The sequence below is a fragment of the Vombatus ursinus genome, unplaced genomic scaffold (assembly GCF_900497805.2).
Source record: "Vombatus ursinus unplaced genomic scaffold, bare-nosed wombat genome assembly UNPS02014816.1, whole genome shotgun sequence".
NCBI lineage: Eukaryota > Metazoa > Chordata > Mammalia > Diprotodontia > Vombatidae > Vombatus > Vombatus ursinus.
Window position 1 is genome coordinate 49,702 of NW_020954594.1, and position 72,089 is coordinate 121,790.

General features: G+C 35.8%; 3 protein-coding genes and 1 pseudogene across 3 annotated transcripts; all 4 read right to left on the reverse strand.

Annotated features, from left to right (window-relative positions):
* Positions 1-4,165: 4,165 nt before the first annotated feature.
* LOC114023031 (olfactory receptor 149-like) lies at positions 4,166-5,104 on the reverse strand. Its single transcript, XM_027835521.1, has one exon. It carries the CDS (start codon positions 5,102-5,104, stop codon positions 4,166-4,168), a length of 939 nt encoding a protein of 312 aa, XP_027691322.1.
* Positions 5,105-21,537: 16,433 nt separating this feature from the next.
* On the reverse strand, positions 21,538-22,479 carry LOC114022997 (olfactory receptor 10G9-like). Its single transcript, XM_027835469.1, has one exon. It carries the CDS (start codon positions 22,477-22,479, stop codon positions 21,538-21,540), a length of 942 nt encoding a protein of 313 aa, XP_027691270.1.
* Positions 22,480-39,304: 16,825 nt separating this feature from the next.
* Positions 39,305-40,246, reverse strand: LOC114022998 (olfactory receptor 10G9-like). Its single transcript, XM_027835470.1, has one exon. The coding sequence runs from the start codon at positions 40,244-40,246 to the stop codon at positions 39,305-39,307; it is 942 nt and encodes a 313-aa protein (XP_027691271.1).
* Positions 40,247-46,502: 6,256 nt separating this feature from the next.
* On the reverse strand, positions 46,503-47,445 carry LOC114023004 (annotated as a pseudogene).
* Positions 47,446-72,089: the final 24,644 nt, after the last annotated feature.

A 72,089-nucleotide genomic window follows, 5' to 3' on the forward strand; every position in this document is an offset into this window, starting at 1 on the left:
AATTTTTTTCCCAGGAAGTTCATTAATGGCTCATTCAATTTCTTTTTCTAAGATGGGATAATTTAGGCATTCTATTTCCTCATCTGTTAATCTGAGCAATTTATATTTTTGTAAATATTCATCAATTTCACTCAGATTGCCAGATTTATTGGTGTATAATTGGGCAAAATATTTCCTAATGATTGATTTAATTTCTTCTTCCTTGGTGGTGATTTCACCCTTTTCATTTTTGATACTGGATTTTTGCTTTTCTTTTTTCTTAACCAAATTAACCAATGGCTTATATATCTTGCTGGGTTTTTTCATCAAACCAGATCCTAGTTTTATTTATTACCCCAATATTTTTCTTACTTTCAATTTGGTTAATCTCACCTTTGGTTTTCAGGATTTCTAATTTGGTGTTCAATTGGGGATTTTTAATTTGTTCTTTTTCTAGTTTTTTGTTTTTTTGTTTTTTTTTAGTTGCATGCCCAATTCATTTATATGCTCTTTTCTCTGTTTTGTTGATGTAGTAATTTAGAGAAATAAATTTTCCCTTAAGTACTGCTTTAGCTGCATCATATACATTTTGGTATGTTTTCTCATTGTTGCCATTCCCCCTCTTTCTTTCTTGAGGCATTTGTAATAATACAGAGATTTGTGAGATTTATTATATCCTTATTTAGATTTTCTATATGGGAAGTGCTAAATTGCTGAGACTTGCTATCATCTTGCTTTATTCCATTTTCAATAATGTCATCATATTTCATTACTGTGTTAATTCCATTTACTGTGCCTATAATTTAAGATAGTTCCATTTTTGCTTCTGGAGGCATTTTCTATGTGTTTACAATGTAGTCATTCAGATGATTTATTTTTATCCATGGTATTTGTTTATCTTTAAAGCATTTTTTCTGTTTTATTGTTTCTGTGTTTGCTTTTCTGTAAAGCAATAGTCATTTGAGGATTTCATTTGTGTGTTTGTTTGTTTATACTTTTTCACTGCTTTTATTTCTTGCTAGTTTTTAGGGGGATATTAGGGGATGAGGCGCTTTATGATTTCTTATTCCATTCCATATGATTTCTTATTGCATTCTTATTCTCTTTAGGATTTCTTATTCTCATTATCTTACTGAAAGTCCACCTGTATGCATTTTCTTTAAAAGTTTATAGAACCATATATTTGGAGCTGGAAGAGACCTTAGAGGCTACCTACTCCAAGCTAATACCCTCATTTTAAAGTTGAGGACCTCTGAACCAAAGAGTGGCTTGGCCAGGGTAACACAACTACTAAGCAGTAGAGTGAGTATTTGAACCCAAGTTTTTCTCACTCAAATCCAGTATTCCTTGCACAGAGTCACTCTGCTTTGAGGCAGGAATGCTCTCTACCCTCCTCTTAACTGGTTGAATTTATAACTTTCCTTTTCAAACAAAACTGAAATGTCATTCAATCACCAATGAAAATTTCAATGCTCTTCCTTATTTGTATAAGTTTTTCCTACAGATTTTCTGTAAACTTTGTTTTCTGTGTGTATAATATAGTTATTATGAATATATATTTTCTTTCTTGTTTATTAACTACTAGATTATAAGCTCCATGGAGACAGTGACCATGTCTAACCTTAAATTTTATTTCCTTGAGCTCCAAGCTCAGTGCTCTACACACAGTGGGTCTTTAATAAATGTTCATTAAATTCAATTTTTATTTGTGCTTTCTCTACAAAGAAGGATGTTGGTGAGAATTGAGAAGTAAAAGAAAGGATATTAGACCATTTATGAAGAAAGAAAAGAAATGGCAGAGCTGATAACTATATGTAAGTGAGATTAAAGAAAAAGCAAATGCATAGCTTCAAAAGTTTAAAGACGTGCATAGTACAATGTATGGCTCATAGTAAACACTTAATAAGTGCTTTTTGACTGCTTCACGTATAGTTCTTGACACAAAATGATGAATTCAGTTTCATATGTTGATTTATGGCTGAAATATGGTTATGGCCAGACAAAATTCAAAATGAACACATCAGATTTAAAAGGAATATGTATTAAGCCTTATTTATTAAAAACATACACTTTTGTGAGGAAATCTGTGAGACAGATAGGGGAAGCATAGAAGAGAAGCATTTGAGTCATCTTTAATGGAGGAAGAAATAGGTATGACCTTGTGATGGGAATATTTTTAGACCACCTGAATAGGAATTTGGAAATGTAAAGTGAATTTAGGAAGAAGATCAGAAATCTTCCACAGAGTTTTCAGTCCAATAGTGATGAGGGACTTCCATTAGAATTCCATCAATTGAAAGTCCATCTCTGCCTCAAAAAAACCAATTCTTGATTTGTTTTAATAAGAAGTTCATTCTTTAAAAGATGAAGAAAATGAAGTGAAGAATTGTCACTTCATACATGATTCTATTTGTAAGGAAAAGTAAGTGAAATCTTGAGGAATCTTGAGATGAAATGACTAACTATTACATCTTAGTGTTTGCAATAGGTAAGAAATTAGCTAAGCATAGCCATGCAAACACCTTTGATTATGGGGGAAAAAAACAGATTTCAAAGAGTTTATGGAAAGGTATTGTTGCCTGTATTATATATGGGGTAAAGGGCCAAATCTACTATTCCTAATAGGGTTGAAATCTCTAGTCTAACATGAATTCCATTCAGTCAAGCTTGGTTGGAGATAGATCCTTTTGTCTAGATTGCCCAAGGCTGGGGTTGGTTTGGGTATAGGGATAATCTCTGTTCAAGAGTGACATGATTTCACTCTCATCTCCTCATTGAAGTGAGCTCACTTCTCTTTACAAAGCCCTCCTCTCATTAATTGTTAACCAATAAGAGTTGATTGCCACCTGGGGGGGAAATCCCTTCTCCAATGGGCATATAAACTGTGAGCCCACTCCTATGATCTAAGAGACTCTTTGATCTGAGAGACAACCAAATTACCATCCTTTTATTAAAATGTTGGCATTATTAAGAAAATGATTAAATTACCGACAAATATCTCTCAAATATTTTAAATGCCACAGCCCTGAAACTCATAACTCCTCAGTACTTCCTGGCCCTGGCACCCTTCCTTCCCTCTGATTAAAGAGGGTAGAAGGTAGACAGTAGAGAGCTCCTCCATATCCTTTACTTAAGGAGGATGTTCAGGACAACCATCTCATCATTTCCCACCCAACTGTACTCCTCAGGACTTTGTCATTTTCCCCTTCTGGGTACCTTCTCTCCTACTTTTCATCTTTTTTTTATGTACTGTCTTCCCTCTTTAGATTGTATCCTCCTTGAGGACAGAGGCTGTCTTTTATTGTTTTTTGTATCCTTGGCACTTGGCACAGTGCCCAGCACATAGTAAATGTGGATCTTTCCCCCCCCCTCTTAAATGTCTCTGGCATAGTCTTTTAAGTGGACTTACTGTTAGAGTTGAAAGGAATCCATGATGATCTAGTCAAAGAACTCCATTTTGTAGATGAGTAAATTGAGGCCCAGAAAGATGAAGTGATTTTCTTCAAATGGATAATGATTTAATTTTTATTAAAGGAATAAGTTTACTGAAAAGACCTGTTTAGATGTATCTATGGATTTTATGTTATAGTCAGGAAGCAAGTGTTGATTATTTTCCCACAGAGAACAGTAGAACCATATTGAGAATAAGTATTTTTAAGGACATTGTTTTTGTCATTAAGAAATGTACAGTCTCATTATTTTGACAAATTCAAGAATGAACTGGCTTTACCTGTAAGGAAGGGTGTGTTTGTTTTTTTACCCCTATTAAATTTTAGCTCATTCTATTTGGTCTCATGTTCTAGCTTATTGAGATCTTTTTGAATCTTGACTCTCATTCAGTGTGTTAACTATCACTCCTCATATCACATCTTTGATGACATGAAACTTACTGAAATACAGAATTACTAAATTACTGAAATAAATGAAATATGACTTTGGAAGGGTTTACTGTATTCAGGAAAAAAAAGGCAATTTTGTGATCATTTCATTTATGCAATGGAAGAAGTTTTACAAGAAGTGAGTCTTAAATACTGTCCCAATAGGGTCTCCTAAGAACCAAGTCTGACTACCATGCCCACTTTGTGCTTCCACCAATGTTAAATGAAGAAAATGAAATAGAGGGATATCAGGGAAAATCCCAGAGTTATAAAATGAAAGTATAACAAGAAGAAAATGGCTTTACAGCTTAAACCCTTGTGGTGTTTACTACTTGGTGCAAAACTTTTCTCAGGGCTGATTTAACATCCTTGTTCCGCAGGCTATATATTAAAGGGTTCAGGGAAGGGGTGACAATATTATTCAGTACCTGGATCACAGAGCCCAGCCAAGGTGTAGAAGCAGGTCCAAGATAAATAAGGATTACAGGCCCATAGAACAAGAAGATGGAGGTCAGATGGGCACTGCAGGTTGAGAAGGCTCGTCGCCTGCCCTCTGATGAGTGGATTTTCAATATGGAGAGCACTATGCGAATGTAGGAAATAAAAATGAATAAGAAACATATAAGAGGCATAAGGCCAACATTGGTGAAACTCACCATCTGGGCTAGAGAGGTGTCTGCACAAGCCAGGGGCAACACTATAGGGATATCACAGAAAAAATAGTTTACCTCATTGAGACCACAGTAGGGCAATCTGAAAGTAAGAACTGTAAGGATAGTTGAATGAAGACAACCCCCCATCCAGGTGCCCATGGTTAGGATAGCACACACCTTATGGTTCATAATGACTTTATACCTCAGAGGGTGGCAGATGGCTACAAAGCGATCATAAGCCATCACAGTATAGAGGAAACACTCAGTCCCTCCCAAGCAATGATAGAAGAATATCTGGGATGCACAGCCCTGAAAAGAGATGGCATGGCTATTTCCCATGAGGTAGAACAACATTTTAGGAGAACTTACTGAAGGAAAAAATATGTCAAACACAGATAGATTTGCCAGGAAGAAATACATGGGTGTGTGAAGCTGGGAAGAATAAATGATGGCTGTGAGGATGAGCAGGTTTCCCAGCAGGGTGAAGAGGTAGAATGTCAGAAACAGGATAAAGAGCTCAGCCTCCAGCCCCTCAGTATGGGGTATTCCCAAAAGAATGAACTCAGCTACTACTGATTGATTCCTCATCTCCATGAAGGTGTCTCCTAAGACAATAAGAATAATTACTTGGAATGCCACAAATAACAGCTCAGGGTGAAAGGCTTCCACCCAAATCAATTCTTTATGAGAATCAGTTAGAGATGGATGATCTAGAGCAAAGATCCAGTGAACTGAGAGAAAGTTAGGATGGCTGTGTTTTAATTTGTTTTATACTATAATAATTTCAAAAATTTAAAGCCCACCAACTTACAAAGTTGAAAGTTTATTTTATTTGGTTTTGTTAACTTTCTATATTAAATTTTTAATTTGATTTTAACAAGACAGGGGACCTTGTCATTGTGAATTGCTTTTGAGACAACTTCTGGATGACACTTTCTCAGCCTGGTAGATTGGTAGAGGGGGTCCTTTTGCTTCACCACCTCATTCACCTGATGTATCTCCATTAGACTTTTCACTGTGACATCATGACAAAACTGTTGTATATACATCTATATCTCATTCTTTGGATGATCTTTAGGCTGGGAATATGAATGCAATCCTTTCCGCCACTAAGTGGCAGCTAATAAAATTCTTTACAAATGCAAAAATTGACTAGAATAATATACAACACAAAATTATGGTTATGTTGAATTTTAATAAAAACTTATCAATAGTCTAAGATTTTAGATAATTTACTTTTCAAATATTGATGGGTTTTTTTTGTAAGTTTGTAGCATTTATACTCCCGAAGTTATTAAACTTTAAAACCTCACCAAGACTTTTGGGACACCCTGTATATTCATGGGATTTTGGTGGTAGATTTATTCCTGCCTTAATGCCCATATCTCATATATACCTGCTACAGTGATCTAAGTCTCAGATTTACTAGTTGTGTGACTCTGACTAGGTCATTTCTCTTTTGGGGGTCTCAATGCCCTCATTTATAAAAGAAGCATAATAATAGTTACACTACTTACCTCATGATGTTTTTCAACTCAACAAAATTAGATTCATTTTTGTGAGGAAATTGGTTTGGAAACCTTAAAGCCCAATATTAATATGTCATAGATTTAAAATTTAAGATCATCTGGTCCAACTGCCTCATTGTGTGGAGCCAGGTGTGTGCTGAAGATTACACAAAGGAACTTATTTTTTTTTTTGACTAGGCAATGGGGTTAAGTGACTTGCTCAGGGTCACACAGCTAGTAAGTGTTATGTGCCTGAGGCCAGATTTGAACTCAGGTCCTCCTGAATCCAGGGCTGGTCCTCTATCCACTGCACTGCCACCTAACTGCCCCTACTCATTGTTAAACTGTCATTGTGAGCATTTACACCTTGGAAATCAAAGATGTTACAAATCAGGGTTTGTTTTATTGCTTTGTTGATTGTCTCTAGAGTAAAGAAAGTGCTGGAAAATGGCAATAAAGCAGATTAAATTTAAAAGTTCCATGGTTTGGACAGTTAGATGTTAAATATCTACCAACATAGCTCTGGTTGAGAGCCACATTTAATTTGTGAGTTTCCATGTGGTGTAGGGGAAAGCAGAGCACACTTGGATGCAGAGAGAAGGTGACTTGTTTAGGGTCACAGAGTCAGCATTCGAACTCAGATTGTCAGATTCCACATCTAATATACTTTCCACTGTAACACACTACCACTTAGAAATAAATGTTAGTTTATTATTATTCCTGATAGAGCATTAGATGACACTATAGGACATAAGGGAAAGTGTAAAAAAAATACAATTAGGGGCTAACGCTAGTTGATTCTTAAGTTCCCTTCAAAACCTAAGATTCTATGATTTTAAGGAAATCACACTCAATTTTGTCATATTCCTCCACCACATGTTGATTTCACTCCCAAAACCCATCATGTTCTTGGTCTTTTCCCCTTTTCTGAGCAAGTGTGCTCAAAGAGATAAAGCCATTTTGATGGTGACCAGAGGGGGGAAAAAACATAACCAATACTCCCACCCCACAAAAATAGCATAACTATTTGGGAGTCAAATAGAAATGTGCTGATATTACCTGTTGGTCTGCATTATCCTCAATACTGCTCTGTTTCATCAGCATGGATAACTGAGAGTTGATTCTCCTTTTTCACCTGACAATTGGTTTTAAAAAAGAATTTTAAACCTAGGAAAGCACTAATATACTACATAGATGATAGATATCCTATTCTGTTGTAGTGTGCCTATTCTCCCACTGCAAGTTTTATTGGTAGTTGTTTTTACCCAATAAATATTTTATTGATAAATCAATGAGACTTCCTTGCTTTACTAAAGCCCTCATTTTCTTTCTTCTAGTGGGTGGGAGTCACAGAGGAGGAAAAGAAAGAATGAATGAAAGTAGGGTAGAAAGGTAATGAAGGGAGAGGAAAGGAAGGATAGAGAGACAGTGAGCAGGCAAAATAGCAGATATTTACATGACTGAGCACAGGCAGGGATATACTCAGGTTGCAAGACAACAGACTCAACCTTCCTGTAATTCCCTCCCAGACTCCAGGAACCCCAGTATTCTCTCCATATCTAAGAGCTTAAATGGCCTTGATGTCCCCTTGGAGCCAATTGTCTGTTATACCCTTGACTCTTCAAAGGGTTTGATGAGCAGAGGGAGCAGCAATTAGCCTAGGGCTCATTCCTTTTTCTCTTGGCACAGTTCTAATGATATGGAGAGGCGGGATATTTTATCTAATGTCATTTCCCCAACACCTATGTGGAAGAGGGCTGGAGGACAGTGAATTCTGGGGAAACATTCTCCCAGAAATAGAGCTATGGGTGATATAGTTAATAGAGTGCTGGACCTAGAGTCAGGAAGACTTAAGTTCAAAACTGTCTTCAGACATTTACTATATGTGTGACCCTGGACAAGTCACTTAACTCTGTTTGCCTCACTTCCCTCAACTGCAAAATGAGTTGGAGGAGGAAATGGCAAGCCACTCCAGCGTCTTTGCCAAGAAAACCCTAAATGGGGTCACAAAGAGTCAGATACAACTGGAATGACAGAATAACAACAACAAATAGAGACTCTCAGGTTATATTTTATTCTCCTCCATACTGACAACCTATTGGTGAGCATAACTGACCCTATCTTCAAGGAGGCCTCCACTATATTAGAGATTTACATTTACTAACAACATATGACATTCCAATAAGATTAATCAGGGACAAATGCATTTTTTCATAGGAACAAATCCAACCTTTGGCAATTCTTTGACCTCAAGTGTTGCATATTTCCTTCATTTCCATTCTAACGCATAATGCTGTTGATTGACAGTGTATTCTAAGTGGGCCTAAAAAGCTATAAAAATCCAAGGTCTATTCCAAGAAGCCTCACCACTAGCCCAAGAGGTCCTCCTTAATGAGCTAATACATTTATTTTTCCTTCAATTTGGCTATTTACTTTTTGACCCCAGTCTTGTTGATGGGCAAGATTATCCCCGGATTCTCAAGGAACCCAGAATAGGAAACTCTCACGACACCTTTATCCTATAAAATGGTTTGGATTATTTTACCCATAATATTTTACTCATATTTGCTTATATATGAAGCCAATTAGCCATTCATATGCCCATATAAATGAAAATTTATCTTTTAAGCCTTTGCATTTTGCTTGCCTAAAAACCTCAGACTCACCTGAAAAGTTCACTATTTCACTCTATGCTCTGCAATTCCAGATATTTCTATTAAAAATATAACAGTGCAATTTTGGTGTCTGAGACTCCCATGCCAGGAAGGTGCATGGTACCTGGTGGATAATATTGTCTCTTCTCTTGGCTTGTATTCCATGAAACTAGAAGCCTAGGGAAATCTCTGCATAATATCTCTCTCTACATTGACATCAACACTTTATTCACTAGTTTAGGAAGAAATTTTGTGTAAAGGCTGCCATACTGTCAGTCAATCAGTCAATAAACATTTATTGATATTTATTGTGTCAGGCACTGTGCTAAGTGCTTAGGATACAAAAAAAGGAAAAAGACAGTAATTACCCCTAACAAACTCACAATATAACAAGGGAGAAAATAAGCAGATAAGTACAAACAAGACATATACAAAACAAATAGGACATAATTAAAAGAAGGAAAGCACTAGAATTAAGAGAGGCTGGAAAGGGCTTCCTGAAGAAGATAGAATTTTATTTGGGACTTAAATGAAGCCAGTAGGCAGAGATGAGGGAGAAGAGCATTCCAGGCATGGGACATAGCTAGAGAAAAAGCCTGGAGCTGAGAGATGGAGTTTCTTGCTTATAGAAAAATAAGAGGTCGTTGTCACTGAATCTCCTAAATAATGAACTTGGCTTGCTCAGAATTTGAAAGTTTATGTATAATATAGAAATGATTTCTAATCATTTGTCTTTACACCAGAATGAATTTAAATTTGAAAAGGAAAGAAAAATAAATGAAAGATGTTAAATGAAGCTTCTTATATATGTAAGTCATTATAAATTTTTATTGCTTATTGAAACTCCATAAGAGTAAAAATAATTATATCTAGCCTTCAGCTGTGATTAGTGAAACTTGTTGTTTTAGGTAAAAGCTCTTGGGACTGTACCTGATTTTATTTTGAGTTTCAGCTTAAGTATAGTTGTCTGCATTAAATCAGTATTTGAGAGAAATGCCACAAGCTACTCAGAGGGAATGTGATCCTGAATTGTTACAGGTGGAGGTTTGCTTTTGAAAAAAACCAAGAGGACAATCTTGACATTGGCCCAAAGTGGGATCCCTGGCTCAGTTTCTCCATTGTGTTCCTACGAAAAGGAATGTTTCCCACTTGGCTAATCCTGAGTCTGACCATAAGGTGGAACTGTTACTGCATAGTTAACTGTGACTCCTACCTAAAATCAAAGAGAGCTAAGGGTGATAATCATATTCCTGCTTTTTCCTTTTATAGCAAAATTCTATAATCAGAGCAAGTGGTCAGTAAAAGATATGAGCATAATGTAAGTATGTGAGATCTTTCTATTTTGATCTGAACTTGTAGTCATTCCATGGCCTAAGCAAGAGTTAAATTAGAGGTTAAAGTTATCATATGCATAAGATTAAATTTCTGAAGTGTCTCATACTTTCAGAATGATCAGTACAATTAGAGAAGGGTAAACAAGCTTGTGAAATAAAGATTGTGAATCTATTAAGTTGTGAGGTTAAAGTCAGGAACCTCTTTTGCTTTTGTTTAAGGAATGGGCCCCATCTTTGCCTATGTGGCCCAAGCTGAACTGCACTCCTCTCCCAGGCCAGCACAACATACCTTTCCCATCAGCCACCCAGGTTGTCTTGGGCTGAAAATTTGTTTCATTCCATCTTTTTGTGGGTTCTGCTACTCTAGAATTTTTAGAGTCATTTTTTACAGGTACTTGGAGGAGTTTGGGGGACAGCTCAAACAAGTCTCTGCTTTCACTCTGCCATCTTAGCTCCACCCCCATATCTAACTCTTCTTGACCCCTTTTGGGATTTTCTTGGCAAAGATATTGTAGTGGTTTGCCATTGGCTTCTCCAGCTCATTTTACAGATGAGGAACCAAGGCAAACAGAGCTAAGTGACTTACCTAGGGTCATATAACTAGTAAGTGGTTGAGACAAGATTTGAACTCATGAAGATGAATTCCTGATTCCATACCCAATACTATGTCCACTGTGCCACCTAGCTGCCCTACATATAAGACATGTATGGTGTAAATGAGAAGTAATACTAGATGGAAGGCACTATGTGGGTGGGAAGTTGGATGGACTGGGAAAAGTCTCTTGAAGAATGTATAATTTGAGCTAAATCCTAAAAGAAACCAGGAAAGCCAAGATAAAGAGGTGTAGAGGGAAAGCATTCCAGTCATGTGAAAAGGCAGAGATGGAGTGCTATATGTGAAAGAAAGCTCATGTTGCTGGTTTATACAGTATGTGGAAGGTATGAAAACATAAGAAAACTTGATAGTCTATGTTGTAAAGGACTTTAAAAGTCAAACATGTTTTTTTTTTATTTTATCCTGGAGATAATAGTAAGCTACTGGATATTATTGTATAGGACATAATATGATCAGATATACACATTAGAAAAATCACTGGCAATCAAGTGGAGAATAGATTGAAGTAGGGACAGACTTGAAGCTGGGCAACCAACCGCCAATAAACCTTGCAACCTTGTTGCAATAAACAAGAAGTGAGGTGATGTGCATCTGTACTAAGGTGGTGGTTGTATAATTGGAGCGAAGAGAAAATGTATGAGTTGGCCTTATTTGCCTCCTCTCATTCACATTGCTAGAGCAATGTGACCCTCACTCACATGAATACTTCCTATTAAGATCTGAGGTTGGAAGGAGCACCCCTGATCACCCCACCTAACTTATAATTCTGTCCTCAACCTAATTCTGAAACAAATAGATTGAGTTATTCATAAGGAATCTGAATTTTCATTTTTCATGTTGTTCATCAATAAAGAATGAAGGATGGGTAATGGGAGAGTCAGATTATAACTGCATTGGAAAAACAAATAAATTTCTAAAAAGTTAAAGAATCTTTGTGTGAAAGTAAAAAGCAAAATCAGTTTTATTTTTCAAAATAATTCATTTTGGTAAGTATGATATAATATGATAGTTTCCCTTCCCCCCCAAAAAACCCCACTTCTATTTGTTTAAAAAATATTAAATAACTTAAGTATAGTAAAGAACAATTATTTGAAATTTTCAATAAATAAATTTTAATTTAGTTGTCAAGTTTTTACTGTTTTTTTTAAATTGAAATAATAACCTTTCATGACTGACAAATACATAGGAAGTTTGAAGAAAAGATTCACTGAAGCCACTGAAATGAGTAAAAGGAAGGACAATAGAGGTGATTAGAAATAGAGGGTAAAGCCTCAACCCAGAAAATGTGATCTACTATATTTAATACTGGCATTCACAGTGAATTATTAATTGATTTATGTTTTCACTCTGTATGAATACTTTAGTTGTAGATGGCATGAAGGTGCCATGCAAATAGAATATGTTAAAAAGAAGAGACATTTTTATTTTTGAAAATTTTTTATATTTTACTTTTTTAATTACATGTAAAAAAATTTCCAATATATTTTTTTTGAGTTCCAAATTCTCTCTTTCCTTATCTTTCTTCATCCCTCCTTGAGAAGACAAGCAATTTTATATAGGTTATACATATGCTGTCATGCAAAGCTTATTTCCATATTAGTCATACTGTGAAAGAAAATAGACAAAAAAAGCCCTAAGAAAAATAGTTTTAAAAAAGTATGTTTTGACCTGCATTCATATTCCATCAATTCTTTCTCTCAAGATGGAGAGCATTTTTCATCACACAATATTGCTGTTACTGTGTACAATCTTCTCCTGGTTCTGTTCTTATGACTTGGCAGCAGTTCATATGAGTCTTCCCATGTTTTTCTGAAACCATCCTGCTCATCCTTTCTTGAAGCACAATAATATTACACCACAATTATATACCACAACTAATTCAGCCATTCACCAATTGATGGATATCCCTTCAATTTCCAATTCTTTGCCACCACAAAAAGAACTGCTGTTAATATTTTCATATATATGGAATCTTTTCCTTTTTTATAAACAAATTTCTTTGATATACAGAACTAGTAGTTATTTCTGGGTCAATGGGTATGAGCAGTTTTATAGCCCTTTGGGCATCATTTGAAATTGCTTTCCAGAATGATCAGCTAACAACTCCACCAACAGTGCATTAATGTCTCATTTTTCCCACATCCTCTCCAACATTTGTCATTTTCCCCTTTTGCTCATATTAGCCAATCTGATAGGTGTGAGGTAGTACCTCAGAGTTGTTTTAATTTGCATTTCTCTAATCAATAGTGATTTAGAGCATTTTTTCATAAGACTATAAATAGCTTTGATTTCTTCTTCTTCTTCTTTTTTCTTGGATATAATTGGTGCTAAGTGATTTGCCCAGGGTCACACAGCTAGTAAGTGTCTGAATTCAGATTTGAACTCAGCTCCTCCTGACTCCAGGGCCAGTGCTTTATCCATTGTACCACCTAGCTACCCTGAATTCTACTTCTGAAAACTTCCTGTTCATATTTTGTTTATCATTTATCAACTGAGGAATGACTTATTCTTATAAATTCGATTCAGTTCTCTCTATCTTTAAAAAATGAAGGCTTTATCAGAAAAAGTTGCTGTAAATTTTTCTCCATTTTCCTAATTTCTTTCTAATCTTGGCTGCATTTGTTTTGTGTAAAAACTTTTTAATTTGACATAATCAACATTATCCATTTTACATTCTGTAACACTATCTCTTGTTTGGTCATAAATTCTTCCCTTATCCACAGATTTGACAAGTAAAATATTCCTTGTTCTCTTAATTTGTTTATTATATAACTCTGTATGTCAAAATCATGTACCCATTTTGACCTTATCTTGGAATACAGTGTGGGATGTTCATCTATATCTAGTTTCTGCAAAACTGTTTTCCAGTTTTCCCAGTAATTTTTGTCTAATTATGAATTCTTTTCCCAAAAGCTTGTATCTTGGGGTTTATCGAATACTAGATTACTAAGGGTCATTTACTACTGTGTCTTGTGTACCTAATCTATTCTACTGACCAACCAGTCAGTCTTAGCCAGTGTTAGATTGTTTTGATGATTACTACTTTGTAATACAGTTTGAGGTCTGGTACTAGTAGACCACCTCCTTTCACATTTTTTTTCATTGATTTCCTTGATATTCTTGATTTTTGTTCTTCCAGATGAATTTTGCTTTTTTTATTTTTTGTAGCTCTGTTAAATAATTTTTTGATAGTTTGATTGCTATGGCATTGAATAAGTAAATTAATTTAAGTGGAATTGTTATTTTTATTATATTGGCCTAGTCTACCCATGAACAGTTTATATTTTTCCAGTTGTTTAGATCTGACTTTATTTCTGTGAAAAGTGTTTTGTAATGTGTTCACATAGTTCCTGGGTTCATTTGTCTTGGCAGGCAGACTCCCAAATATTTTACATTGTTTTAAATGGAATTTTTATTTCTATTTTTTCTTGCTAGACCTTGTTGGTAATTATATAGAAATGCTGATAATTTATGTAGGTTTCTTTTATATCCTCCAATTTGCTGATGTATTATTTCAACTAGATTTTTTTGGTTGTTGTTGATTCTCTGTTGTTGTTCAGTTGTTTAATCATGTCTGACTCTTCATGACCCCATGGACGCTACTGCCCATGAGGGTTTCTTGGCAAAGATATTGGAGTGGTTTGCCAAGTCCTCCTCCAGAGGCTTAAGGCAAACAGAGATTAAGTGACTTGCTCAGGAAGTGCCTGAGGCCAGATTTTAACTCAGGTCTTTTTCATTCCAGGCCAGTGCTCTATCCACTAAGTCACCTAACTGCTTCTTTAAAATGCTCTAAGTACACCTCATATTGCCTGCAAAGAGTGATAGTTTTGTTTGCTTATTCTAATTGATTTTAATTCTGATTGCTTATTCTAATTCTTTTAAATTTTTTTAATCTTCTTCCATTGCTATAGCTAGCATTTCTAGTAAAATGTTGAATAATAGTGGTGATAATGGGCATTCTTGCTTCATTTCTTATCTTATTGGAAAGGCTTCTAGTTTATTGATGTTACAGATAATGCTTGTTGGTGGTTTTATAAACTACTTATCATTTTAAGGGAAGCCCCATTTGTTCCTGCTTTCTAGTGTTTTTAATAGGAATGAGTGTTGTATTTTATTAAGAGCTTTTTCTGCATCTATTGAGAAAATTATATGATTTCTGTTGGTTTTGTTATTAATAAGGTCAATTATGTTGATAGTTTTCCTAATATTAAACCATTGGTATTCTTGGTATAAATGCCACCTTGTCATAGTGTATGATCTTTGTGATATGGTATAATCTCCTTGTTAGTATTTAATTTAAAATTTTTGTATCAATATTCATTAGGAAAATTGGTTTGTGGCTTTGTTTTTACTCTACCTGGATTATATATCAGCACCATATTTGTTTCATAAAAGGAATTTGGTAGGACTCCTTTGCCTATTTTTCCAAATATTTTATGTACTATTGGAATTAATTGTTTTTTAAATGTTTGGTAGAATTTGCTTGTGTATCCATCTGGTCCTGAAGATTTTTTTCTTAGAGAGCTCATTGATGGTTTGTTCAACTTTTTTTTTCTAAGAGTGTTATTTAATTATTCGACTTTTCCTTCTGTTAATCTGGACAATTTACATTTTTGCAAATATTCATTCAATTTAACTTAGGTTGTTAGGTATATTGGCATATAAATGAACAAAATGGCTCTTAATAATTGCTTTACTTTTATCTGCATTGATGGTGAATTTGCCCTTTTCATTTTTTTGATACTGGTATTTGGTTTTCTTCTTTCCTTTTTTTTAATCAAATTAACCAATACGTTATCCATTTTATTGTTGTTTTTTTCATAAAACAAACTCTTATTTTTATTTATTAGTTCAATGGTTTTCTTACTTTCAGTTTTATTAATCTCTCCTTTGATTTTTGAGATTTCCAATTTGGTGCTTAATTGAGAATTTCTAATTTTTTTCTAGTTTTTTTTTTTTTTTGTAAAAATACTATTTAGTAGTAATATTACCTCATTGTCTATGTTACCTTTTAGCAAAAATGTAGTTTCCCATCTTATCTCTTTAAATTGGATCTCCTTTTGCTTTTGTTTTGTTTGAGATCTTGATTGCTACTCCCTGGGGTTTTTTGTTTGTTTGTTTGTTTGTTTGTTTGTTTTTACTTCTGCTGAAGCACAATAGATTCTGCTTAACTTCACTATATGTGAGTCTCTGCTTCAAGTGTGTTTCTTACAAACAGTATATTTATTGCTGCATTCTGGCTTTTAACCCACTCTACTATCTGCTTCCATTTTATCCCTGAGTTCATCCTATTCACATTCGATGTTATGATTACTAATTATGTATTTCTCTCCATCCTATTCCCCCCTGCCCCATTTATCTTTTTCTCTCTCTCCTTTCACCCTGTCCCTCCTCAAAGTCTGTTTTATTTGTGACCACTGCATGCCCTAACTGCCCACCTTCTATCAATTCTCTACCTTTCTCTTCTCCCCCACTCCTCCTACTTCCTTGTAGGATAAGATAGATTTCCATAGTCAACTGGGTGTCTATGTTATTCCCTCTTTGAGTCAATTCCAATGAGCGCAAGTTTTAATCATTGCCCACCACTACCCCATTTCCCCATCCACTGCAAAAGCTCCGCCTTTGCACCTCTTTCATGTGAGATGATTTGCACCCCATTCTGCCTCTCCATTCCCCCTTCTCCTAGCACATCCTTCTTTCTCGCTCCTTAATTTTATTTTTTGAAATCATCCCATCAGAGTCATCTCACAGCAGTGTCCTCTGTCTATATATGCTCCTTCTAACTGCCCTAATAATGACAAAGTTATTAGAAGTTACAAGTATCATCTTCCCATGGAGGAAAGTAGACAGTTTAACCTTATTGAATCTTTTAAGATTTCTCTATCTTGTTTATCTTCTGTTGAGTCTTGTATTCAAAAGCCATTTTTTTTATTCAGCTATGGTCTTTTCATCAGGAAAGCTTGAAAGTTCTCTACTTTATTAAATATCTATTTTTCCCCTGAAGGATTATATTCAATTTTTCTGGATAGGTTATTCTTGGCTATAATCCTAACTCCTTTGCCTTCCAGAATATCATAGCCAAATCCTCTTCTCATTTAACATGATAGTTGTTAAATCTGTGTGATCTTGAGTGTGGTTCCATAGTATTTGAATAGTTTCTTTATGGTTGTTTGTAATATTTTCTCCTTCACCGGGGAACTTTGGAATTTGGCTGTAATATTCCTGGGAGTTTTCATTTTGGGATCTCTTTCAGGAGTTGATTTGTGGATTCTGTACCTTAGAACTGTGGTCAGGGCCTCTGCTCCCCTGTGACCATAAGTGCTTTTGTTCCTTGTGACCCTGAAATTATGCCTCAGGCTCCTGCTCTTCTACAGTCACAAGTATCAGCATTCTTTTCTGCCTTGGACCTGAGACTAGGGGCCCTGCTCCCCTGTGAGTGACCAAAAGCATCATTCTCTGACCTGGAACTGTGACCAGTGTCACTGATCCTTTGGGGCCACAAGTGCTTCTCCTAGTCCTCTTCTGGAACTGCAATCCAGAACTAGTAATAGGCAATTGCTTCAATGTCAACAAAGGATCTCCTGTAATCTCCTTTTGACCAGTTGTCCAAACCCCCTACTCTCTGTGTGCTGAGAGCTCCTAAAGCCTCAGCCATTGATGTAGCCACCTGCAAAGGACACTGCTGGCTTGAAGAGATACCTCTGTGCTCCAAGCCCAACCACCTTCCCAGTGATACAGACCTTTACTGCTGACCTCTTAAATTGTCTTCAGCTAGAAAATTGTTTCACCTCAACCTTTTGTTGGTCCTACCATTCTAGGATTCAATTTGAGGCACTATTTTAAAGTTGTTTGGAGGGTAATTTAGGAGACCTCAGGTGAGTTATTGCTTTTTTTTTTTAAGGCAATTGGGGCTAAATGATTTGCCAAGGGTCACACAGTTAGTAAGTATTAAGTGTTTGGTCTGAGGCTGAATTTGAACTCAGGTCCTCCTGACTTCAGGGATGGTTCTCTATTCATGGCACCACCTAGCTGCCCTTTCAGGAGTCCTTGCTTTTACTAGCCTATCTTGGCTGTACTCTCAAAGAGAGACTTTTCTACAGAAAGTGAAATGCTTTTAATAAGCAAGAGAAGTTTTTTTTAAAGGTCATAATTATGACATTTAAAATGTATGGTTTGTATATTGCTAGGTTGCTTACAGAATTGCTAAACATAAAAAGCCTCGTTTAATAGAAGAAATGTTGGTGATAGCAGTTATTGCTGTGAATGAAATGATGCCTGGCAAAACTTAAAACAGTATTAATATTACTATTACTAACTAGCATTTATATGGTGCTTTAAGCTTTGCAAAGCACTTTACAATTATCTCACTTTTCTTCAGAGTAACCCTGGGAGGTAGGTGCTATTATTATCCTCATTTTTAGGATGAGGAAACCAAGGCAAACAGAGGTTAGGTGACTTTCCCAGGATCATACAGTTAAGAAGCATCTGACATTAAATTAGAACTCTGGACTTCCAGACTCAAAGCACAGTCAAATGACTCTATATCATAATAGGTTATTAAATTGGATATTAGGAAAATTTTGCTATTTTATAAAGCTAATGATGGCAATGCCATATTAATAGAATTTTGTAGTGAAAATTATATAGTAAGAGAGATTCCAAGTCCACCTCAAAGCCAACCACCCTCAACTGTTATTTAAATTGCATTCTTCTCCAAGTAGCAATGATATACATGTATATATATTCATGTACATAATCATATATATGTATATATACAGACAAGTATATATGTATGTATGAATAGTATTCATGCTTTTTCATGCTTAGAATTTGGTCATTGCCCTCGAATATTGTTCTACTTCTGCCCAGTCTGGTTTTTTAGATATTTCTTTGTAAATTATGAAGTCCTTCATTCACAATGCTCTTATGATTACCCATCTGATAAATTGCAGGCTCTTAATTGAGTTTATCTTCCTACAACTACAAAATAAAGTTTTCCCCTGTTCAAAAAAATAAATAATCTGCAGTGTAGCAAGATGGGAGAGAGATCTATTATAAACTATCATACTCTTGCCTTTCTTTTTTTTTATTCTGTTATCCATTACTCATTTTTATTCCTGTCTTGTCCTAGAGTTGTTGATTCAAACAACATCTCTTTTGCCCACAAATTCAATTTCCTACATTATGTACTTCATTTTACCTAATAGAGGGGTTTAACAATGAGTCCAGTTGTGTTTATCCAAAGAAAACCAGACAAGGAAAGAAAACTCTGGGGTCTTTAAAGAAGTCCTGCCATTACCTTCATGGGATCATGTCCCCATTTCTTTCACTGATTCTAAATATTCACCTGAAGCCAAGTCAATAATAATACTGACACTAAACAGCACTTCAAATATGTCATCTCACTTAATCTTTACAACTACCCTATGAAATATGTAGTACCAATAATATTAACCTCATTTTACAAGTGATGAAACAGAATATCAAAAAGGTTAAGCTATTTAAGTAATGTCACAAGTTTAGAAAGTATCAGAGCCAAGATTCCAAACTACTTTTTCTGAATACACCATACTACTCCCCAAATATCGCGGAATGAAAGATGAGCCCGTGCAAATGAACATAAAATGGCATATGAGCTCAGGAACCAATGAGCATTCCACTTTTGCTAGGCAGCTACGCTGCACATGAGGGAAAATAATTTAAAATAAGATTGGAAAGGTAGATTGGAGCCTAAGTGTGAAGTGCATGAAGTATCAGGGTTAGGAGTTGGCCTTTTATCCAAAAGCAACTTTGACATACTGAAAACTTTTGAGGAGAAGAGTGACAAGGTCGGTCTCAAGGTTTAAATATATTATATTGTCAGCAGAATGAAAGATTAATTGGAGCAGATAGAGAGACCAATTAGTTGGACATTATAATAGTACAGAGAAACTGACAAGAGCTTGAAATGGAGTGGTGACCACGGGAGTGGAAAAGAGGGAGATAATATGAGAAATGTTCTAAAAGTATAATCAACAAAACTTGGCACCTTATGTGACAAGGGAAGGAAGAAGCAGGAGTCAAAGACAATAACAAGGCATTCACTTAGTGTAACTAAAAGCAGAGTGATAACAACAACTAAAACAGCAAATTTGAGAGCAGAAATAGTTTTAGGAGGGAAGATGAATTTTGTTTTAGACAAACTGAATTTGGGATGAGGGAGAGACATCCAAGTGAAAAATACCCATCAGGCAAATGGAAATGCAGGAACAAAGTACAAAGGAAAGATTAGAGGTTGGATTTACATATTTGTAAGTCAGCTGCATAAGAAGGAAAAATTAGATTCACCAGGGTAGTGGAGGTCATAAAAGAAATTGTAAAGAGAGAAGAGAAGAAACATCAGGATAATATGCTGGGAGAAACCCAAACTTAGAAGGTTGGAGAAGGATAAGAAAACAGTGGAGAATACCATGAAAGTGAGGTCTGATAGTAGGAAACCCAGGGGAAAGCATGTGACTCAATTCAAGGGAGGAGAGAGGAATTAATAGGAGAGGATGGTTAATAGTATCACATGCTACAGAAGGATCAAGGAAGATAAGGACTAAGACAAGATATTTGAACTTAGCAGTTATTAAACCATTGGTGGACTTTCATAGAGCAGTTTCAATAGAGTGACAGGATTGGAAGCTAAATTGCAAGGGAAAGAGAAGGGAGTGAGTGATGTAGTGGAAAGAATGAATTAAAATGACTCTAAGAGTTTGTCAACAAATGGAAGTGAGATACCAATGACCAATGTGGGTGGATGATAGGATTAAGGGAAGGTTTTCAAGGATATGAGAAAGTTAAGTATGTTTGTAATCAGAGGGAAAGGAGCAAATATATAAATGGAAATTGAAGATAAAAAGAGAGACATGAAATAACTAAAAGGGCAAACTCCTGAAGAAGGTGTAAGTAGATGATATAAAGGGGAAAAACGGAGAATTTATCATTGACAAGGAAAAGGGTCATCTTACGCTGTAAGACTAAAGAAGGAATGGATGGTTAAGATTTGGAGTTTTTAAAATGTAAAGAAGAGAGACTGAGTGAGAAGAAACAGTTCGTGAAGGATAGCCCTAATCTTTTTAGTATTAAAAAAAAAAGGAGTGAAAGTGCCAAAAAACAGTTGGTTTGGTGGTTCAGATTGTGGACTTGAAGAGAAAGGTTTGAAACATTTTCTATAGAGATTATTACAGGGAATATATAAGTGAGGAACAAAAAAGATAGCTATGTGACAGCTAAGTCTCAGTTGGACATGAATTTAAAGTGGACCCAGTATATATGATTTTGTGACTTCCTCCAACAGACATCAAGTGGAGGTGGAATAGATAAGAGAAGAGTGTGGTCCAAGAATATGCCAGGTATGAAAAACAGAATGACAAGGAAGCAACAGATGCAATTCAAGTATTGAAAATAGTACCAAATTTAACTTGGTTAAATAATGGTTCAAAATTATAAAGGGAAGCCACAGAAGGAGGTGATAGGGAGAATGGGGATAGATTAACAGTTGATAGGCTATGGGAATGATGAAGGGCTAGTTCAGAAGGAATGAAGGGGTAAAAGAAGTAGAAAAACAGGAGATTGTCAACAAACACATTTGGAATACAGAAGTATATCTGTTGGCTGCTAAGTAAGTACTTTTAGGATATTGGCAGCCTATAAACTATCAGTAGACATTCTGCCTCTTTGAAAAAAGAAAGCAAAAGAAAAAGATCCATTTTAGAAGAAGTCCATAAGAGGCATTGAAATCCTGGACATATGCCTTTGCTTTCAATTCACCAGCTAAAGATCTTTGACAATTACATTTGTGATTCATACAATTTTTAACAATACAAGGCTTAAATTGATAGATTTAATCATGAATGAAAAAAATATATAGCCATGCTTTTCCCCGCATTGTCTATTTATTCTGAGCAAACGCTCCTCTGTTCTTTAGCTTGAGCAGAGCTGTCTTCACCTCTTTGTTCCTCAGTGTGTATACCAGGGGATTCAGCACTGGTGTGAGCACAGTGTAGAAAACAGCCACAATTCCATCCACAGCACCTTTGGAGCCTGGTCTCAGATAAATAAAGACACATGGCCCAAAGAAACAGAGGACCACAATGCAGTGGGAAGCACAGGTCTGGAAGGCTTTTTGTCTGCCCTTTGCTGTGTGGATCTTTAGGATGGCATGGACAATGGACATATAGGAAAGGAAAATCAGGAAAAAACAACCAGAGGCCACCACCCCAATGTTGACAAAGATCACCATCTCATTGACGGAGGTGTCTGCACAGGCCAATTTGAGAATGGGGGGTGCATCACAGAAATAATGTTGGATCTGGTTGGGGCCACAGTAGGGCAAGCGGAAGGTCAAGATTGTCTGGACAGCAGAGTGCACTAAACCACTGAGCCATGTACTTCCAGTTAAAAGAGCACAAGTTTTCCCACTCATCATAGTGACATAGTGCAAGGGATGAGTGATGGCCAGGTAGCGGTCATAGGACATGACTGTGTAGAGAAAACACTCTGTGCTCCCCAGACCATGGAAAAAATAGAGTTGAGCCACACAACTACCAAATGAGATGGCCCCACCATCTGGGGAGAGGAGACTCATGAGTATCTTGGGCACAGTGACAGAGGAGAACCACATGTCAATGAAGGAGAGGTTGGCCAGGAAGTAGTACATGGGAGTACGGAGGTAGGAATCTACCCTGATCACCAGCAGGATGAGGAGGTTCCCCACAAGAGTGAACACATAGATCACTAAGAAAATTACAAATAGGACAATATCTAGTTCTGGTGCATGGGGAATTCCCATGAGGATGAATGTAGTCACAAAGCTCTGATTCTCCTTTTCCATTCAGGCAGTGGACCTCTTTCTTAAAGGAAAAGAAAGAAACTATATTCACAAAGAATTCACACCACATAGAACAAAACATTTGAACTTTATGGATGCCAAAGTGAACAGATTCCCCACACAAGAAGGTTATCAGTGTTGGATGAAGGATGGTGGCACCTTCATAGCCATATATATTTACAGCTGGATAAGGAAAGCAAAATGAATCTTATCTTTTCTATCATGCTTGATAGACTAACAACTGAAAGACAGTAGTACCAAATAAAGTATGTTTAATACTGGGTATAGGTGGGGGTGGAGCACACACTTCCAAGGGCCACAAAATCAGAGGCAATTTCTAGTTGCCTTCTCCTTCAATATCCCACACTTGGCAGTGAAATGTCTCACTGTCATTGCAGTACACTTTTACCTCTTTCACTCTCTATACTTGGTGTCCCTGTTGTCAGGGAATATTTGTCAGCCATGTCATGTTGTGGCTTCCCACACTGCCTCACAAGCAGTACCACAGATCTAGCATGTCTTGAATGTAGAATCAACTCAGTCCAATCAAGATCAAATTAGAGCCACACAGAATGTCCCATTTGGAAGGGCCAACCGAGGCCACCCAGTCCACCTCTCTCACCTTACAGAGGGAACACTTCAAGTCAGAGAAGGATCTTCTTTCTTAAGGTCCCACTGGAAATTAATCATAGAGCTGGGACCAGAAACCAGAACTCTCAGCCCAGGCACTCCTATGCTCTTTCTGTCTAGCAAACAACTAGACTGGTTGACTACTAAATCAATGCTCACTTTCTCAGTTCAGCATTTGTTTCCTAAATTATCCTGCCTGAGATGAAAGAAATAGACCTGAGCAACATATAACAGCTCTATTTTTGCAGACAAGTCAGAGGCCACTCAGATGTCCAGGAAAAAAATAGGATTACTTAAATAGGAAGCAAGGGGAACAGTCTATATATGGATCTCTCAGGTATGAAGTTGTACTCTGAACTGCTAAACAGAGAACACAACTGAAAATAGGTCATCAACATGAGGAATCAGAATTTGAAACCAGCATTTTCTTGTTGCTGACATGTCTGTTACTAATACAGTATGAATAATAAACAGAGGTTTCTCCCAGAAAAGTGAGTTAAGCTTCATTGCTGGGGAATAATAATACTCCCTTACATTGCCATAGTGATTTACAGTTTGCAAAGCACTGTCTTAGTCCTTGGCTTCATTTGATCTCTACAATTATCTCAGAAGGCAGCACTGATATTGTCATCCTCACTTTAAAAATAAGGAAACTGAGTCACAGAAAAGTTAAAGATATAGCTAAAAAGTTGGAGTATGCAGGATGTGGACCCCTACCTTCTGACTATAAGTACAGTGCTGTATCAACTACATTTTGCCAAAAAAAAAATTAGGTAAATCAGGAAAAATAGGAGAAAAGACTAACCTAGTTGTATAGGTGAACCTATCAGAGAGAACAAATATATTCCATCTGGGATGTTTGTTTTCTAATCCTGTAGGACCCTATCTCATTTCTCACTTTGCTTAAGAAATCATGGAGGATCCCATGAAACACAGCCCAGAGTAGTCTGACAACTGGAATGAAGGAGGAATTTCCTACAACTTAGATTTATTATGTGTGTGTGTGTGTGTGTGTGTGTGTGTGTGCACATGCACACATACGCATGTAAATGTATGTGTTTGGAAGTCACTATCCTATCTGTGTGGAATACAACATCCTCAAATAGAAATGGAAGCTCTATTAAAGCTGGGACTATTGTTCATTTTCGTGAACATAAAAACATCCCTAGTGCCTAGGAAAGAGCCATTCATTTAGTAGTATGCAATAAATATCTCTTCAATTAATTGAATGTGATTTGATCCCCTATTAACAATCAGCTATGGACCCAAGGAAATCAAGATAACTAATAATAAAAACATAAATTCTGCAAATCTTAATGAAAAAAAGGAAGAAATGTTTAGAAACCAGATCATCTAATAAGGTCTGGGAACTCACCTCTTTCTGATGTGAATTGTCTAGAGTTATCATAGTCTTCACTACTTATTGGACTGGAAGAAATACTAGACCATGTGGCATTGTTTGAAGAGAAAACACACACAATTCCAGTGCAGGGAAAAAAGGTCCCTCATTGTTAAAGAAAGATTGAACAAGGAGAGGAAGGAGAGGAAATGGGCCTGAAGAGAAAGAATAAGAACTTAAATTGCTGTACAGGCCCTGGGGAAAGGGATTGCACTCTGGATCCCAGAGCTCCCTGCTCAACAGGAGAACAAAAGGCAAAACAACTGAGAATTTGTTTTCAAATATAAATATGGATCTGTTCTTCATATAACATCTTATGCTTCCATTTACATTTTTTTAAAATATCAGAACCTCACAAGAAGGAGCAACCATTATCTCTTAATTTCTGAAACCTAGAGGTCTAGAAGTGTTTTAGGAAATTTTTCTGAAATTGATTCTTGAATGAATTGAAAAGTAGCAAATATCATCCCCATTCCTGAAGGCATTCTTTATTCCTTCTTGTGGTTCTAAATGCTTTTCCTGATTCCTACTTAATTTTCTGAAGGTTATTTGTAACTCATTCTCCAGTGATTACAATTTAACTCAATGTTTCTCACCTGAGGGTGGGGAGTAGGATATAGAATTATTGCTAGGTATGAATTAATATGTAAGCAAATGCTTTTTGTGTAGACAGAATAAATGTTACACACACATGTACATGACTATTTTCAAATTTAACAAATTAAGTTAATAATAAAATGGAAATTCATTTAAAAGTGTATCTGAATTCTTTATGTCATTATTAATTATCTCAATCAATTTATACTGATTGTGATTAGTTGTTTGGGTGCTTGTACTTGGACCCTACTTTTAAGACCATATTTCTCCCTAGCCTCAAAACACTATCCCTGACAGTTCTCTCCCCAGCTCAAAGATCCTATCTCTGGCAATAACTCATGAGTGGGCCCAGTGAGGTAAACTATCTCACTATCTCCCCTTGTTACAAGAACAAGCTGACCTCTGTAGAATTTCTCTTGTCCTATCTTGTATCAACAAAACTATCATGTACTGATTCTCAATTGTCATATATGATCCAGAGGTTAAGTTATAGACATCAATTCCTTAAACTATCTTGTTACAGATATAACAGACCAAAAATGTACCCTTTAGGAACCTCTTTTCCTGCTTCCCCTCCCCACTGTTTCCAATAGTGAATGATGCCTATGATCAAAGTTGTATGTTATCACCTAATTAGCATACTTGCCACATAATCCACTGCTTTTCCTATATAAGTTTTAGCAACATTTCTGTTAGATTGCAAGTTCCCTAAGGACCTCTACCCACCATAGCAGTTTTCTAGAGAATTCTTGCCCAGTATATAGTATAAAAATAAATCTTTGCCACCTTGACTTAAAGAATGCTTGAGTCTGTGAATTCATTTCAGATGACCCTGTCTTATACTCTAGTCCTTGAGGAGGTCTAAACCTCTCAGACTGCAACAGTGGTGGGAAATAGTTCTCACTTAATCTCATTGGCACGGCCAGTATGTTTATATGAAAAAATAAACAGCCACAACCTAATCTTTCCCAAGGTAAAAAACTGGTACTAGCAATATCAGTTGCTAATTCCCACAATATTAGGTCACACATACAAGTTTCAGGGACCTTCTTGTCTCCCTTGTCCGACTCTATTAGATATTAAGGAAGTGTAGTAAAATGGGATCTTGGAATGGGAGAATAGATTTTCTTTTCTTGCCTGTGTTCCTTACACAAGCTAATCTCACATCATTTATTGTTGTTCTGGTGTTTTAGTCACGTCCAACTCTTTGAGACCCCATCTGGGGTTTTCTTGGCAAAGATACTGGAATGGTTTGCCATTTCCTTCTCCAGCTCATTTTACAGATGAGGAAACTGAAGCAAACAGGGTTAAGTGACTTGCTAAGGGTCACAAAGCTAGTAATTGTCTAAAGCCAGATTTGAACTCATGAAGATAAGTCTTTCTGACTTCAGGTCTGGCACTCTATCCACTGTGTCACCCAGCTGCCCCATTCTAGTGTTATAAGAAGATGCAAAAGAATGTTCTTTGTTTCTCTTTAAAGTACAGGATCCAAAGGTCAAAGGATTATGTGAAAACTCAACACAGGAAGAGAAAGCTCAAGAAGAGATGACTTAGGCAGGAGTGAGGGAAATGATTCCTTTAAATATTTGAAGGACTGTCATGTGGGAGGGATATTAGATTGGTTTGTCCTCAGTGGCAGAAACAGAAGCAATATCTTAGAAAGAGGAAAATTTAAGCTTGATGTCAGAAGAAATTTTCCCAACAATTAGAGCTGTCTGAAAGTGGAATGGGTTACCTAGGTTGATGGTGGGTTTGCCTTCCTGGAGGTCTTCCAGAAAAGGATAGATGACCACTCTGTACATGAATAATTTCATTAATCTTCTAATTAGTCAGTCTTACTCATGTCTTTCCCCATTTCAATCCATATTACAATAAGCTATGAAGTGATTTTTCCTTTTTGTTCTTTTAAAAATAATCTTTTACATCTTTTTTTATTACCATTATTTTCCCCAGTATCCTTTCCCCTCCCACAAAGTCATCCCATACAATATTATTTAAAGACAAAAAAGAGAATAAGAAAAAAATCAGCATAACTGATCAATACATCTAAAAAGTCTGCAAATAAGTGCAATGTGCAACATTTGTGGACCTTCTACCTTTGCCAAGGGGAAGGAAGGCAGTGTATTCTTATATTTATTCTCTCTAGTGATGATTCATAGAATCTGATCTATATAATTATATAATATAATGATCTGTATAATTTTCAACATTTACTTTACTTTTCTGTATGTGTGTGTGTGTGTGGTTTCTCTCTTTTTTCAACAATGTAATTGTTGTAGTCATAGTGCATATTGTTTTCTTGGCTTTGATTGCTTCACTCTGTATTAGTTCATGTAGAACAGTCCATGCCTCTCTGTATTCACTACATTCATCATAGTAATCATTTCTTACAGCACAGTAATATTTCATTGCTTTCATGTACCACAACATGTTTAACCATTCCACATTTGATGGCCATTTATTCCTCATCCTGTGATTTACTTTGTTTCCAATTCTTTGCTATCACAAAAGTGCTATTATTAATATATTGGTATATATTAGGACTTTCTTTCAATCAATGTCTTGCCTAGGGTATTATCCAAATTATAGAAGCTCTGGGTCAAGGGTATGATCATTTCATGATTTTATTTGTTCAATTCCAATTTACATTCCTAAATGGTTATACTGATTCACAGCTCCATCAACAAAATATTGTCTGTTTATCTTTCCACAACTCCTCCATATTAACTATTCTCAAACTTTGTCATCTTTCCTAATTTTCTGGTTTTTTTCCTATTAAACATATTTTCACATTAGTCACCTTGTAAAGAAGAGTTAGAAATAGGAGGAACCATAAGAAAGAGGAAACCAAATAAAACAGAAGAAAAAAAGAACAAATAGTATGCTTCAATCTGTATTCAAACTCCATAGTTCTTTCTCTGGATGTGGATAGCATTTTCCATCATGAGATTTTTGGAGATGTCTTAGATCCTTGCATTGCTGAGATGAGCTAGGTCTATCAAAGTTGGTCATCACACAACATAGCTGTTACTGTGTACAATGTTCTCCTGTTTCTGCTCACTTTACTCAGCATCAGACCATACAAGTCTTTCCAGGTTTTTCTGAAGTCCTCCAGCTCACCATTTTTTATAGCACAATAGCATTCCATTACATTCATATACCACAACTTGTTCAGTCATTCCCCAATTGATGGGCATCCCCTCAATTTCCAATTCTTTGCCACAACACAGAGAGCTGCTATAAATATTTTTTGTACATGAGGTTCCTTTTCCCATTTTTATGATCTCTTTGGAATACTGACCTAGAAGTGCTATTGATGGGCCAAAGCGTATACACAATTTTATAGCCCTTTGGGAGCCTAGGGACTGGTCACTGGCTTTGTGTGCTGGGGCCTCAGGTGCTGGCAGTTGGAGGCTATAGGGTTCTGGCAGCTTACCTGGTGTTGAGTTGGAATCAGCAACACTGGAGCTCTAGGGGTAGGGGTGGGGAGTCTGGCTCCTGAAAGATGCCTGCTCACCTGGGCATTGCACTCCTTTCTTTGACTCCTGCTCTCCCAGGCCTTGAACTTCTTTCTTTGCCTCTTGCTCAACCAGGCCTTGCACTCCTTTCTTTGGCTTCTGATCACCCGGGAACTTGCACAGGGATGTTTTGCTGATGCAGGATGTCTCTCAGCCTGGAGCTTTAGCTCTTGGAACTGTGCTTCCCAGAGTTTTGCTGAGGCACTGGGGGACTTGGCTGTGGGAGAATGCTATGGCATGTGGTGATTTTCTGAGCCAGTTTCCATCAGTTCCCCCTGCCTACACTGAGGCACTCAGGGATCCTGGTGTTAGTGCTTGCCTGCTCCACCACCATGGGGTTCAGGATCTCCCCCTGGTATACTGAGGTGGGGCTTTTAGCTAGCTTGCTGAGACACCTCTTGTTCTTTACTGCTCTCCCACCCTCAGAGCAAGAGGAACCTTTCCCATTAATCCCCCAAGATTCTTGGGCTACAAGACTGCTGTACCCTGTCTTTCTGCTGGTTCAGCTGTTCCAGGGTTTTTCCTAAGGCTATATTTTCCAGACTTTCAGAGGTCAAAAAGGGAGGGTGAGAGCAACTTACTTCTTATTTTGCCATCTTGGCTTCTGGAAGCCCTCTTTGCCAATTTTCAAAATGTGAGTTGAAACCTCAGCATTGTTTTCATATGCATTGCTTTCATTCTTGTGATTTGGAACATTATCTCATTCTGTTAATACTTTTAAATTCTCCTCATCAGAATTATTTACTCTGTTTACCATCGACCATTTATCTACTGGGATATTGGGGAATGGCAAAGATAGATAGATAGATAGATATTTAGATAGATAGATAGATAGATAGATAGACAGATGATAGATGCTAATTATTTATATATTGTATATGAAACCATTTTCAGAGAAAGTTGATGCAAATATTTTCCCATTTGACTAATTTCCTTCATATACTAGACACATCAATATTGTTTGTGCAAAAATTTTGTTTCATGTGATTTGTTACCTATTTTATCATTTGTAATGCCTTATATCCCTTTCTGTCAAGAGCAAATCTCCCACCCATAGTTTTGAAAGGTATGTCATCTGCTTTTCTTCTAATTTTTATGTTGTAGAATATATTGTAGTATGTGGTGTAAGGTTTGGAGCTAAGCTTAATTTTGACTAAATTGATTTCTGTTGTCAAAGTGGTTTTTTTTATTAAATAAATAATTCTTGTTTAAGTAATTTATGTTTTCCTGTTTATTGAATACTGAGTTATGAGTTTCATGTTTTCTGATTTTCCCTTGTATAATCTGTTCCATTGATCTGCTTCCCCTTTTTTTTAACCAATACCAGAAAGTTTTGGTGACTGAGAATGCAGTTTTTGTTCTGGAAGTTGTATTTCCCCTTTGTTCCTATCTCTTTTCATCATTTCCTCTGATATTCTAGATCTTGGTTTTTCCAAATGAATTTTTCTTATTATTTTATCAAGTTCTATCAAGGATGTCTTTGATAAATTGATTGGCACAAAAATAAAATTGTAAATTAACTTAGTATTGCCATTTTTCTTATATTTATGTGGCCTAGTCATAGGTACTGAATATTTCTCTAGCTATACAAATTGTTTTTTAATTGCTTAAGGAGTACTTTGTAATTAAATCTCTTATAATACTTTAGGATAAGCACTTTAGGATTTTATAGTTATTTGGAATAGGATTTCCCTTTTTATTGTTGTCACTTGGATTTTGCTATTATAACAAAAAGATTTTCAGGATTTATTTTGTAGCCTGACATTTTACCAAATAAATAATTATCAAGTGCCTACTATGTGCCAGGCACTTAGTGCAAAGCACTAGACTCTCAAAAAGAGGCAAAAGATGGACCCTTCCCTCAAGGAGCTTACCATCTAATGGGGAAGGCAATAAGCAAAGAATATATATATATATATAAAGCAAGTCATACATAGGATACATAGGAAATAATTAACTGAGGGAAGGCATGAGAATTAAGAGAGATTGAGAAAAGCTTCCTGTAAAAGATACAATTTCAGTTGTGCCTTAAAGGAAGCCAAGGATCAGTAGATATAGTTGAGAAGGGACAGTGTTCCAAATATGGGGGACAGTCAGAGAAAATACCTAGAACTGAGAGAGTGTTTTATTTGTGGAACAGCAAGGATGCCAGTATTAATGGGTCAAAGAGTATGTGGCAGGGAGTGAGGTATAAGAAGATTGTAAAGGTAGTGGATACTAGACTATGAAAGGGCTTTGAATGTCAAACAGCACTTTGTATTTCATCCTGAAGGTAATGAAGAGCCACTAGAGTTTATTGAGCCAGGGAGCATGTCAGACCTGCACTTTGGGAAAATCACTTTAGTAGCTGAATGGAGAAAAAATTAGAGGGATGAGAGATGGTGAGGAATCCAGGCTGCCTTGGGACTGAGAGGGGGGGTGTTGCCTTCTATAGTAAGAGGGAAGGCAGGAGTGGGGGAGGTTTTAGAGGAAAGATAATACGTTCTTTCTTCTTACATATTTTGTTTAAAATATCTGAAATGCAATTTGAGATGTAAATTGGAGATCAACAAAGAGGTTTGGGCAAGATAAATGAATGAGACTCAATAGCATTGAGGTGGCAATTAAATCCATGGAATTTGTTGAGATCATTAGGTGAAGCAGTACAGAGAGAGAAGGGAAGATGACTTAGGACATAACCCTGAATAACACAGAGTTAGTAAGCATGATTTTGATGAGAATCCAGCAAAAAAAGACTGAGAAAGGACAGGGTGAAAACCAGGAGAGACTTTTGCCCCTAAGAAAGAAGAGAGTATCAAGGAAGAGTCATCAAAGTCTACAGAATGGTCAAGGAGAATGGATTGAGGAAATAAGATAACTCTGGTAACTTTGCAGAGAGCAGTTTCAGTGACATGATAAGGTTGGAAGCCAGATCATAAGGGACAAAGAGAGTGAGAGAAGAGAAAGTGGAAGCACCTATTATAGACCATCTTTTCAAGGAGTTTAATTACAAAGGGGAGATGAGATACAAGATCATACTTGGAGGGGAATTAGCATCTTTGCTGATTCTCTAGTATTTTCCAAGCAAACCATCATATCAGCAAATAGGGATTTTTTACATCTTCCCTTTAACTATCTTTAAATCATTAATTGTATACTTTTCTCATAGCTATTATTAGCATTTCCAAATGACATATCAAATAATAGTGGGGAGAGTGGGCATACTTGCTTTACTCTCATATTAAGTGGAAAAGGTTCTACTGTATTCCTATTGCATATGTTACTTGCCTTTGCTTTTAGATAGATTTTTTGTGATATTAAAAAAAGGTCCCTCTACGCCTATACTTTGTATATTTTATAACATAAATCAGTGTTGGCCTTTTCAAAAGTTTTTCCCACAGCTATTAAACTAATCATGTAGTTTGGAATGCTTTTGTTTGTAACATGATTTTGCTGATTGTTTCCCTAATATTGAACCATCTTTGCATCTCTGTTATAAATTCAACTTATTCATAATGAATAAGTTCTTGGATAAATCATTACAGTCTATCTGACAGGATTCTATTTAAATTTTTTGAATCAATATGAAATAATTATATTAGTCCATATTCTAGGTGGTTTAGTGGATAGAGCAAAGGGCCTGAAGTCAGGAAGGCCTGAGTTCAAATCTGACCTTAGGTACTTACTAGCTATATGACGTTGGGCAAGTACTTAACCCTGTTTGCTTCAGTTTCCTTTTCTGTAAAATGAGCTGGAGAGGGAAATGGTGAACTACTCCAATTTCTTTCCCAAGAAAACCCCAAATGGGTTTGCAAAAGTCAGACAAGACTGAAACTACTGAATAACAAATATTTCACTTTTTTATTTTATCCTTCCCTAGTTTAAATATTAGGATTATAATTGTCTCATAAAGGAGGGTGCATTCTATATCAATATTTTTTTATTTTTAGTTTGTCTATTTCTCCTCAATACTTAAACTAAGAGAAGACCAAATAGAATTCATAAATAAACCAATCACAAAAAAAGTATATGGAACTAGATAGCAATGAATTACCAAAAAAAAAAAAATCGTCTTGACAGAGTTGCAAAAGAATTTTATCAAACTTTTCATGCTTCTTTTATGTTTGATTATTTATTGGCTTTCTAGTTTTTAAATGTGTATTTAATTTATTAATACTCTTTTTTCTTCTACTTGGTTAATGTGTTTAATGTAGGGATCTTCCTCTGAGGATCACTTTAGTGCCATTTCCTAGAAATTTTATCCATTTCATCTTTATCTTTTTTTACACATAATTATTTATTGTTTGACCCACACAGTATTTAGGATTTCATTGTTAAATCTCCATTTTGGTCTGTGTCATTTTTTGTGGTACCTGAAATGATTACCATTTTATTACATTTTGCTTTTTAAAGGATGTCTTTAGTATCTCTGCTTTTTACATTTGTTTCCATTATCTCTGTACCTTAATTCATGTTCATGTTTGTGAAAGTTCCACTTTCAATGGTTCTCCATTGTCTCAAAGGAAAATACAAACTATTCAGTGTGGCATTTAAGTCTGATTACAATTTGCATCCAAGTTGTCTTTCCAGACTTTTTCCTTCATACTCTTTCTTTCACAAACTTTATATTTCAACCAAACTGTAAGATAATTTCTTCCTCAAACTTGACACATGAGCTCCTAGCTCCATTGATTTGCACAGGCTATCCTCTATATGCCTCCTTTGATCTCTGTCTCTTAAATGTTTTCTCTCCTTTCAATTGTTGGGTCAGGTGCCACCTCCTTTGAGAAGTCTTCCTTGATTCCTTGGTTGTTGATCTTAACTCCTTCCTGAAATTATCTGCTATTATACTTAACTTGTGTGTATTCTAACCCTCCTCCACACTTCCCAGTAGAAAGTAACTTCTGTGAGGGCAGGGTCTGATTTGATTATATCTCTGTTTCCAAAGCTGAGCTCAGTGTCTGACACTAAGGTACTTAATATATGAGTGTAGATACAGATATATATGCATATATATTCATATACAGATATGTGTATTTACCATGTGCCAGATACTGTACAGAGCACTGGAAATACAAAAAAAGACAACAAAACAGACTTTGCCTTCAAGGAGTTTATATTCTAATGGCAGAGACAACATATAAATACCCAAAAAAGGGCAATGAAAGGTAAAATAAAGTAGGAAAAGGGCATTTTATAATTAATAATTGAGACATATAGGTCTCCCCTCTGAGATGGGATTAATATCTCATCCCCACCCCACCCATATTGTGGCCATTGAAACTGACTTCACAATATGATTGGTTCAGGGGGCTATTGCTCAGGACATGGACATAACTTCTTGCTCACCTGGAAGTAAAAGAAATGAGGGTAGGAAGAGAAAGGACTTGTGCCCCTCCTTCAGTTTCAAATTCAGATTGGAGACCATCAACACATGCAATACTTGGAACCTGTGTCTCATTGAATCAGTGCTTTATCCTGAGTGAAGTCCTTTCCCTACCCTAAACATTCTTCTCCTGCTATGGCTACGTGAACTTCCTTTCGGTAGCTGATCAATGATCGTGTCTCATTTAATTCCAACTTCAGACCCTAACTACCAGGGGACCCAGCCTAGTACACTCTCCAGTAGTATAAATCTAAATTCATCAATGTGTCTTCATTCTGGGCTACTCTTATCCATATTCTTCCATAAATCCTTCAAAAAGGGACCTACACCATGGGTTAAGGGTTTTTTTTTTCCTAGATCTCTTGAATTTACTTTTATTACTTCCTAGAATTTCTCTCTTCTATAAGCCATCCACAAGCTAGGCTAATGGTATTCCCACATTCCCAGTTAAACACATTCTTTATTTCCAATGAAATGAAACTCAATGAAGTCTGGCAAGATATCTATATCTATATCAACATCTCATTTATGTTTATACATAGGTGTATCCTTGTTTAACATGATAGTTGTTAAATCTGTGTGATCCTGAGTGTGGTTCCATAGTATCTGAATAGTTTCTTTATGTTTGCTTGTAATATTTTCTCCTTCACTTGGGAGCTTTGGAATTTGGCCATAATATTCCTGGGAGTTTTCATTTTGGGATCTCTTTCAGGAGTTAATCTGTGGATTCTCTACCTTGGAACTATGGTCAGGGCCATTGCTCCCCTGTGGCCACAAGTGCTTTTGTTCCTATGACCCTGCAATCGTGCCTCAGGCTCCTGCTCTCCTGGAAGTATCAGCATTATTTTTCTGCCTTGGACCTGAGACTAGGGCACTGCTCTCCTGTGAATGATCACAAGAATCATTCTCTGACCTGGAACTGTGACCAGTGTCCCTGAACCATTGGAGCCACAAGTGCTCCTCCTAGTCCTCCTCTGGAACTGCAATTCAGAACTGGGTAAAGGCAATGCAACAGAGTCCTCATCAAATGCCGACAAAGGATCTCCTGTAATCTCTTTTGTCCAACCCCCTTACTCTCTGTGCTGAGAGCTCCTAAATCCTCAGCCATTGATGTAGCCACCATCAAGGATCCCTGCTGGCTTGATGAGCTGTATCACCCCAGTGATACAGACCTTTGCTGCTGACTTCTTAAATTGTCTTGAGCTGGAAAATCACTTTACCTAAACCTTTTGTTGGTTCTACCACTCCAGGCTTCAGTTTCAGGCTTTATTTTAAAGTTTTGGGGAGAGCTCTGGTGAGTCCTTTCTTTTACTCCATTATCTTGGCTCTGCTGTCAAAGAGAGACTTTTCTACAGAAAATGAAATGCTTTTTTTCTAAAGTAATTGGGGTTAAGTGACTTGCCCAGGGTCACACAGCTAGTAAGTGTCAAGTGTTTGGTCTCAGGCCAAATTTGAACTCAAGTCCTCCTGACTTCAGGGCCAGTGCTCTATCCACTGTGCCATCTAGCTGCCCCTTATGAAATGCTTTTAGTAAGCAAAAGAAGCTTTTTTAAAGGCCATAATTATGACACGTAAAATGTATGGTTTGCATTTTGCTAGGTTGCTTACAGAACTCCTAAACATAAAAAGCCTCATTCAATAGGAGAAATGTCGGAGATATTAGCAGCTATTGCTGTGAGTGAAATGATGTCTGGCAAAACTTAAAAACATTATTAATACTGCTATTACTAATTAGCATTTGTATGGTGCTTTAATGTTTGCAAAGCACTTTACACTTACCTCATTTTTCTTCACAATAACCCTGGGAGGTAGGTGCTAATATTATCCCTATTTTTAGGAAGTAAAAACTAAGGCAAACAGAGATTAGGTGACTTTCCCAGGATCATACATAGCTAAGAAATATCTAATATTAAATTTGAACTCAGGACTTCCTGGCTGCAAGCTTAGTCAAGTGACTCTATATTATAAGATGTTATCAAAATGGATATTAGGAAAGCTTTGCTACTTTATAAACCTAATGATAACAATGCCACATTAACAGAAATTTTTTAGTTAAAATTATACAATGAGAGAGACTCCAGGTGTACCACAAAGCCAACCACTCTCAACTGTCATTTAAATTTGCATTGTCCTCTAAGCAACAATGAATTCACACACATACACAGGTATGTATGTATGTATGTATGTATGAATAGTATACATGCTTTTTCAAGCTTAGAATTTGGTCATTGCCCTGAAATATTGTTCTACTTTTGCCCAGTCTGGTTTTTCAGAAATTTCTTTGTAAATTATGTAGTCCTTCATTCACAATGCTCTTACAATTACCCATCTGATAAATAAGTCTCTTTACTGAGTTTCTCTTTCTACATCTACAAAATAAAGTTATCACTTCTTCAAAAACATATAATCTATAGTGTAGCAAGATGGGGGAGAGATTTGTTATAAACTGTGTCATATTCTTGGCTTTCTCTTTTTTTATTCTGTTATCCATTAACCATTTTTACTCCTGTCTTGTCCTAGAGTTACTGATTCAAACAGCATCCCTTTTGCCCACACATGCAAGTTCCTACATTACATACTTCATTTTACCTAATAGAGGGGTTTAACAATGAGTTTTGTGGTTATCCAAAGTAACCTTGCAAAGGAAGGAAAACTCTGGGGTCTTTAAAGAAGTCCTACAATCACTTTCATTGGATCATTTCCCCCATCTTTTCACTGATTCTAAATATTCACCTTAAACCAAATCAATAATAATGCTGACACTAAACAGCACTTCAAATATGTTATCTCACTTAATCTTTACAACTACCCTGTGAAATATTTAGTACCAATAACATTAAACTCATTTTACAAGTGATAAAATTGAACATCAAAAAGGTTAAGCAATTTAAGCAACGTAAGTGTCAGAACCAAGATTCCAAACCAGTTTTTCTGAATATACCATTCTACTCCCCAACTATCTTGGAATGAAAGATGAGCCTGTGCAAATGCACATAAAATGACATGTGAGCTCAGGAATCAATAAGCACTCTACTTCTTCCAGGCAGCTATGTTGTGCATGAGGGAAAACAATCTGAAATAAGATTGGAAAGGGAGACTGAAACCTAATTGTGAAGTGCCTTAAATATCAGGGTTAGGAGTTGACCTTTTATCCAAAAACAACTTTGACATATTGAAAACTTTTGAGGAGAAGTGTGACAATGTAAATGTTAAGGCTTAAATATATTATATTAGCAGCAGAATGAAAGATTAATTGGAGCAGGAAAGACAAAGGAGATAGAGAGACCAATTAGTTGGATAGTATAATAGTACAGAGAAACAGACAAGAGCTTGAAATGGAGTGGTGGCCATGGGAGTGGAAAAGAGGGAGATGGTATGAGAAATGTTCTGAAAGTATAATCAACAAAACTTGGCAACTTATGTGACAAGGGAAGGAAGAAGCAGGAGTCAAAGACAATACCAAGGTATTCAATCAGTGTAACTAAAAGCAGAGTGATAACAACAACTAAAACAGCAAATTTGAGAGCAGAAATAGTTTTAGGAAGGAAGATGAATTTTGTTTTAGACAAACTGAATTTGGGATGAGGGAGAGACATCCAAGTGAAAAATATCCATCGGGCAAATGGAAATGCAGGAACAAAGTACAAAGGAAAGATTAGAGGTGAATTTACGTATTTGTAAGTCAGCAACATAAGAAGGGAAAATTTGATTCACCAGGATAAAGGATATCACAGAAGAAACTGTAAAGAGAGGAGGATAATACACTGGGAGATACCCAAACTTAGGAGGTTGGAGAAGGATAAGGAAAAAGTGGATAAGAGAGGATAAGAAGTATAAGAAAATACCTTGAAAGTGAAGTCAGATAGTAGGAAGTCCAAGAGAAATCATATTACTCAATTCAAGGGAGGGGAGAGGATTTAGAAGAGGGGATAATTAATGGTGTCACATGCTACAGAAAGACCAAGAAGCATAAGGTCTAAGACAAGATCTTTGAACTTAGCAGTTATTAAACCACTGATGGACTTTCATAGAGCAGTGTCAATAGAGTGGCAAGGTTGGAAGTGAAATTGCAAGGGAAAGAGAAGGGAGTGAGTGATATAGTGGAAAGAATGAATTAAAATGACTCTAGGATTTTGTCAGGAAAGGGAGGAGAAATACAGAATGACCAATGTGAGTGGATGGTAGGATTAAAGGAAGATTTTTAAGGATATGAGACAGCTAAACATGTTTGTAATCAAAAGAAAATGAAACAATATATAAATAGAAATGGAAGTTAAAAAAGAGAGAAATGGAATAAATAAAAGGGCAAACTCCTGAAGAAGGTAGAAGTAGATGAGATAAAGGGGAAAAATGGAGAGTTTATCATTGATGAGGAAAAGGGTCATCTTATGCTTTAAGATTAAAAAAGGAATGGATGGTTAAGATATAGAAGGTTTTTAAAATGTAAAGAAGAGAGATTGAGTGAGAAGAAAGAGTTCATGAAAGATAGCCCTAATCTCTTTAGTAAAAAAAAAATAAAAAAGAGCCCCAGTACTGAAACACAGGTGGTTGGTGGTTTGGGTTGTGGACTTGAAGGGACAAGCCTCAAAAATCTTCTATAGGGATTATTGCAGAGAATGTATAAGTGATGAAAGAAAAGATAGCTACTGTCAGTAAGTTCTCACTTGCACATGAATTTGTAGTGGACCCAGTATATGTGGTTTTGTGACTTCCTCCATCAGGCTTCCAGTGGGAGTGGAGTAGATAAATAATAAGTGTGGCCCAAGAATATGCCAGATAAGAAATGCAGAATGACAAAGAAGCAACAGATGTGATTCAAGTATTGAAAGTAATGCCACATTTAACTAGGTTAAATGATGACTCAAGACTGTAAAGGGAAGCCACAGAAAGAGCTAATAGGGGGAATAGGGATAGATTAAGAGTTGATAGGCTATGGGAATGATGAAGGGCTAGTTCAGAAGGAATGAAGGGGTGGGAGAAGTAGAAAGACAGGAGATTGCAAACAAATACATTTGGAATATAGAAATATGTCTAATGGCTGCTAAATGAGTACTTTTAGGATACTAGTAGCCTATGTATTATCAATGGACATTCTATCTCTTCAAAAAAAAAAGGAAGTGAAAGAGAAAAAAATTCATTTTAGAAAAGTTCATAAGAAGCACTGGATTTCTAGACATAAGCCTTTGTTTTCAGTTCACTAAAGATCTTTGACAATTACCTTTTTAATTCATATAATATTTAAAAATACAAGGCTCCAATTGATGGATGGATTTAATGGTGAATGAAAAAAAAGTATAGCTGTGCTTTTTTCCACATTGTCTATTTATTCTGAGCAAACACTCCTCTGTTCTTTAGCTTGAGCAGAGCTGTCTTCACCTCTTTGTTCCTCAGTGTGTATACCAGGGGATTCAGCACTGGTGTGAGCACAGTGTAGAAAACAGTCACAATTCTATCCACAGCACCTTTGGAGCCTGGTCTCAGATAAATAAAGACACATGGCCCAAAGAAACAGAGGACCACAATGCAGTGGGAAGCACAGGTCTGGAAGGCTTTTTGTCTGCCCTTTGCTGTGTGGATCTTTAGGATGGCATGGACAATGGACATATAGGAAAGGAAAATCAGGAAAAAACAACCAGAGGCCACCACCCCAATGTTGACAAAGATCACCATCTCATTGACGGAGGTGTCTGCACAGGCCAATTTGAGAATGGGGGGTGCATCACAGAAATAATGTTGGATCTGGTTGGGGCCACAGTAGGGCAAGCGGAAGGTCAAGATTGTCTGGACAGCAGAGTGCACTAAACCACTGAGCCATGTACTTCCAGTTAAAAGAGCACAAGTTTTCCCACTCATCATAGTGACATAGTGCAAGGGATGAGTGATGGCCAGGTAGCGGTCATAGGACATGACTGTGTAGAGAAAACACTCTGTGCTCCCCAGACCATGGAAAAAATAGAGTTGAGCCACACAACTACCAAATGAGATGGCCCCACCATCTGGGGAGAGGAGACTCATGAGTATCTTGGGCACAGTGACAGAGGAGAACCACATGTCAATGAAGGAGAGGTTGGCCAGGAAGTAGTACATGGGAGTACGGAGGTAGGAATCTACCCTGATCACCAGCAGGATGAGGAGGTTCCCCACAAGAGTGAACACATAGATCACTAAGAAAATTACAAATAGGACAATATCTAGTTCTGGTGCATGGGGAATTCCCATGAGGATGAATGTAGTCACAAAGCTCTGATTCTCCTTTTCCATTCAGGCAGTGGACCTCTTTCTTAAAGGAAAAGAAAGAAACTATATTCACAAAGAATTCACACCACATAGAACAAAACATTTGAACTTTATGGATGCCAAAGTGAACAGATTCCCCACACAAGAAGGTTATCAGTGTTGGATGAAGGATGGTGGCACCTTCATAGCCATATATATTTACAGCTGGATAAGGAAAGCAAAATGAATCTTATCTTTTCTATCATGCTTGATAGACTAACAACTGAAAGACAGTAGTACCAAATAAAGTATGTTTAATACTGGGTATAGGTGGGGGTGGAGCACACACTTCCAAGGGCCACAAAATCAGAGGCAATTTCTAGTTGCCTTCTCCTTCAATATCCCACACTTGGCAGTGAAATGTCTCACTGTCATTGCAGTACACTTTTACCTCTTTCACTCTCTATACTTGGTGTCCCTGTTGTCAGGGAATATTTGTCAGCCATGTCATGTTGTGGCTTCCCACACTGCCTCACAAGCAGTACCACAGATCTAGCATGTCTTGAATGTAGAATCAACTCAGTCCAATCAAGATCAAATTAGAGCCACACAGAATGTCCCATTTGGAAGGGCCAACCGAGGCCACCCAGTCCACCTCTCTCACCTTACAGAGGGAACACTTCAAGTCAGAGAAGGATCTTCTTTCTTAAGGTCCCACTGGAAATTAATCATAGAGCTGGGACCAGAAACCAGAACTCTCAGCCCAGGCACTCCTATGCTCTTTCTGTCTAGCAAACAACTAGACTGGTTGACTACTAAATCAATGCTCACTTTCTCAGTTCAGCATTTGTTTCCTAAATTATCCTGCCTGAGATGAAAGAAATAGACCTGAGCAACATATAACAGCTCTATTTTTGCAGACAAGTCAGAGGCCACTCAGATGTCCAGGAAAAAAATAGGATTACTTAAATAGGAAGCAAGGGGAACAGTCTATATATGGATCTCTCAGGTATGAAGTTGTACTCTGAACTGCTAAACAGAGAACACAACTGAAAATAGGTCATCAATATGAGGAATCAGAATTTGAAACCAGCATTTTCTTGTTGCTGACATGTCTGTTACTAATACAGTATGAATAATAAACAGAGGTTTCTCCCAGAAAAGTGAGTTAAGCTTCATTGCTGGGGAATAATAATACTCCCTTACATTGCCATAGTGATTTACAGTTTGCAAAGCACTGTCTTAGTCCTTGGCTTCATTTGATCTCTACAATTATCTCAGAAGGCAGCGCTGATATTGTCATCCTCACTTTAAAAATAAGGAAACTGAGTCACAGAAAAGTTAAAGATATAGCTAAAAAGTTGGAGTATGCAGGATGTGGACCCATACCTTCTGACTATAAGTTCAATGCTCTGTCAACTATACTTTGCCAAAAAAATAGGCAAATCAGGAAAAACAGGAGAAAAGACTAACCTAGTTGCATGGGTGAACCTATCAGAGAGAACAAATATATTCCATCTGGGATGTTTGTTTTCTAATCCTGTAGGACCCATTCTCATTTCTGACTTTCCTGAAAAAATCATGGAAGATCCCATGAAACACAGCCCAGAGTAGTCTGACAACTGGAATGAAGGAGGAATTTCCTACAACTTAAACTTATCATATGTGTTTGAGTGTGTGCACATGTACACATGTAAATGTGTGTGTTTGGAAATCACTATCTTATCTGTATGGAATACAACATCCTCAAATAGAAATGGAAGCTCTATTAAAGCTGGGACTATTGTTCATTTTTGTGAACATAAAAATGTCCCTTGTGCCCAGAAAAGATCCATGCATTTAGTAGGTATGCAATAAATATCTCTCCAATTAATTGAATGTGATTTGGTCCCCTATTAACAATGACCTATTGACCCAAGGACATCAAGATAACTAATAATAAAAAAATAATAAATTCTTCATATCTTAGCTAGAAAAGAAAAGAATGCTTAGAAAACAGATCTTCTAATAAGTACTGGGAACTTACCTCTTTCTGATTTGAATTGTCTAGACTTTTCTAGAGTCTTCACTACTTATAGGCCTGGAAAAAATACTAGACCACATGGCATTGTTCAAAGAGAAAACACACACAATTCCAGTGCAAGAAAAAGGTCACTCATTGTTAAAGCAAGATTGAACAAGGAGAGGAAGGAGAGGAAATAGGCCTGAAGAGAAAGAATAAGAACTTAAATTGCTGTACAGGCCCTGGGGAAAGGGATTGCACTCTGGATCCCAGAGCTCCCTGCTCAACAGGAGAACAAAAGGCAAAACAACTGAGAATTTGTTTTCAAATGTGAATATGGATCTGTTCTTCATGTAACATCTTATACTTCCATATACACATGTTATTTTATGTGAGAACCTGACAAGAATGAGTCACGTTATCTCTTAATCTCTGAAACCTGGAGGTCTAGAAGCATTTTAGGAGATTTTTCTGAAATTGATTTTAAAGTATTTCTTAAATGAATTGAAAAGTAGCAAATATCATCCTCATCCCTGAGGGCATTCTTTATTCCCTCTTGTGATTCTAAATGCTTTTTCCTGATCTCTACTTAATCTACTGAAGATTATTTGTAACTCATTCACCAGGGATTCCAATTTAATTCAATGATTCTAACCTGTGGGTGGAGTGGTAAGATATAGATTTATTGCTAGGTATTAATTCATAAATAAGCAAACACTTTTTGTATGAACAGAATAAATGTTACACACACGTACATGACTTTTCAAATTTAACAAATTATGTTAATAATGAAATGGAAATTCATTTAAAAGTGTATCTGAATTCTTTTTATCATTATTAATTTTCTCTATCAATTTACATTGAGGTAGAAAAAAGTGCTTGAGGCAGATGGAGCAAGCAGGACATTAGATAGGAGATAAGATCCAGGATGTGACCAGCCAGAAAAATGATCAAAGAAGACTACACATTTAAGGCCCCTCTGCGTGCTTTCACAAAGCAACCTCAATTCCAGAACAATTCTCCCCGTCCCCTTTCCTGTTCTCTTTGCTTATAACCTCTGGTCTACCTGATATCCCAGGCATTTTAGAGCCATGCTTGCTCCTCCCATTCTCTTATCCCCTTCCCCGTATTGCATAAAATTGTATTTAAACCATACCTTTGACCTGGCTAACTGCATTTGCCTCCTGCAGGAAGCAGAAGTCCACACTTCTTCCTTAGGGGAGCAGGGCCTGTGGCCTATGCTCTGCCTCCCACATGGAGTATGGGCTCTACCTCACAGGGAACAGGCTCACTTGGGTGCATCACCCCAATAAATGCCTTTCTTTTACTTGAAGACTATCCAAGCGAATTTTTTCAGGACACTACGACCCACATATCTACTCCTCATCATTTCAGGTAGCACCCCAACACTCTTTAGACCACCCTGAACTCATCACCAATGGCTATAGAAAAGGTCAAAGTAACTTCTTTCACATCTGAACCTGCTCTCCCAACTCTTGAACAATAGGACAACTAATATGAAAGGGGTTTCATTTTTTTAAACATTATATAATCATAGATTTAGAGAAGAAAGAGATCTTTAAGATTATGTGGTCCAACTTTCTTATTTTACAGATTGGAAAACTGAGGCTCTATAGTCACATAGCTAATGTGTAAAGCAGGATGCAAACCCAGTTCTTTATGCATTAGCTTTTAAAATAGAGCCAACTTGGAATAGGCTGGATATTGCTGGTTTTATTCCTTTCTGGAACATACCCCTTTACTCTCCATTTTGATCATGAGAGAACTGTAACTAGATGGTTTTCCAAACTGGTTCAATTCAATTCAATTCAAAACATTTATTAAGTTCTTATGTGCCAGGCACTGTGGTAAGTGCTAAGGTTACAAATAAGAAAAGGAGACAGTCCTTTCTCTCATGGAGCTTACAATTTATTGGGGGAAGAGAGAGTATTGGAGAGATATTGAAGAGATGGAAATCTACAAGCCTTGGCAACAACTTGTATATGAGAAATGAGAAATATGAGTGATAGTGAGGAATCCAGGATGACTCAGAGGACTAAACTGCTGGTGTGCCTTCTATAGTAAGAGGGCAGGCAGGAGTACGGGAGGTTTTAGGGGAAAGATAATAAGTTATTGACATATTTTGATGCCTGACCAAATATGACCCTATCCCCAAGTCACTTGGATCAAGACAGATGAACCATGAATTGCCTATTTTGAGAGATGGCTGAGACACTTTGATGGAAGCCAATCCCTAGAGAAGCCATCATCCAAAGATGATTGACAGGAAAAAATAAGGGAGTGGAAGAACTAAAATTAAAATAGATTTTAAGAGAAAGAAAATTAAATTAAGACCATAAGCATAAGCTGATAAATGATAAGGGAAGCTATTAATGACAGAAGAGAATATTGTTTCCCAATGAGATAAAAAGTTCAGGCATTTTTGAATAAATACTGTAACACAAAGGAAATGATTCAACACCTGATGAGGCAGCAGACACTATAGATTCCCAAGAAAGCATGGAATCACAGCATGATGTTCCTGAATGGTTTGAAAGAGAAACACATCAATAACCATCTAATAAATCATGTTTCCCACATTATAACAGAGAAGTGGAATAGAGGTACAGAAGATTGTTCAAGAAAAGACACTCTGCCCAATGGAAAGGGGGGATAAAAAACCACCTGAGGCCAATAATTTTCCCCTAGAGTATATTCTTGGCAAAGATCCAGGCTAAGTGTCCACAAACTCTAAGAAGGAGGCTGTCAGCCTTGAGGTTGGTGTGGAGTCTATGAATGCTGAGGAAAATGAGTAAAAAGCCACTCAGAACCCCCAAATTCTAAGGAAGAAAGCCTAGGTTAAAACAGTTCACAAGCATTAAGTTTATAGACAAGTTTACAAAAGCAGGTGAAAGAATAAGCATGTGTTATTAGATGTTAGACAAAAGGAAATATATAAATATGTACATATATACATGTAGATTTCTTAGTAGAAAATATAAATACATGTTGAATTGATTTTTACCTATTTTGTCATTAGGTTTTCTTTTTTTCACTGTCTGGTTATATAAAAATGATCCTTCTTCCCTAATGAAATGGGAGACTGGCCAATAAATCCAATCCTTATTGGCTTCCATGATGCTCAGCTAATTCAAATCACACATGAACTTTGGAGTACATGCATGTACATTCTAAAACTGGTTTTATTCTATCAATGACATGGTGAAAAAGAACCTCTTTTATTGATTATGTAGCTAGAACTGGGGAAAGAAATTCAAGAAGTGTTACTCATCTAGAACCTTGCCCTTTTATTTGCTGACTTCTCCTTGCCTAATGGCTAACAGAAGGGGAAACACACTTGAATGGGAGCTCAAGCTGATGGTATTTGAGAAAGATATAACCAACCCTTTGGGAGGAGCCTAGACCTTTAAGAGGAGACATAGCCAACCACTCTCTTAGAAAATGAAGCTCAAATATTGACAACACTGGATTAAATGGCTATTCTTTGTGCCCATAGCAATGTCCCTAGGTGGGTAACTCTTTAAATTTTTCCTAGCAATTTACAAATTTATCTGAATTAATTTCAGTAATTTACTCCTTCAAATCCTTATTTGCCATTTGTATGAAGGTAAATTTGAATGTAGTAGAAATAACGTTAGGGTATGAGGAGCCTGGGCTTGGAGGCAGTACAGTACATGGAGGAACAAAAGAGTTTCAATGGGGATGGTGAAAAGAAATTAAATAATTCTTCACCTTCTTCATAATTTTTGCCTAGGACAGCCATACCTCTAAGTCCAAGGCATACATTTTCTCTCTCACTCTCTGTCTCTCTGTCTCTCTGTTTCTCTGTCTCTCTCTCTGTTTCTCTCTCTGTCTCTCTCACACACACACACACACGAGTATGTACACATATGTACAAACATATGTATGTGTATTTGTGAGTATACATAAATGTATACTTATATATATACATATACACATATCCATATATGTGTATATATACATAGATATACATATATGTATAAAACTGATTCCAGGATTCTCTAATTTAATCTATTATGGAAACATGAAAAACAGGAGTGGAAAGGAAACTTAGAAATCAATTAGTCTACATCTTCCATACAAATCTTACAGATGATAAAAATGAGGTCTGTACAGGAAAACCCAAGGCCACAGAGTGGATTGGTAGCAAAAATTTAGATACCAGAAGTATTTCCACTACCCCATGACACAAATAAGCCATTCATAAAAAAAACCTAAAAATACATTTTATTGAAAAAAATAGTCCATTTCCAGATCTTACTTAATTTGCACAAATTTTCCTTGACCTTTTAGTTTAAGCAGAGCTGTTTTTACTTCTTTATTTCTCAATGTGTACACCATGGGATTCAGCAGGGGTGTGATCACTGTTTGAAAAATGGCCACAACCCTATCCACAGCATGCATGGAGCCAGGTCTTAGATAAACAATGAGACCAGGCACAAAGAAACAGAGGACCACAATGCAATGGGAAGCACAGGTCTGGAAGGCTTTGTGTCTGCCCTCTGCTGTGCGGATCTTCAAAATAGCTCGAACAATGGACACATAGGAAAGAAAAATCAGGAAGCAGCAACCAGAGGCCACTATGCCAATGTTCACAAATATCACCATCTCATTGACTGAGGTGTTTGCACAGGCCAATTTGAGAATGGGGGGGTGCATCACAGAAATAATGCTGGATCTTGTTGGGGCCACAGTAGGGCAGGCGGAAGGTCAGGGCAGTCTGGGCTGCTGAATGGATAGCACCACTGAGCCATGTGCCTCCAGCTAGAAGGGCACAGGTTTTACCACTCATCACGGTAACATAGTGCAGGGGATAAGTGATGGCCAGGTAGCGGTCATAGGACATGACTGTGTAGAGAAAACACTCAGTGCTCCCCAGAATGTGGAAAGAATAGAGCTGGGCCACACAACTGTGAAAGGAGATAGCACCACCATCTGAGGAAAGAAGGCCCATGAGTATCTTGGGCACAGTGACAGTGGAGAACCACATATCAATGAAGGAAAGATTGGCCAGGAAGTAGTACATGGGAGTATGGAGGTAAGAGTATACTTTAATCACCAGCAAGATAAAGAGATTCCCCACCAGAGTTAGTGCATAGATCACTAAGAAAATACCAAATAAGGCAGTGTTTAGTTCTGGTGCATGGGGAATCCCCATAAGGATGAATGTGGTCACAAAACTTTGATTATCCCTTTCCATTCAGACAGTAGATTCCTTCCCTAAAAAAGAATAAATTAATCGATTAATTAACAAGCATTTATAAGTACCCAAGGCACTGTGTTAGGAACTCGGGACAGGACCATACACATCCACACATTTATGACCTTGAGGAACTTACATTCTATTAGGAAAAACAATATTTACATGGAACCTAAATATAAACTATATAGAAATTGCCCAATTGCAAAAGTATACATTACACATAGGGTAATGTATTTGCTCTTTACCTGTTCATGTATACTAAAGCTACAAAAGCTTCAATGTGGGGAAAGTGATATTAGAAAGCAAATGACTTCAGAGAAACTTGGGAAGACTTTGATGAACTAATAAGCTCCATAGCAGAAGTGAGTTGAACCAGCAGAATAACATATAAATATAATGGAAATTTAATAGTGGGCTTGAATTAGAGTATATACCTATAGAGGTCATCTGCAGGAGCATGTGCTGTTTCCAGTCAACCATATGGGAACTTTAGGTGCTTCTATATGTGACAAGACTAAAGGGTGTGCAGTTTGCAAGTGCTTTCTAGAGCTACAAATGTTGATGATTTAGTGAAATTTTAAAATGGAGTAAGTTCAAACTCAGGGATTTCGTCCTTTCTGGCTTCTATTTTGAGTCGCTCATTACCAGAGTTGGGTGTGGAGTAGTTTGTAGTATCCTCCACCCTGACTCCCAAGAGACAATAAGCACATGATATCTAAAGCTTTAGTCCTGTCTAGTCAACCCGAGTCTGTGTTTTATGCTGTATCTTCTATGGTTTATTTTTTTTTCCCTGATTTTAAGAGGACAAGTAGTTATCCAGAGAGCAGGAGTTGTCTCAATAGCGGACAGCCAAGGTGAAAGGAAAAACTCCCAATCTGCAATCCTGCAAACTCTTCTTTATTCTAAAGAGGCTTAAGTATGCATCTCCTAAGAGAGTATCATAGTAGTTTTAAGGTACTTTTTTAAGGATCTTTTTTAAGTTGTTTTGTCAATGCACACAGTGAGTCTTTTGTGTTATAATTTCTTTTGTGTGAAGGAAATAAATATCTGTCCCATAATTAATTTATATTGTACACTGAGTACCTTGTTAATCTCCATTGGGGGAAGCTCTAATATGATCCAAATATTTATCTTTAAATAATTTTTTCCTGGAAACGCAAGGCAGGGATTTGAGAAATTAAAGCATGTGAGAAAAAGCAGCCTAACTCCTCACATTAGAGATCAGGATGCCCCAGGAATAAACCTAGGTGGACCACAAGCCTCGTTTCACTTAGAGAGATGGAAGTGTACCGTGCTGTAGCCCCTTAGGACTAGCAGTAGTTCTTTAAGGTTAGATAAGGGAAAATAATTCTAAATGATTAAAGATTGCTGATCAATTCCACTGTCAATAGTTACTTCCTTCAGAAGATCAATGACAAGTTTTCCTTTCTGAGCTTACTGGCCCAATCCCTCCTCGTAGTGGTGAGTTAAGTTTCTACATGGGTGGATGTTACTACTTTCTGAGTCCTATGGAGAAACCTGAGGGTTGCTAGTCTACTAATACTAGCTCACAAGCCCCCATTGGTGTGCATCCAATTAACAATAAGTAAGGAGAGTTTGTTCCTTAGCAAAGCCTAGCAAAAGCAGTAGTTTTAAAGTATTTCCCTAAAAGCCCATGTTCAAATCTTCTCAAATGCAAAGAAAGTCTAAGGGAAGAGAAAGTAGACACATATTTAAGATACAGTGTAGTGGAGTAAAAGGGAAAGAAACACATGTGGCTCAAACAATTCACAATTTTGGAACTGTAGGGACTCACTGCCCTTTCTTTCTCATGAAATGTTCTTATTATGGTGATAAATGTCATTCTGTTGGTCAGCGGCACTCAATCCTCTAAGGGCATGACTTCTTCCTCCGGATGGGTCAATTTCCTGATGGATTAGATTAAGCTGCAAGTGCAGCTGCTGCATTAGCTTCCTACGGGGTTTGATTGCTGCTGGATATGACCAGGAAGGTTGCTTTGAAATGGGGCAAGTTTTGCTGACTAGTTTCAAGCAGGTCATTCCATCACTTGGTTCCTTCTACCAAGCTGGGATAGGAGGGTAACTCCAGTTACTGCTCTTCTCAAGGTGTGGTGTCTCTGCTGTATCAATTGATCCACTGGACTCCCTTGCTTTTCAATGGACAGCTGCAATTTTTCCCAGTTTTAACTAGTGATACTGTGCTTCATCTGGAGTGCTTCAGTTGGGCTAACTGGCCCAACTGCTCTTCATAGTGGCAGATTGAATCCCCAGAGGGGTGAATGTTACTATTTTCAGGGTCCCATGTAGAATCCTGAGAGTGGTTAGCCACCTAACACAAGCTCACAAGCCCTCACTGTGTGTTCTTTGAACTAAAGTAATCCTCTTAGCTTAGGATCAGCAGAAGCCAATTTTCCCCTTGACTTTCTCAGAGGCTCTGCTCTTAGGTTGTTTGCCATTTCCAGTTAGGATGAAAGAGCAGTTTAGCACTCTCTTCTTTTAGCAAACCTTTTTAGTTCAAAAGCCCCTTCCTTCAATGAGGTAGTACATTTTGCTTTAGGATGATCAGTCTACTTTTCATTCTCCTTTAGGTATCTTATACAGATGAGTAGCTAGAGACAGTTATGAAATTATTCTTTGCCCTAGAGGCAAACTCATTTTTTGGTCTCTTCAAATGTAATTGAATTTTTCAAGCCTCAGACTCCCTCCAGTGGGAAAGTGTTTTTTGCATCTAAAGGTATTTCCTTTTACATTTCAACACCTGTCATACACATACATACATACATACATACATACATATAATATAGTATTTTATACTATAAATTTTATTTTATACTAGGTAATTATATGCCATAATATTAATATACAATAGGTGTATAGATGTGACATATAGATATATCTATATTGTATACAAATAAATTACATAATATATGTTTATATTATGATTATATATACTCATATAGTATGTATTATACATTATACTTACATAATTTATATACTTAGTTGTAGTATGTTTTACATTCTATTTAGTAACAATAGTATATAGCATATACTATATGATATACCTATATATAATTTATATGAACATACAAATATTTATTTATATTAAATAATATAATAAATAAAATATAAATAAAGGTATTAAATAACTATTTGTATAATTTACATATGTAGATTTGTCTTATTATTTCTACATTACATAATTATATGTAATTTTAGTATATAGCATATAATCTATCCATAGACAAATATCTATATGCATAAAAGTATATATACACATATATACAAAATGAGAAGAAAAGAGAGAGAGAGAGAAAGAAAGGAGAAAGGGAAAGAGAGAAGGGGAGAAAGAGAATTCTATTAAAAGTCTTTGAGAACTTTGCATATACAGTATATTCTGGAAACACTATTCCCTGTAACACCTGAAAAGAGAACAAAGGAAATATACCAGTCTACCTTATTTCCTAAAACACTGAATTTAACACTTATTTTGAGGAGAAATATGAAGAAGATTCTTGAAAGATTTTAATCATTATGTGGAGTGAACTCAATGGTGATTTTTTTCTTTATGCATATTTACCTACTATTATATTGAGACATTTAGATTATTCTATGAACTTTTCATAATCAACATTCTGTAAATAGTTACCTATATCTTTGTCCTACCATCAATTTCAGTGGTTAAAAAACTGTATATTAGTACCTACTATTGGAAAAGGACATCATTTTACTCTAACCTCTACAATCCCAGATCTTCTGATTAAAAACAGATTAGTGCAATTTTTGTGTCTATGACACTCATATCATGAAGGTCCCTGGTTTCCTGTGAAAGATATTGTCTCTTCTCTTAGCTTACATTCCATGACCCCAGAAACTCAGGAAAATCTATGCATAAGAAGCTGATATATGAGGAAAAACTAAAAAAAGAGGATGTGTGATGGTTGAGAGTGGTATGAGCAACATCTATAAATTTACAAAATAAATGGACAAGGTTAAACAAATACTTATATTCATAGGATATAAACCAGTTGATGATAGACTCACTTATAAGACTAATTTATGGAAGTAGTAGTTCACACAATAGGCAATAATTGTTAAGTGTTCAAGTCCTTACTTACCAAGGATTACACATTGGTTGTGGGGCGGGGGAAGGGTGTGGAACATGATCTAGGAAGTAGGGGGAGAAGTTTTGACAGATAAGGAGAAATAAAGGTAACAGTAGGCCAAAGAGAAAAGCTGAAGAAATTGTAACAGGAATAAAACTTCAATAGTTATTGGTATTCTGGACTTCCTAATCATTCAACGAAGTCCTTATAACCAATAAATGATATACAATAGAAAAAAATAGATACCTTCAAAAAGGTTTAGATAAATTCCTTGATCATAGGTTTTAGGCTTAAAGTGGAATATAGAGACTACTTAAAACCACACCAATCATTTAATAGACAAAAAAGGGAAAGATGAAAGAAGCTAAGTGACTAGCCTAAGATTACATGTCCATCACAGAAATGCAATATTAGATCTGAAAGATGTTTCAAAAGTCATATAGAACAATCCCTTATTATAAAGAAGAGGAAATGGTAGATAAAAATGACAATGTCACTTGCCCAAGATATATAGCAGGGATTAAAAGAATAGAGGTTTCAAACTCAATTCTGCTTTTGTGTTCTGACCCAAGTCCAGTTTTCTGCACATTTTTTATAGGATTGGAACATAGGTCTTCTAACCCTAAAGGCAATACACACTATGGCTTAATTTACTAGTTAGAATGAAATTGGAATGCTTTATATTGATGATAAAGGAGAGCACCAAAGTCCTCTCATGGCACATTCCTACATGTTACCATTGGGGACAGGATCCTGATTTGGATGGAGCATGTTGATAATCCAGGATAAAACATATTATCATATTATGATTTAATCTCCCTTGCAGTCCTCTTCTAGAAAAAAAATATACTTAACAACCACCTGGATTTTTCCTCCTTCCTTTAGCTAATTCATAAGGGAAAGTTCTTTCTGAAGAGCTGAGAACTTCCATGCCCTCCAGCAAAGTAGCATAGCCTAGCTTTCAAAAATAAGTAGCAGCAACTTCACTATGATATGGACAATTACTCTCCATAATGCTGTATTGCCAGGGTCCAAGGCCCCTGTCGGAAAAAGTGATACCCACAGATACATTGAGTAGATCAGGAAGGTCCAGAGAAAAGAGCAATTTTACATCTTTACCTTCCTAAAACTTCTTATTGGTTGTACAAAACATGATTCTAAGGAGGTCTTAGAAAAAAAGGAATTAGCAGATAAGAAAAAAGTAACCAAACCTGGTCCAAAGACAATACAACTTTAAAAAAAAGTTGTAAGGGAAATAAAATTTCAACATTTACCAGTATTCTGGATTTTCTAATCTCTCAACAAAATTCCATTTCCTAATACTAGGCTCTAGGTCAAGTGCTTGTTTATTGGGATAGCCCCAGAGATAAAAAAAAAAAAAACAGGAGAATGAAGTTAGAACATACAATGCAGCAATTTTAACATGGTGAGCTAAACATAATGTATTCTACAAATATGGAAATTTTATCCAAAGAAATGGATTTTCCTCTTTGATTACTACTTTTATGTTTAATTTGCTGAATTACTTTTCCCTTGCTCAATATATGCCTCACCCAAGGTCTTTCATTGACATTCTTATCTTCTTTCTGTGTGTCTTCTTGCTTTGAAGTCTCATCTAGTCCCAGGCTTCAAGTATCAACACATATGTGATTTAGTAATCCCAAAATTATATCACTACCCATGACTTCTCTCCTGCATTTCCAACTCCTTGATGGATATCTTCAGTTGTTTGTCTCACCAGAACTTCAAACTCATAGCCAAAGCCAAATGTAATTCCCCCCAAACTTAACTATGAAATTTTCCACTTCTATTTATAGTATCATCATTTTCTCAGTCATCCAGTTTGAAATTATTTTAATTAGAGTCATTTCTAATTCCTGTCTCTCATTCAGCTTCCTTAAATCAGTCACAAAGGCAGCTAGGTGGTAAAGTGTATAGCGTGCTGGGACTAGGGTCAAAATTCAGCCTCAGTCACTAGCCTTGTGACCCTGAGTAAGTCACAATCTCCATTTATTTCAGTTTCAGCATCAATCAAATAGGGATGATAATAGTACCTACCCTGCAGGACTGTTGTAAGGATCAAATGAGACAATATTTGTAAAATACTTAGCACAGTGCTGGGCTCTAGTAGGTGCTATTGATTCTGCCTGCATAGTGCTTGCAAATCAAACTGCCCTTTTCAATTCCTTTTGCCACCATCTTCATTCAGGGTTTCGTTCATTATTCTCCTCTGAACTATTGTAACATCTACCTAATACTTTTATATAGTCCCATCTCTCCCACCCCTACCATTTCCATACTACACTCCACAATTAGGACAGTCTTCCTAATACACAGCTTTGATCATGTTACTCCATTGCTCAAATTATCTCCATGGTTCTTAATTGCTTATCAAATAAATTCAAACTTTGTAGCCTGGCATTTATCAATCATAAGAAAGGAAGAGCCTTAGAAAGGATCATCTAGTTGAACATGGTTTTTTTGGTGTGTTTTTTTGTTTGTTTATTGCTGGTGTGCTTTCTCCTCTTATAGGTGATATAGTGAACAGAGGAATGGTCTTAGGATAAGAAGACCTGAGTTCAAATGCTATGTCTAATAGTCACTGGTTGTGTGCCCTTAAGCAAATCATTCCATTAATCTGAATCTCATTTTTCATCGAATCACAGAATATGAGAATCAGAAGGACCCTTAGAAAATATCTAGTCAAACTTATATCCTGAAATGAATATGCTATACCCATTGTCTAGTCTCTTTTTATATGCCTTTAAGGAAGGAGCACCCATGACCTCTTAAGGCAGCCACTTTTCCTTTAAGACAGCTGTAATTGTTAGGAAGATGTTTCTGACATCAAGTCTCAATTGACTTCTTTGCCACTCCACTCATTACTCTTATTTCTGTACTCCGGAGAAAAACAGAACAAACCTAGTCACCATAAGAGTAAATTCTAAAAGCCCAAAGGCTCACCTGAAAGAATATAAGCTTATGTTGGCTAAAATTTCCCATATGTAAGTATTGAAATAATAATTTTATTCACTACTTCAGAGAATTATTGTGAAGAAAGTACTTTATAAATGTTTAAATGCTTTAAAATGTGACATTACTACAGTAAACTCCCTGAGAACAGGGACTGTACATCATTCATTTTTGCATTCCCTTCCACACCTAGCGTAGAGTGTTGCATGTAGTAGACATCTAATAAATATTTCTTAAGTGACTGAGTGAATGAATGGATGGATCTTTTCTAAAAGGTGAAAAAGTTGGAAGTTTCTTCCAAATTTTCACTACTGACCTGCAAGTTGGAAGCACTATGTCAGGAGGTGTTTTAAAGATTAGAAAAAGATGGAAAGAAGGTTCACTTCTTTGCTATGAAGAGTCCCCCTATGAGTAAGCTCCAAAAGAATAATTACCTGGAAACAGGCTCCCCTTAAAGAATGTCAGCTTAAATTGACTTCAGCCCTCAGAGACAAGCTTGCCCTCTGGACACCTGAACTCCCTTGATGCTCAGAACAAGAGGGAAAACAACTGAGAATTGTTTGCACATTTCCTGTACAATTGATAACTGTTCACTTCAGATATCCGTGTTAATAGCAAGAATATTTTATGAGAACAAATCAGGATTTTACAAATTAATATCTATGTATCTTGTGCTCAAGACTGATCTAGAAAATCTTTTCTGGATAAGGGTTTTTACAGCATTTTCTGCTTAAATTAAACCAAAAAAATTGTCATCCTTGAAAGTATTTTCTCCTAGTGCGATTCACATTTTTTTAAATTGTTTTTAATTTATGGAATAAAGCAAGTATTTCCATAACATAGTACAATAAGAAACATGATTGCACATGAAACTGCAAATCTACTATGTACAACTTGCTATTCTTTTCAAATATAAAATTATCATGTAAATTTCTTTTCTTTTCTTCCATTCCCCCAACCCTAGAGATAGACACAAATATGTATACATGTATTATATATATGTATCCAGAGAAAGAACTGATAAATAGAAATATATATAAAATAATTATATTACATATAGTTATATATGTTATATAATATATTATATATAAATTATATATAAAATAATATATGTTATTTTATATATTTCTATTTATCAGTTCTTTCTCCGCATGCATCTTTCTTCATATTTGGGTATTTATAATACTCAAAATAACTTATTTGCTCAAAGTCATTCTTAGAACAATATTACTCTTACGGTGTACAATATTCTCTTGCTTCCGCTCACTTCACTCTTCATTATTTCATACAAGTCTTTCTATGTTTTTCTAAAATCATTCAGCTCATCATTTCTTATAGCACAACAGTATTCCATCACAATCATATACCACAATTTGTTCAGTCATTTTCCAATTAAGGGGAACTCTGCAATTTCCAGTTTTTTGCCACCACAAAGAGTGCTATAAACATTTTAGAATATATAGGTCTTTTCCTTTTTCCCTACTCACCTTTGGAAATAGACTAAGTAATGGTATTGTTGGGTCAAAGGGTATAGGAGTATAGGTAACTTAATAACTCTTTGGGTATAATTCCAAATTGCTCTCCAAAATGAATTGATCAGTTCACAATTCCACCAACAATGAATGTGTCCCAATTTTTCCACATCCCTCCAACATTTTTCACTTTGCTTATCTGTTATTTTAGTCAATATGATATGTGTAAAATGATATCTCAAGGTTGTTTTAATTTGTATTTCTCTAATCAATAATTATTTAGAACATTTTTTCATATGACAATAAATTATTCTGATTTCTTCTTTGGAAATTTGTCTGTTCATATCCTTCAGCTATTTATCAGTTGGGAAATGACTCATATTCTTATAAATTTGACAACATTCTTTATTTATTTTAGATATGAGACTTTCATCTGATAAACTATCTAAAATTTTTCCCAGTTTTCTATTTTCCTTTTGATCTTCCTAAATTTGTTTTATTCATACAAAACCTTTTTTAATATAATGAAATCAAAATGATCTATTTTACACCTAACTTTGTTCTCTATCTCTTGTGTATTCATAAATTGTTCACTTATCTATAAGTCTGATAAGGAACATGTTCTGCATTCTTCTAATTTTCCTGTAAAATCTCTCTTTATATCTAGGTCATGTATCCAATTTGACCTGATCTTGGTAAATGGTGTAAGACATTGGTCTATGCCCTGTTTCTTCCATGCTGCTTTCCAGTTTTCCCAAAATTTTTACCAGAAATGATTTGTTATCCCAAAACCTTAAGTTTTTACACTTCTCAAATGCAAGCTTACTATGTTTATTTGCTACTCTAAATTGTATGTCTACTTTATTTCATTGATCTACTTTTCTATTTCTGAGACAGTACCACATAGTTTTGATAATTGCTGCCTTAAAATATAGTTTAAAATCTAGTACTACTAAACCTTATTGTTTTACTTTTTTCATTATTTCCTTTAATATTCTTCACTTCTTGTTCTTCCAAATGAATTGTTATTATTTTTTTTAATTAAGTAAAAAAAATTTGATAATTAAATTGGGATAACATTGTATATATAAATTACTTTGGATAAAATTGTCATTTTTATTATATTCTCCCTGCCTACCCATGAACACTTAATATTTCTCCAATTATTTAAATCTGATTTTATTTTTATAAAATATTTTTAAAAAATAATTTTGTTTATATAGTTCCTGGTTTTCTTTTGGCAATTGTACTCCCAGGTGTTTTATATTTCCTAAAGTTATTTTAAATTGAGTGTTTTTTACTATTTGTTCTTGCAGTTTGTTTGTGACATAAAGAAATGCTGATGATTTGTGTGGAATTATTTTATATTCTGCTACTTTGATAAAAATTATGAATTATTTCAATTAGATTTTTAGTCGTCTTTGGGATTTTCCAAGTACATCATCATATTATCTGCAAAAAAGATAGTTTCATTACCTCATTCCTATTCTGATTCCAGATTTACAATGCAATATTAAATAATATTGGTGACAGTGGATATTTTTGTTTCACACTTGATCTTACTGGGAAGACTTCTAGTTTATCCCCATTATAAATAATACTAGTTGATGGCTTTAGATGAATGATTTTTTACCCATTTCTGGAAAAATCCATTTATACCAATATTTTCAAGTGTTTTTAATAAAAAATGAGTGTTGAACTTTATCAAAAGTTTTTTCTGGATCTATGATAAAATCATGATTTTTTTTGCTTTCATTATTGATATAATATATTATGTTAATAGTTTTCTTATGTTAAACCATCCCTCCCTTCCTAGTATAAATCCCACTTGATCATAATGTATAATATTTATAATAAACTGTTGTAATATTTTAGCAAATATTTTATTTAGAATTTTTGCATCCATATTCATTGATGAAATTGACCCATAATTTTCTTTTTTATTTTTACTCTTCCTGGTTTAGGTATCAGTATAATATTTCTTTCATAAAAGGAATTTGGTAGGATCCCATCTTTACCTGTTATTCCAAATAATTTATTTGCTATTGGAATTAGTTGATCATCAAGTGTTTGATAGAATTCACTTGTAAATTCATCTGTTCCTGGTGCTTTTCTCTTTGGAAGTTCATTTATGGCCTGTTCAATTTCTTTTTCTAAAAAAGGTCTATTTAAATATTCCATTTCTTCTTCTGCAAATTTAGGTAATTAATATTTTTGTAAATGTTCTTCCATTTCACTTCAATTGCTAAATTTATTGGCATATAATTGGGCAAAATAACTGCTTGTAATTGTTTTAATTTCATCTTTGTTAGTCACATATTTTCCCTTTTCATTTTTTTTACTAGTTATTTAGTTTTCTTCTCTTCTCCTACTGAAATTAATCAATTTTTAATTTATTTTTATTTGTTTTTTTATAAAACCAACTCTTTTCTTACTGAAATTAATCAATTTTTAATTTATTTTCATTTGTTTTTTTTATAAAACCAACCCCTAGTTTATTTATTAATTCAATGGTTTTTTCTCTGTTTTATTAATCTCACCTTTAAATTTTAGGATTTCCAAATTAGTGTTTAATTGAGGAATTTTAATTTGTTCTTTTTCCAGTTTTTTAAATTGTGTGACTAATTCATTAGTCTGCTCTTTCTCTATTTAGTGATATAAACATTTAGAGGTATAAATTTTCCTCTAACCACTGCTTTTGCTGCATCCCATTGGTTTTGATATGTTGTTGCATTATTGTCATTCTCTTTAATGAAATATTGATTGTTTCTATGATTTTTTCTTTACCATCTTCTTTAAGACTAGGTTGTTTAATCTCCAATTAGTTTTTAAATCTATATTTCCTTGGTCTCTTATTAAATACAATTTTATTTCATTATTATCTGAAAAGGATACTTTTAATATTTCTGCTTTTTCTGATTTTAACTATAATATTTTTATGTACTAATGTATGGTCAGTCTTTTTATATGAACCACTGAGAAAAAGTATATTCCTTTCTATTTCTATTCAATTCTCTCTAGATATCTATCATATCAAGTTTATCTAAAATTCTATTCACTTCCTTAACTTCTTTCTTATTTATTTTTGGGTTAGATTTATCTAGTTATGAGAGCGGAAGATTAAAATCCCCTACAATTATAGTACTACTATCTATCTCTAGTTATAAATCATTTAAGTTTTTTTTTAATTAGATGTTATAGCATTTGGTGCATAAAGATTCAGTACTGATATTGCTTCATTGTCTATGATACCTTTTATCAAAATGAAGCTACCCTGTTTATCCTTTAATTAAATCTATTGCAGTCATAACTCTGTCTGAGATCATAATTTCTATCCCTGCATTTTTCTTGCATTGGTTGAATATAATAAATTCTACTCCAACCCTCCATTTTAACTCTGTGTGTATCTCTCATTTTTAAATGTTTCTTGTAAACAACATATTGTTGGATTCTAATTTTTAATTTGTCCTGCTATCCATTTCCATTTTATGGGTAAGTTCATCCCATTCACATTCAAAGTTATAATTACTATTTGTGAATTTCCCTCCATCTTATTTTAATTAGTATTTTCCTTCTTGGTCTCTCTTTTTACCCTGTCCCTGTTACCTTATCTTTTCCCTTTACCCTCTTATTCCTTATTTTACCCACCCTTCTAAAATTACCTCCTTATCTTTTCCCCCACCCTCCTAATTTTATTCTATATACCATTTTAAAAGTCCCTCCTCCAATGTATCCCCCAGTTTTCTCATCTCTCTAGAAATTCATAAGACTTCTAAACCCCTTCACATGTACACTTTGTTTCCTTTTCAATGCAGATGAGAATAAGGTTCCAACATTACCAGTCCTCCACCCCTACTTGTTTTTTCTGTATTAGTTCTTCATTTCTGCCCCATATTTGTGAGATAATTGCTCCTTTTTAGCTTTTCCAACCCAATTTTCTTTTTTAGAATCACCCCATTGTGCACAATTCAGCCCCAACCTTTCTTTCAAACTACCTTGGTAATGATAATAGCTTTAAGAATACTGATAACATTTTCATATTTCATTAGTAAACACAACCTTTATCAGTGCCTTAAAATTAGTCTTTCATGATCTCCATATGTTTCTTCTGGATCTTTTATGTCAAATTTTCCATTGCATTCTGGTCTTTTTGTTACAAATACCTGAAAGTCTTCCAGTTCATCAAAAGTCCTTTTTTTTCCATTCAGGATTATGCTCAACTTTTCTGTTTAAGTTATTCTTGGATGCAACCCCAACCCCTTTGTTCTTCAAAATCTAACGTTCCAAAACCTGCAGTCTTTTAGCAAAGAAGCTACTGGGTCTTGTGAAATCCTGATTTATTTTTGCAGCATCTAAACTGTTTTTTCTTGTTGCTTGCAATATTTTCTCTTTAACACGAGAATTTTTAAACTTAATATGACATTTCTCTAAGTTTTCTTCCTATGATCTCTTTCAGGTGGTGATCCATGTTTTCTATGGAGATTCCTCCTTTTTTCCTCAGAAGCTTAGGAATGTATTCAGAATCTCTTCTTTGACAAGGAGGAAACATGCGCCTACAGATCTTTATTAGTTTATAGAAGTCACTGAAACTGTTCATTTTCAAAATATTGTTGCTAAATGGCTTTTTTTTGCTTACTCTGCTCTGTGTTAGTTTGTATATCTTTCTATATCTTTTTTGAAATCAACAATTTCTTCATTTCTTACAAGATAATAGTACCCCATCACATTCACATACAAAGACATAAAATCATCAAAGTGGAGAAAAAAACATCCCTTTTTGCAGATGACATAATAATTTACTTGGAAAACACTATAGAATCAGTGAAGAAATAAACTGAGATGATTAATAGATTAAGAAAAATTGGGGGCAGCTAGGTGGTGCAGTGAATAGAGCACCGGCTCTGAAGTCAGGAAGGCCTGAGTTCAAATCTGGCCTCAGACCAAACACTTGACATGTGCTAGCTGTGTGACCTTGGGCAAGTCGCTTAACCCTGATTGCCTCACCAAAAAAAAATGAACAACAAAAAAAAGGAAAAATAGCATGTGCAAAATAATTCTTCCATCATCATCATCATCATTATTTCCTTATATTATTAACAAAGTTGTAAAATAATAGTAGGAAAAGTGCCACGCAAAATAATTACAAAATGCATAAAGCATAAAGGAATTAACCCATCAAGAAACACCAAAAATTCATAAAAATTCAAGTACAAAATAAATTTTACTGAAATAAATAATTGAAGAAATAGTGCTCTTGGTTGGATAATAATGATAGCATTTATATAGTGCTTTTAAGGTTTGCACAGTATTTGTAAACATTATCTCAATCTGATCCTCACAACAATCCTGTGAGTTAGGTATTATTATTATTGTTATTCCTATTTTACAGGTGAGAAAATTGAGTATTATAAAGTTTAAGTGGCTTCTCCAGGGTCAAACAGCTAGTAGAGGTCTGAAGCTAGAGTTGAACTCTGAAATTCATGAATCCATGTCTAATACTCTATCTACTGTACCACATAGCTGCCTCCTATTCAAACCTAATAAAATTGTGATACTTAAGAAATTAATTTACAAAATTTATTTCAATGCCAATCAAACTAACAATTATATGCTTTATAGAACTAAACAAAATTATAATAAACCTATATTATTGAGGAAATAATGGGAGCAAAAATAGAAATGAAAGATAAATAGTATTTCCAAATCTCAAACAAGAGTATAAGGCAGAAATCATGAAAACTATTTTGTACTTGTTAAACAAAATCAGTTACTCAGAAGAGACAAGCAAGAACCAGGGCAAATGATAGGGGATGAACCTGTGATTTCATTGGTAGAGAGAGCTCCCAGATGAGGAAAGTCTCTCTACCATTGTAAATCAGTACCTTCTCTACAAGTTATAGTCTTAGGGAATTGTTTAGAATACTGAAAGGTGAAACTACTTGCTCAGGGTCACAAACTAAAACACACCAAAGGCATACTTGAAGCCAAGTCTTCCTTGCTTCAAAGTCAACAACCTACCTACTATACCACACTGCCTAGAAGCAATCAGAAACAGCAGATCAATGTTTGACAAATCCAACACAAAATAATAGGGAGAAGACTCCTTAATCAATTGGAACTAATAGCAAATTTTACTGGCAATTCAGTAGAAAGTAGGTTAGGACCAACCAATATTGCACATTTACCACTATATGTACCAAATGGACCTAAATATTTAATTCACATTTAAAATTTAAGAATAGACAGAAGGACCTTTCATTACAATGATTGGGAGAAAACTGTTAATCAAATGAGAGAGAGAGAGGAGATAATGAAAGCAAAAATTAAATTACATAATTTGATTTTGTTATTTCCCTTGAGATTCTAGACCTTTATTCTTTAAAAAAAATAATAATTTCTTATCTAGCTCCATAATATGCCAGATTGGTAAGGCTATTAAAATTTTAAATTAACATAAATAATATCTTTGTTTTTACTATATAGGTGCTACCCTATAATGAGCAATATATTTCTCTCCTATTATTTGTCATTTTCATTTCATTAAAGAGAGTTTAGCAATTGTATTTATATGAACCTTGAAAGTGACTTGGTAGGTTGACTTGAACATATTTTATCTGTATTAGTTATTTTTGGATGAAATTTCTCCATTATTTCTTCCTGGATTTTGTTATTTCTCTATAGAAATGATAATGGTTTTTATGGATTTATTTTTGTATCCTGATTCTTTACAGAAGCTATTCTTTCCTGATTTTCTAGAGTTTTCTAGGTAAATCATCATGTCATCTGTACATAGGGATAAATGTGTCTCCCATTTGCCAATATTTATTACTTTGATTTCTTTCCCTTAATTTTACTTAATCATCTTTTAACATCTAATTTCTTGCTAGCATTACTAGAACTATGTTAAATGTAAGAGGTAAGAAGAGACATCTCTGCTATACTCTTGTATATATTGTTGTTAAATCATTTCAGTCATGTCTGACTCTTTGTGACCTTATTTGGGATTTTCTTAGTAAAGATACTGGAGTGGTTTGCCATTTCCTTCTCCAGATCATTTTACAGGTGAGAAAATGGAGGCAAATTAAGTGACCTGCCCAGGCTCACACGCTGGTAAGTGTATGAAACCAGATTTTAATTCAGATCTTCCTGAATTCAGACCCCCCAACTCTATCCACTGCACCACCCAACTGCTCCCTTCTATGTATTAGAAAGCTTCAAGTGTTTCTTCACTGACAAAAATACCACAGACAAAAAGGAGATAACTTTTACTACATAGCCATATACACATAGACACATACCATGTGTGTGTGTATATATATATATATATACATATATAGTTGTCATTTCATTACCTATAACATAAACAGTATGTTTATATATTTATATATATATTACATTTATAGTATGTATATTAAAAGGGAACTTCTGTGCTTACACTTTTTAGAGTTTTTCACATCAGTAATTTTACTTAAAGGATTTTTTTAGCCTCTATACATATAATGTTTTTCTTTTTAATGTGATTAATCATGTTGATAGTTTTCCTTTCTTTTTTTTTTTAGGCAATTGGGGTTAAATGACTTGCCCAGGGTTACACAACTAGTAAGTGCCAAGTGTTTGAGGCCGGATTTGAACTCAGGTCCTCCTGACTTCAGGGCCGGCATTCTATCCACTGCACCACCTAGCTGCCCCTGTTTTCCTTTCTTTTTAACCTCAGTGTTTTTCTAATGTTGAACCATCCTTGCATCCCTTGTGTAAATCTAACTTGGTTATGATGAGTACTAATTTGACTAGATTGCTATAATATTTTGGCTAGAATTATTTGAAAATATTCTGTCATTTGTACATGTTGTCTCCCATGATGAACTGTTAGCTCTTCAAGAAAAGGAATAGTTTCTTCTATTTTCTTTGGATCTCTAGTGCCTAACAAAGTACTTATCACATAGTAAGAATATAATAAGTTCTAATTGATTATTGATATTGACATATAGTTCTCTTGTTTTGCTTTACACTTCCTTAAAATTTAGTTCTTAAATCTATATTTATTTTTTTTATATTCATTTCATAAAAGAGATAGAATGTTTTCTTTCTTGATTTTAGTAGAATTTGAGGAGAAAAATGTTTATTGATTTTTAAATGACTGACAAAATTCACCTATAAATCTGTCTGATCTATTATAGTTACTCAGTGCACTAAAGATACAAGGAAAAACAAAAGCTAGCCCCTGCTGTTAAGGAGCTCACAATCTAATGATGTATAAACAATGTATATAATAGGAAATAGTGAGCAGAAAAGAGGCATTAGAATTAACAGATATTAAGAAAGGATTCTTGTAGAAAGTGGGATTTTAGTTAGGACTGAAGAAATCCAAGAAATCCAGGAGGCAGAGATGAGGAGGGAAAGCATTCCATACATATGGGACAGTCAATAAAAATTTCTCAATCTGAGAGATGAGGTATCGTGTTTGAAGAGTAATAAGGAAACAACTGTCACTGGATCAAAAAGTAGAGGAGTATAAGGTATAAGAAAACTGAAAAGGTGAAAGACCCCAAATTATGAAGGGCTTCGAATGCCAAAAGATTTTATATTTGATCCTAGAGATGATATTGAACCACTGGACTTTACTGAATTTGGGGCAAGGAGGGAGCAGGGATGACATGGTTGGAAATGTACATTAAAAAAATCACTTTGATGGCTGAATAGAGGTTGGACTGGAGAGGGGAGACAATTGTTGCAGGCAGACCACTCAGCAGACTATTGCATTAGTCTAGATAAGGAGATGAGGGCCTGAACTAGAGTGATAATAATACCAGAGGTAGAGAAGGGAGTACATGTAAGAGATGTTAGAAATGAAAAAAACTGATAGACCATGGCAACAGATGGGATATCAGTTGGGAGGAGAATCAAGGATGATAAGCAGGGTGTAAACCTGAGTGACTGAGAAGTTAGGAAGGGGAAAGATTTTTAGGGGAAAGAGTTGAGTTTTAGATATGTTGAGTTTAAGATTTCTACAGGGATCTAATTTGAAATATCCAAAAGACAACCAGAGTGACAATAGCTAAGTTACCCATACTTGATCATCTTACAATATTGCTGTCACTGTATACAATGTTCTACTGGTTCTGTTCATTTCACTTTGCATCAATTCATGTAAGTCTCCAGGTTTTTCTGAGAGCATCTGCTTATCATTTCTTATAGCACAATAGTGTTCCATCACAATCATATACCATAACTTCTTCAGCCATTCCCCAATTGATGAGTATCCCTTCAATTTCCAATTCTTTACCACCACAAAAATAGCTGCTATAAATATTTTTGTATGTATAGGTCCTTTTCCCTTTTGTTTTTTATCTTTTTTTCTCTTACAGACCTAGTAGTGGTATTGCTAGGTCACAGGGTATGCATGGCTTTATAGCCCTTTCAGTATAGTTCCAAATTGTTCCACCAACAGTGCATTAGTGTTTCTATTTTCCCACATCCCCTCCAATATTTGTCATTTTCCTTTTCTGTCATATAGTTAATCTGATAGGTGTGGGGTGGCACTTCAAATTTGTTTTAATTTGCAATTCTCTAATCAATAGTGATTGAGAGTATTTTTTCATATGACTATAGATAGCTTTGGTTACTTTATCTGAAAACTGCCTGTTCACATCCTTTGACCATTTATCATTTGGGGAATGACATGTAAGTTTATAAGTTTCAAACTTATAAGTTTGATTGTTCTCTATATATTTGAGAAATGAAGCCTTTATAAAAAAATTGCTGTAAAATTTTTTTCACTCTTATGATTACTGTGTATTATCTTCCATTGTATTTTCCCCTTGATTATCCTTCTCTCTCTCTCTCCCTCTCTCTCTCTCTCTTTCTTTTCACAAAAGTGTTTTGCTACTGATTACCACCTTTCATGATACACCCTCAATTCTGTTTATTTTTTGTTTTGTTTTGTTTTGTTTTTTTGGTTGGGCAATGGGGGTTAAGTGATTTGTCCAGGGTCACACAGCTAGTAAGTGTTATGTGTCTGAGGTCAAATTTGAATTCAGGTCCTCCTGAATCCAGGGCCAGTGCTCTATTCACTGTGCCACCTAGCTGCCTTTTTAAAAATTTTTTTAATTTTTTTTTTAGGCAATTGGGGTTAAGTGACTTGCTCAAGGTCACACAGCTAGTAAGTGTCAAGTGTTTGGTCTGAGGTGGGATTTGAACTCAGGTCCTCCTGACTTCAGGGAACACCCTCAATTTTATCAACCCCTCCCCCTGCTGCCTTCTCTTATACCCATCCCCTCCTACTTTATTGTAAAGTAAGATAGATTCCTACGCCCAACTGAGTGTATATTTTTAAAATATTCACCCCAGTACTATGACCTGGATCTAAGTATAGACAATACAACAGTTCTGCACCCATTTCAAGCAAAGGGATTCCCGTAATCTCCTCCTGATCAGTTGTCCAACTCCTTACTTTCTGTGTGCTGAGAGCTCCTCTGTTATTGAAAGCCACTGTTACTGATTCAATTGCCCCCAAAGGCTGCTACTTGGTTTCCAGGGACATTGTCTGTGATGAACTGTGCTCCACTTTCACCCTGGTGTGACGCATCTTGTTGACTTTCTAAGTTGTCTTAAGCTGGAAAATTATTTCACCCCCATCCTTTTGTATGATTTGCCACTCCAGAGTTCATTTTGAAATGTTGTTTTCAAGTAATTTTGGAGAGAATTTGGAAGAGCTGAGGTGAGTCCTTGCCTTTTCTCTGCTATCTTGGCTCCACTAGCCATATCAATTTTTGATCACTTTCCACTCTGAAGGCCAGGGTTAACCGACCCTACAGGGCTACTTCCCAACTTGTCTTCATATTACAAGATTGAGTCTCCAGAGTGCAATGTGTACTGCTCCTCACAAGGCCCTGAGAGTAACCTGAGTGATTAGATATGGTTTCTAATACTGTTGCTCATGAACCCCTATCTACTATTCTCCCAATATTATTATCCACCCAGAGTTAGTTTTTAGAAAGTGATATTTTCTAATGTAATATAGTAAGAAAAATTGGTACAAAACATTCCTCCAAAAGACTTGGTTACACTCTCCCATAATCACACAAATGTCTCTGGAGATAGTGGGCTAGAGAGCACGTGACTAAAAGGCAAACTCAGAGCTTCTTATTTTTGTATAGAAGCCCTTTTTTCCTTCTTGAAGTCCTCATGAGATTCCTCTGAGGTATGTGGGTTCTTCCCTGGGCTCTGAAGGTTAGGACTTTCACTGAATCATAAAGCTGTGATTCTGTCCTCCCCCAAAAAGCTAAGGGTCCTCGAAGGTGCCTTTTCTTAGTGTGTCCTCACTCTGCTCCCATTTGTATACAATTTCTGTTACCAGTCCAGTCTCTCTGATAGACATAGACAGTATGGCATAGACAGCAGGGAGGAGGGAGGAAGGAATATGAGACTGTTGGGCTCACTTGTCTGCCCCCACGCTACAGACACAAGGGTCTGTTTTCTCAATGTGCTCCCAAAACTTAACAGATTTCTTTCTCAAAATCTTTTCTGTCCTGTATCTAGATGCATAGAAGTGTGTGTGTGTGTGTTTGTGCATGTGTGTGTGTGTGTGTATGTAATTCTTCCAATTGTGTTTGTACATATGGGCATGTGTGTGTGTGTGTAATTCTTCCAATTGCATTTGTACATGTGGGAGTGTGTGTGTGTGTAACCATGTGTGTGTGTGTATGTGTGTGATTCTTTCAACTGATTCAAATAAATGTGTCACCAGATTTTATACAATGATTTGGAACATGCCACTCCTAGAACCTAGTTCACATGTTTGGTTGAAGGATTGAATCAATAGAGGTATCTAGGAATCATTCACACTTAGTTTACATATTTGATTGATTCTGTAATTCTATTTAAAAGACATTCTTACCTGACAAAGGTATCAAGACAAAGATCATCTTATTAATTACATTGATTAAGGCTGAAAGGTGAGATACCCTTCTTGTTTCAGACCTGTTCTCTTGTTCACTGTTCACCTATTGACTTAGATGGGGCAAATTTTCAGCTCCTCTCTGTCTCTCACCTACCTCTTTCTCATTTGTCTAAATTGTCCTTGTTATCCCTCACACGAAGGATATTGCTTCACTTATATGGAAACATAAAATTTAGTCCATGGAGTATTACTTCAAGTTTTCCCTTTCCCTTCTGATTCTTTAAATTCCCTCAATTCTTTTGACACTTAGGTTTTTCATTCGTTTTGGTGAGGAAATTGGGGTTAAGTGATTTGCACAAGGTCACACAGCTAGTAAGCATCAAGTGTCTGAGGCTGGATTTGAACTAAGGTCTTCCTGACTGAAGGTCTGGTGCTCTATCCACTGTGCCACCTAGCTGTCCCCTATTTAGTCTTTCTTTTACCCCTCAGTTCAATCTCCTTTTTCATATATTCACCTATAAACATGAGAGAATTTATTTCATTACTTAATCATTTCTTCATAATTTTACTTATTTAACTTCTCTGAATTTCTATTACTTGGTATATCTGCAAGGTAAATATTTTACTGAGATGTGTTATAGTTAGCTGGTGTGCTGGAGCTAGCCAGTTCCAACTAGCTAGAGAGCCAATTGTTAAATTTTCAGTGTGAACATTTACACCTTAGAAATGACAATTGCTATAAATCAGGGTTGATTTATTGTCGTGCTAGTGATCTGAAATTAAGAAAGTGTCAATTATGTAGATTACACTTAGAAACCTGTATATACATACATTCTCCCACCTCTCCCTAGAGCTCTGCTTACCAGCATACCCTGTATTGCTCTGTAAATTTTGCCTGAGCTCAACAGGAGTGAAGTAGAAGGCTCAGAGAATGAAGTCATCACCAGACTAGTCCTGGTGACTGAAAGCTAATAATAATTATAATTATAGGCATTTATATAGTCCTTCAAGGTTTGCCAATTAATTCAATCGAACCTCACAATATCCCATATTGTAGCTGTAATTTATTTTGCAGGAATTTGTCAAATGCCTCTTTTTGAAAGCCATTTTTTTTCATGGATTATTAGGCTCAATTTTGCAGGATATATTATTTTGGGTTGCAACTTGACCATTTTTGCTTTTCATATTATTCTATTTCATTCTTTCTTCTAATTTCTTATTAGTGGTATTATTTGAAATAGCATTACCTCATACTGGAAGACCTTTCTCTTCACCACTTATAGCATTTGTTGTTTGTTCATAAAATTGTGAAATTAACCTGCTTCATGCCATGTAGTTTCAAGTATGATTATTTTTCTGGTGTTGGCCAGTGCTTTCAATTAATCAGGAGGAGAAAGTGAGGCTGGTGACCTTGCATAGCCCTCCTTCACTCAAATCAAAGTCAATTGCAAGTCATGTAATAATCTCCATGATGTCATGGTCCTCTTGGAGAACAAAGGATAAACACAACCTGTGAGTAGTCCAAGCTGCCTGAATAGGGACCTGGCTGGCCAGTTCCAGTTGGGTAACTCAACTAGTCATCCCCTCTCTCTCTCCCCCTCCCTATCACCCTTACCCTCCTTCTCCTTCTCTCTCTCCTGCTCTCTGGGGTTTACTGGCTAGATTTCTTTTTCAAAGACCAGGACTTAAATCCAATTTACTCTGGATCTCATGGATTGGACAGCAATAGGTCCCTACCCAAGCACCACTTAATGCTTATATTTTGGGCCCTCCTGGCTCAGAGTCAATGTAATAGTAACTGTTTCTCTTTTGGCCAGCAACACTGAGGATCTTCCCCTCCTAGTTTGATTTTTTTTAATTAAAGGGACCATCCCTTGACTCACTTCTTAAAAAGAACTATTCATTGAATGGGTGTTACCTCACTCAAAGTGAAAAGCTGGAAAGGCCTTGTTTAAAAGGGCCAGGGTCTCCCATTGCATCCTGGGCCATCTCTAGTCTTCCTGACGAATATCTATCTGGCCACTGGACCCAGATGGTTCTGGAGGAGAAAGTGAGGCTGGTGACCTTGCACAGCTCTCACTCACTCAAATCAAAGTCAATTGCAAGTCCTGTCATCATTTCCCTGATGTCATGGTCCTCTTTGAGAACAAAGGAGAAACACAATAATAATAAATCATTGCTTGGTAGTCTTTATTCACAACTCTGGATAATTAGCTAATATTTCCTGAAATATATTATAGAGTTGGTTTTTTGAACATACTTCTAGGAGACCTATGAATCTTAAATTATACATGCACATCCTATCTTGTAGGCTTCTTTGTTTATGTATATAATTTATGTGTTCTTTTAACATTGTTGCCTTTTGATATTCTTCTGTCAAATTTTCCTCTCACTTTTGTATAACTTTTGCTTTAAATATGCCTTTTTTTCTTACAAAGCCCTACTTCTTTGGAGGGAATGTCTATCACATACTCAAAGTTTTATACTGTACCATTTATTTCATTTTTTGCTTTGAGAACTCATTTCCTATTTTATATTGTTCTTAATATCTTTGTTCAACATTTTATTTACTTTGGAACCATCCTGATGTGTCTTTCTACTGTTCCCTGATTCCTGAGGTGTCTACAGAATTCTCATCTTGAAATTGTTTCATCTCCCTTCATTGTATATTTGTCCACAGTGTTCTGGGCTCTCTGATTTTTTTTTAATTCATCCTTCAGTCTTTCTGAACTTTTCTGTTGATTCATCTGCTTGTGATAGGTTTTGTACTATGTTTTTATTTAGACTTTCTCCACTGGCCTTTTTGATCTTTCAGTTTTTTTCTTATATTACCAGTAACTTGTTTCTAATTTCCATCTACATTCTTTGACATTCCCCTTTAATGGCTAAACAGACACTCATGGATGGTGGCCAACTACTAACATACATTAGCAGTTGTCAAGGACTGACTTAGGTCCCTGACTAGAGTTGTTGTTGTTGTTGTTGTTGTTGTTGTTGTTGTTGTTGTTGTCGTTGTTGCTCATTCTTTGCTCATGAAAAGGACCAATAACATCACAAATATGTTGTCTTGACTTGTGGGTGAATTGGATATGAGTTGGGCAGAGCTGTAGAGTTATCAGTCTCACTCTCTACTCCAGAGTCATTGAAGTCCAGTGACAAGATAGAGGTAAAAACAACTGGCAGGGGCTCAGGATGCAGTAGGTGACTTTGGCTTTTGTAAATTAAAGTCTTTCCTAGGTCTCAGTTTGTCTGAAGCCACACCCCTTCAATGACTAATTGTTGTTCATTTCTTCTGTGTTTCTGGACTATCTAAGGCCTTTCTATATGTTTGACAGACTCCAGAGAAGCAAACACTGGATAAATTCTTAATGGAATGATGCCCCTTTGTTTAGAGGAGATTGGAAGGAGAGGAGGAATGCCAATCTAATCCAAGCTGACCAAAGTAAAGTCAATCCCTGACAACAAGCATTTTCTAAACATCTATTACATGTAAGACACTTTGCTAGGTACTAGAAACAGGAAGATAAAATGTCAAGTCATCTGCAGGTAATTTTATAGCAATAAGCTGACACTAAAGTCATCACTCAATAGTTTATTGATTACAGTTATTGTTGCTGTTGTTGTCCAGTCATTCAATCATGTCCAACTCTGTGACCTCATAGATATTGTTCATGGGATTTTCTTGGCAAAGACGTTGGAGTGGTGTGCCCTTCTTTCTCCACTGTGTTCTTATTTTAAAGATGAAGAACTGAAATGAATTGGGGTTGTGTCACAAAGCTAATAAAGTATCTGAGACCAGATTTTAACTCAGATTGTTCTGACTCCAGGCTTGGTGCTCAATCCACTGTACCACATAGCTGCCCTCATAGATTACTAGAGCAATGATTTTCAAATTCTATTCATATGGAGCACAATTTCCATCAGGTCTTGCCAAAGTGGAAAGGTATCATGTGTAGGTTGGGTGATGAACTGAATATGTGTCACTTGAGGATTAATTTAGCTAATTTCAAAGAATCTCATTATTAAAAAAAAATTAGGCACAAACTGTCAAATTGGCTTATCCAAAGCAATTCTATTTGCTGATCCTTAGTAATTAACCTATGGAGTAATTGGATTTTGTGTTCTAAGGAAATACCCCTAATACTGAAAAGGGTCTGTGATATCAATGATATGGCTATTCTCCCTAATGATATCT

What these genes read in the sequence shown, in the direction of transcription:
- LOC114023031 (XM_027835521.1), bottom strand. Translation starts at nt 5,104, where the DNA reads ATGGAGATGAGGAATCAATCAGTAGTAGCTGAGTTCATTCTTTTGGGA.
- LOC114022997 (XM_027835469.1), bottom strand. Translation starts at nt 22,479, where the DNA reads ATGGAAAAGGAGAATCAGAGCTTTGTGACTACATTCATCCTCATGGGA.
- LOC114022998 (XM_027835470.1), bottom strand. Translation starts at nt 40,246, where the DNA reads ATGGAAAAGGAGAATCAGAGCTTTGTGACTACATTCATCCTCATGGGA.